Source organism: Euprymna scolopes, chromosome 46, assembly GCF_053919585.1.
Source record: "Euprymna scolopes isolate OS-2025 chromosome 46, ASM5391958v1, whole genome shotgun sequence".
Classification (NCBI taxonomy): domain Eukaryota; kingdom Metazoa; phylum Mollusca; class Cephalopoda; order Sepiida; family Sepiolidae; genus Euprymna; species Euprymna scolopes.
The window spans coordinates 177,123,367-177,195,455 of record NC_136527.1 but is presented as its reverse complement, the minus strand read 5'-3'; the positions used below and the strand labels follow the sequence as shown (position 1 = coordinate 177,195,455).

Genomic DNA, 72,089 nt, shown 5'->3' with positions numbered 1-72,089 from the left:
GTATTTGTGTTTATCGATGTATTGGAAAGTTAAAAATGGCGGCTGACTCTCTATTTCACACTCTAAGTTTGGGGGAAGGGGTTAAAAATAAAAACTAGACAAAATACTGTTAGAAACTCACTCTAATCTGATAGGCCCTGAACTGGCATCTAAGCTTCAGCCTCTGTCCTATCGACGAAATGTTGCATCCCTCTGCCTGTTCTACAAGTATTTTAGTGGAGAATGCTCTGACGAACTGCAAGCACTTGTGCCCCCACGACGTGAACACCCTCGACAAACCCAACAGGCTGCTAAATCCCACCCCCACATTGTAGAGATCCCTAGATGTAAAAGATCTTTCTACTCTAGTAGTTTCTTCCCCAGAACCGCTAGATTTTGGAATTCCATTCCAGGTCCCTGCTTCCCCAAATGTACTGACGTGCAGAAGTTCAAGTGTAACGTGAACCGACATCTTGCTGCCGAAATCCCTACATAGTACCCCAGTAGTCGTTGCCCCTGATAGTAGCCCCCTACACCAAAGTGGCAATGTGCCTTGTTTGGGGTGAAAATGTAATTAAAGAAAAAAAAAAAACCCAACCAATTCAGCATTCTTATAACGACAATTTTAATAGTGATCTTTATATTATAATACATTGTAATGCCACCCGGCCTGTCCCGGTCGTAAACTACGCTTAAATATGATATTTTAGTTAACGCACATTTCATATTCAATATTATAGATCTATTACCCTATTGATTAATATATTGTACCCGATATATAGTAGTGATTACAAAAGTTAACAAAAACATGACTTGGGTGCCATCAGCTTAAATAACAAATCGAATTTGTTCCATGATTCAAATCCCTTATGTAATAATTTTAAATTCTGTTTACCAAACATTGACAGAAGAGTTTTGTAAAGAACTTCCGTACACAGTCAGAAGACAGACACAATCTTTTTTTATAAACAAATGGGGCTTAAGCGTTTGGACAACGTTTGAACGTTGTTAATTCACATGTCTGTCATAGAATCATCGAGATAGTTGCTTGTCTAGCTGCACTGATGAGCTGTGATACAGCGAAACAATACTTTATGTGGATGATTATAATGCTCCCTATCTTAGGTTGAGCATATTGGGAAGTGATAAACAAACTGTCACTAACGTTAATTTTATTCCTTTATTTCGGACTATTAGTCTCATCTTTATTAGTTGTTGTTTTTGGATCTTTATTATTGGTTCACAACATTTAGGCCAATAAAAAAGATGAACAAATAAAAAAGATCCAAAAACAACAACTAATAAAGATGAGACTAATAGTCCGAAATAAAAATAAAATTAACATATAATCCTCATCTCAAAAAATGAATTCCAATTAAGGAATAATATATATATATATATATATATATATATATATATATATATATATATATATATGTCACTAACGTATTAAGCGATGGCAATCTTTGTGTAAATAAATAGAGCTTAAGAAATAAAGAGAGCTTAGGCGTTTGGGCAATGTTTAATCATTGTTAATTCACATGCCTCATAGCAGCAGTCGAATAGCGTACTGTGAGAAGCGCTGATTGTCGTTTAGGCGGTTGAGTTTCAATCCTGGCTTCTCTAGCCGCCCTGACGAGTTGTGATACAGCGAAACAGTACGTAATGAGGGGCATGTAGAAATTAGTAAAGAGTTGGTAGTCATTAGTCAGCGACGAAAGGAGGATCCACTGACCATAATGGATAATGTCTGAAAATGTCGAAAGTAAAAATCAGAGAGGATTCGACAGACACAATCTTTTTGTAAACAATGGGGATTAAACGTTTGGACAATGTTTAAACGTTGTTAATTCACAGGTCTGTCATAGAATCACCGAGATAGTTGCTTGTCTAGCTGCACTGATGAGCTGTGATACAGCGAAACAATACTTTATGTGGATGATTATAATGCTCCCTATCTTGGGTTGTGATAAAAAAAATGCCATTAACGTATTTAGCGATGCCAATCTTTGTGTAAATAAATAAAGCTTAAGAAATAAATAGAGCTTAGGCGTTTGGACAATGTTTAAACATTGTTAATTCACATGCAGTCATAGCAGCAGTCGAATAGCGTAAGTGGCAAATATCGATAGTAACAATCGGTTTTACGATGGTGAAACATTTGTAAATAAAGTTGCTGTAATTAGTCAATAGTTGGTAGTCAGAGAGGAGTCAACAGTCGTTAGTCAGCGGAGGAAGATCCACTGACCATAAAAACTGCGAGCATCGGATAATGTTGGCAAATATCGATAGTAACAATCGGTTTTACGATGGTGAAACATTTGTAAATAAAGTTGCTGTAATTCGTCAATAGTTGGTAGACACAAAGAATTCGACAGTCGTTAGTCGGCGAAGGAAAATCCACTGACCATAAAAGCTGCGAGCATCGGATAATGTTGGCAAATATCGATAGTAACAATCGGTTTTACGATGGTGAAACATTTGTAAATAAAGTTGCTGTAATTCGTCAATAGTTGGTAGTCACAGAGAATTCGACAGTCGTTAGTCAGCGAAGGAAGATCCACTGACAATAAAAGCTGCGAGCATCGGATAATGTTTGCAAATATCGATAGTAACAATCGGTTTTACGATGGTGAAACATTTGTAAATAAAGTTGCTGTAATTCGTCAATAGTTGGTAGTCAGAGAGGAGTCGACAGTCGTTAGTCAGCGAAGGAAGATCCACTGACCATAAAAGCTTCGAGCATCGGATAATGTTGGCAAATATCGATAGTAACAATCGGTTTTACGATGGTGAAACATTTGTAAATAAAGTTGCTGTAATTCGTCAATAGTTGCTAGTCACAGAGAATTCGACAGTCGTTAGTCAGCGAAGGAAAATCCACTGACCATAAAAGCTGCGAGCATCGGATAATGTTGGCAAATATCGATAGTAACAATCGGTTTTACGATGGTGAAACATTTGTAAACAAAGTTGCTGTAATTCGTCAATAGTTGGTAGTCAGAGAGGAGTCGACAGTCGTTAGTCAGCGAAGGAAGATCCACTGACCATAAAAGCTTCGAGCATCGGATAATGTTGGCAAATATCGATAGTAACAATCGGTTTTACGATGGTGAAACATTTGTAAATAAAGTTGCTGTAATTCGTCAATAGTTGCTAGTCACAGAGAATTCGACAGTCGTTAGTCAGCGAAGGAACAGCCACTGACCATAAAAGCTGCGAGCATCGGATAATGTTGGCAAATATCAATAGTAAAAATCGGTGTTACGATGGTGAAACATTTGTAAATAAAGTTGCTGTAATTCGTCAATAGTTGGTAGTCAGAGCGGAGTCGACAGTCGTTAGTCAGCTGAGGAAGGATGATCCACTGACCATCATGACTGCGAGCATAAGAGTATGTCTGAAAATGCCGATAGTACCAATCAGCTTAACAATGCTGAAACATTGCTGTAATTACAAGGTATTACTAATCTTTAGTTGCAGATTTTCAAAGGATTCGTTTAATCAAGATCACACAGAGTAGGTCTGTGTCTTCATTGGTAAATAATGTTAAAATTTTAGTGAATTTTTATCCATTGTCCTGTGTATATTTTCATCACTAGACGATCAAATATATCAACACGTATATATATATATATATATATATATATATATATATATATATATATATATATATGTTATATTATATTATATTGGTAGTATTGTTTAAATACTCATAAATATATACAACCCCACTTTATTACAGATAGATACCTACTGTTATATAAAATGCACTTTGTATGTGTGTCAGGTGTTTCCCTATGCATTCCAAAACGGATCGGTCGATTTTTCTGAAAATTCACACAAATGTACTTCATATGCCTGACAGTGTTCTCAGATAGGTTGTTGCGTGGGAATGGCTTCGATAAGGATCATTAATTGATAATCGAAAAAATCCGATGAAAAACGGAATATGATATTTTTACCAAAGTTAACAGCTCATACAGTCTAACATCACAAATTAATTGGATAAATTTTATTATCACAAAAGCAAAAAGGCCTGCCATATAATATAACGAAGACGTTTTTACATATGACTGCGGCGCATTCGAAATGAATGCTTAAAGCATAATTGAACCAGGATACTTGACTGTTTTCATTTTAAACTAAAATGCAAGCTATCACCGAGAAGCATAAACACTGGGCATATAAAATCCACAGTAAGTTCTTTGCTATGACAAAAGCGCGTGCGACGTTAATGTTTCTCTATAGAGGGCAATTAATTCATGATACTCGCCATTTGCATTGTAAAGTTTAATTCAAGCTATTATATGTAAAAATAATTTTCAGAATTAAGCATAGTCAATCGAAAAGGGAACGATGACTTGCTAAAATGGCAACGCAAAATCCGACCCCTCCTTGTACAAAACGGCTGAATGTACAATGAAGGTTTAGGCGGTTCTAATGTCTATGTAAGTTTATTTATATAAATTTGGCCCCTTTCTTTGATAAAATTCTTGTGAGGAAATTACCAGCAGCCTTTAAAGCATTGAGATCTCTGACTTACATTGAAATTTCGCTTACATTCAGCAGATGTTGGATGATAGCATAGGGTTTATAATTGCCGATTATCAGCTCAACAGTTAAGTTTCAATCCAAGCTTAAGTGCCCATCTAATGCCACCTAAAAACGCCTTAAAATATTCGAAAGAAACTGAAATTTAGAAAAATATTTCTTAATCGATGTCTATAATACTTGTTAACATTTCAAAAAATATGAGGCATCTGAATTTTTACAAAAAAGCTTTCATTCTAAATATTTGTCGTCCAAAGCTGTTCGAGGTTAAAAACAATACATTCCGTCGCCTCTATCAAAAGGTTTTAGGAGATATACAAACACACACACATTTTGCTCTTTATATATACATATATATATATATATATATATATATATATATATATATATATATATATATATATATATATATATATTTGAAACTATATATATATATATATATGCAACTATATATATATATATTTATATATATATATTTATATTTATATATATATATATTTATATATATATTTATATATATATATATATTTATATATATATAAATATTTATATATATATATATATTTTTTTTTACACAGTGATCACCACTTATCAAGGCCCGGAAACCACTCAGGGATAAGGGTTATTGCAAGTACATTACGTTAGTGTGGAGTGTTTACTTAAGGGGGCGGTTCATTAGGAATTTGTTAACATTAGACTTGAAGACATCCAAGTTGTAGTCCGGAGGGAAGCAGGCAGACGGAACAGAGTTCCACATGCGTGCAGTTCTAAGAAAGAAATATATATAGTTGCATATATATATAATTGCAAGTTGCATATATATATATATATATATATATATATATATATATATATATATATATATATATATATATATATAGTTGCAAACCCGGTGGAAAATTTAAATAAATAAACATTGTCCCATCGTGCTTGTCCATGTCATATTTTGGTCGTTTTCCGGCGACTACCAGTACAAATGCAAATTACGCGACGGAGTCGTTTCTTGGCCGAAAACATATAAGTTACGTTTAACAAAGATATGTTTGTTGCATTTTAAAAAAAACATCTTTTTATCTTTTAATATTTTTCATACTTTTATATTTACGAAAAAAATCACGTATAATTTGTGTGTTTGTATCTTTTAATGAGTTTTCAATCTTCAATTTTATTTTTTAATGAATTTAACACAGAAAATCGAAATTTAAAAAAGTTACTAAAGAAATTACAACAAACAAAATTATCAGTTTGGAACACAATAATTGGAAGCAATTTGTTTCGTATTGGATTTCCAAAATTGACAGGTAAGTTTGTTTCTCGATATTTTTATTTTATTTCTTAGCATTTCATAATTGGTGAATTTTTAACGTTTATTTTTATTGCATTCCTATGTATAAAAAGAAAACCCCCATAGATATCCCATTGCCAGATGCCGGTTTTTATTAAGTAAATATGAATAGTAAATGTGTAGTTTTCCACTCCAAATTGCTGCCGATTGTTATGTCATTTAAACATTTGCTATTTTAAACCTGTTCTTTTAAAATTGTGTAGAAAGGAATTTACTATAAGAAAATCTTGGCATTTAACAGAATCCAACAAACGAAAAAAAAAAAAAACGGTCAGAAATTAAATATACAATAAATAAAATGTATTGTATACGTCATTTATTTTTGTATTTTAAATTAGTTTAAATGGCGACAGGTTTGTTTTCCATGAAGAAAACTGTTGGCCGCCATCTTGTTTGCAAAACCGCTTGTAAAAACCGATTATTTGAGATTAAAAAACCCAAACAAAAACATTTAATAATACTTAAAAAAAAATTTTTAAGCCAGATAGATACTAAAGTAAATTTTATTGATTATGGTAACATTCATTCATTGATTTTTTTTCCATTAATTATTTGTTTCGCTGATTATCTCTTCAATTCATTTGTGAAAAAAAAAAAAAAAATTTTTTAAGCCAGATAGATACTAAAGTAAATTTTATTGATTATGGTAACATTCATTCATTGATTTTTTTCCATTAATTATTTGTTTCGCTGATTATCTCTTCAATTCATTTGTGAAAAAAAAAAAAAAATTTTTTAAACCAGATAGATACTAAAGTAAATTTTATTGATTATGGTAACATTCATTCATTGATTTTTTTCCATTAATTATTTGTTTCGCTGATTATCTCTTCAATTCATTTGTGAAAAAAAAAAAAAAAATTTTTAAGCCAGATAGATACTAAAGTAAATTTTATTGATTATGGTAACATTCATTCATTGATTTTTTTCCATTAATTATTTGTTTCGCTGATTATCTCTTCAATTCATTTGTGAAAAAAAAAAAAAAAATTTTTTTAAATAAATCCGGTGCAATTTTAGTTTTTCGTACTCAAGCACAATACGGAACGTGCTGAAGTAATAACGTTATTATTTAGAAACCCATTCTTAATATGTGGAGTTAATCAGTGCTTTCAGCTAACAAGTTAATAAACAATGGATGCAGTGAACATTAAATAAAGGTACTTGTACAGTTTAATCAAGACATTAAAAAATGAAAATATCGGAAAAAAAGGTTATATTGTACGTATCCGTTATGGAATGAAGATCTCCGAAAAAAATCACTTAATTTTAGCAAGTTGTTGTTGTTTTTTTTTTTTTTTTTTTTTACAGCAAAAAAACAATTTGTTATGATACCGATCAAAAGATTCGATTTTTCAGGAAGAAAAGCAAGTATTAAAGTGGGGAGGGGGTCGGCGGTTTAAACTTAGTTATCTCCCCGCGGTTTGTTCAAAAAATTTCAAAGATGCCTACCTCCAACGCACTGCCATGAAAACGCGATTTTCCGCTTAAAAAAAAAGAAAGAAACCTACTTGATCAAATTAAGTGAAATATTTTTTCGGAGATCTTCAGTCCCAAACGGATACGTATATTATAACCTTTTTCGATATTTTTATTGTTTAATGTCTTGAATAAACTGTACAAGTACCTAAATAAAACCTTAACTATCTAAAAAAAAAACAAAAAAAAAACTATTAAGTGTTTTCTTTTAACCATTTGTATTTGTGACAACGAGTTGCCAACAAGTCGAATAGTGCTGCACGTTCTTCAGATGCTACACTTCAATTTCTTGTTCTCTGTTAGTGAGGAGGCATTGTAAATAGGAATTATACACAATTCAAGTGGATCATAAACAACACAACATTACACACATTACACAATAGAAGGAAATTGGAGTTTCTTTCATCACTAACTCTGTGCAATGAGGAGCAAGTTCCTTAAGGGATGCTCCGCTTCCCTTAAGGTATTTGCTCCTTATAGGTATTTGCTCCTCATAGGTGTGTCAAAAATTTCGTGAAAAATAGTGAATTATTCCACCCCGCATTTCCAAGCTTATAACTCCTCGAAAAATGTAATTCAAACCCTAATTTTTTTTCAATTAAAAGAGCAAGGACCAAGGTTTCATTAAAAAAAAACAAAAAAAAAACAGACAACGTGTTTAAAAAAAAAAAGGTTTTAAACTTCAAACTTTACAGGTAAATTTGTTAAAAACACTACTTGTTTGTTTTGAATTTGAATATATTATTTAGGTGAAAGTGCACTGGGGGACCACCCGAAGATTTAGCTTTAAAAAGTTGACTACGAGGAGGTTGAAAATGAGAAAATGCCTTTCGGAATAAACACTCCCAACCTCCCCATATTAAGAACGGCTTTCGGAATAAACACCCTTTGTAGATTGAACAACCAGTGCGGCAACTGTGCATTGATCGTCTTCGGGTGGTCCCCCAGTGCACTTTCACCAATATTTATTGACCTTTTCTCTTCAATTTATGATATATAACACTTTGGTGAGTATATTAATTAGTAATTGGTAGTAATTTAATAGACATTTCAAAACAAGAGGCGTGAATTATTCGACCCCCCTGTCTTTCCAAGCTTTAAACTACTCAAAAATTTCATTCAAGTCCTAATTTTTTTTTCAATTAATAGAGCAAGGACCCAGGTTTCATTAAAAACAAAAACAAAAGAAAAAAACAAAATGTGGTTTAAAAAAAAAAGGTTTTAAACTTCGAACTTTACAGGTAAATTTCTTTTAAAAAAACACTACTTTTTTATTTTAAATTTGAATATATTATTTATTGACCTTTTCTCTTCAATTTGTTATATATAAAACTTTGGTGAGTAAATTAAGTATTTACTTTTTAAGTGACACTTGAAAATGTGGGGGGGGGCGTTAATAAAAAAAACGTTTGTCTAAAATATTATATTCTATTTGTTGGAAAGAGCATAAAATTTTACATTGACCCTGAAAATCTCGTAAAAATAGAATCAATAGAAAAATTTTGATAGATTTTTAAAGTTTAAAAATTGAAAAATCTTGAGTTCGTAAAATTCATTACTTTTTAATATATATATATATATATATATATATATATATATATATATATATATATATATATATATATATATATATATTTCCATTACTTTTAAAACAACTTTAATAGTTTATTTTGGAAGTATAATCCATAACGAAAATAAACAACCCACTTTTAAAAGAGAAATTACGAGTTTTTTTTTTATATTTTATTCGAAATTTCGTGTTAGGGGTGTCGCGCGTATTATTATTATTATTATTATTATTATTATTATTATTATTATTATTATTATTATTATTATTATCCCCTGTAAAATAATTATTAGTCGAGGACAGCAAAATATGAGAGAATCTTTTTTTTTTCCAGAATTCTCATGACGCCGTTGTTTTAAAAAAATATTTTTTAATTTGCTTTTTTTTTGGGGGGGGGGATATTCGATACACCATTATCATTTTAAAATAATCATTGTGTTAATATTTACATTAAAACCTTAATTTAAGATTATGCTATAAACAATAAATTGTAAATGTTTAACATGAAAAAAATACTGTTTTTAAAACCAGATATTAAAAAATTATCGTTTCATTAAATAAAACCTTACAAAACGTCTTCCTTAATCTGAGTGAGACAAGTTTTACTTATTTTGTATTCTTCCCTACAAAATTAATAAACAAAAGATAACGATTGAATTTCACTTGAAAATCCTAACTAAAACTAGTATGGTCCGTATGCACGAGCCTTTTTCAAGTCTCACACAAAACACACATTCATATTTCAAGCTGTCATATACATACGCACACACAAACATACGCGCCCACGTCCACACATGTACACATATTCACGTTCGCGTACATACACTCACATTCACGTGTATATACACACACGCTCACGTATACACATGTGCTCACACACGCGAACACGAACGCACACATGGACGACGTCACTTCCGTTTTCTAAGGAAATACACATGCGCAAAATACACTCTGGAAACGAGTATAAAACAAGGAGACAAACTGTTTCTAACTCTTTTTCGGACCAACTCTCAACGAGAGAGGTTGGGCTAACAAGCCGCCGCCGTTTCCGCGCACGCGCGTACCTCATGCCCACTTCACTTCCTACTATATGGGGCACGAGCTAATGACTGTATGTATACATTCTCCCTCTTTCTCTCTCCATCTACTACTGGTCACTAAGAACACCTTCGCGTAGCTGACTACTAACTGATGACAACTCTTATATCCTCTTTGTCTACACGCTGGACTACAATTCTCAATTTTCCTACAACATTTATTTCTCTTCCCACGCGCGAACAAACAATAGTGACCAGAACTTGAGATGAAAACACATTTCCTTTTCTTGCTACAACACCAGTCCTGCAACGAACATTGGTTACATACGCGCGGACATGTTATAACTAAAACGTTCATTTCTTTCAACAGCAAATAAACAACGTTTATCTTATCCATTAATTGAGTCTTTGTTTCCTTCAATTCGTTTCATTATTCTTTTGTAACGGGATTGGGGTTTTTATATGTCCTAGTTCCCTACACGTATTCTGAATAAGTACCGAATAAAAAATAATTCTATCTCTCCTGTGAGTTCGTTCTATTTGGATTCGAAAACGACTGGATCGTTCTTTGATATGACAGAGGCGCGTTCGAAATTAATGTTTCTGTTTGGATCACAACTGAAGTATGATACTTGACTTTCGCATTTTAAACTTAAATGCAAGCCATTATACATGCAAATTATTTGATAAAATCAACAGTAGGTTCTCTACAGTGCAATGTAGATTACACTTTATTGTGAAAGTCACTGCGATGGGCATGTGAAGCTTCCTCCTGGTGCATCGCGATAGTTCTCCAATTAGAGCATGCAATCAATCGATTTGATTGAAAATCGTAAATTTCATCGATTTCGATGACAATAAATATATGGGAGTGTGAAACATTTGTTGATCATAATTTAATCCAGGGCAACGTCGGGTCACGCTGCAAGTTCTTTATACAAATTAATGGCGCCGTCGTATTGCAAACAATTTATTCACGGATATACTCTCTTATGCGGCATAAATATAATGTGTATAAAAAATAGTCAATTATAAGTTTTTAATGCGGAACAATATGTTTTTATAAAAATATGTGTATTTAGTAATAATTTTACTATTATATAAATTGAAAAAAATATTTGTTAAATTTGTAAATTAAAATAACGGTTTTTATTAAGAAACCAATTCAAAACCTGAAATAGAAATATTGAATTTTTTTCTAGTTATTTCGGTTGTTTTCTGGCGACAACCAATACAAATGCAAATTATGCGACGGAGTCTTTATTGGCCGAAAACATAAAAGTTACGTTTAGCAAAGATGTGTTTGTTTTATTCGTCTTTTAATGTTGAATTATTTCCGTCTTATGAATTGTCAATACGTCCCAAACATCATCGGAAAACACGTAATTAACGAACATTTAACGTTTCATTTTAACCGTTTATCATTTTTTAAAATCTTTTAATATTTTAATATTTTTTTATTTTTTTATATTTAAAAAAAATCACGTATAAATTGTGTGTTTGTATCTTTTAATTACTTTTCAATTTTCAGTTTAATTTTTTAACGAATTGGACATACAAAATCGAAAATTTACAATTTACTAAAGAAATTACAACGAACAAAATTATCGGTTTGGGACAAAATAATTGGAAGCAATTTGTTTCGTATTGGATTTCCTATATTAACAGGTAAGTTTGTTTCTTGATATGTTTTTTATTTTATTCCTTAACTTTTCGTAATTTCATGCATTTTAGTAAGGTTATTTTTAATACATTCTTATAAAACACACACACACACATCCGATAAATAGTAAATGTGTAGTTTTCCACTCCAAATGGCTGCCAACTGTTATGTCATTTAAATATCTGTTATTTTAAACCTGCTCTTTTAAAAGTATGTACGTGAATTTGTAGAAGGAATTTACTATTATAAGATATAGGCATTTAACAGAATCCAACAAACAAAAAAAAGGGACCAGAAATTAAATATACAATAAATAAAAGTTAGGGTTTGTATTACTGTACACATAGATTCGAAAAAGTTGTCAAAAAACAAATATATAACAAATAAATGTTATCAAAGGCAAGATAAGTTACTTTTCTACCAAACTGGATATATTTTTCGTGTTTTTATTCAATGTAACATGTTTATTCTGCTCGAAAAACATACAGTGTTTACCGATGTATTCGAAAATTCAAGATGGCGTCTCACATCCTCTTTAACACGGTAAGTTTGGAAAAAGGTGTTATAAATAAAAAAAAACTATACAAAATACTATTAAAACCCCGCCGAATATATGTCAACCTATGTCACGGTAACATATATTGAGCGAGTTTTTAACAGTATTTTATCCGGGTTTTTATTTATAACATCTTTTCCCACACTTACCGTGTTAAAGAGAGAATAAGACGCCATCTTGAATGTTCTAATACATCGGTAAACACTGTATTGTTTTCGAGCTGAATAAACATGTTACATTGAATAAAAACACGAAAATATATCGAGTTTGGTAGAAAAGTAACTTATTTTGCCTTTGATAACATTTATTTGTTATATATTTGTTTTTTGACAACTTTTTCGAATCTGTGTGTACAATAATACAAACCCAAAAGTTACTTCATTTATTTTTGTATTTTAAATTAGTTTTAAATGGCGGCGGGTTTGTTTTCCATGAAGAAACTGTTGGCCGCCATCTTGTTTGCAAAAATGCTCGTAAAAACCGAATGTTTGAGATTTTAAAAAATGTATTTAATACTACTTAAAAAAATTACGCCAAATAGATACTAAATTAAATTTTATTGATTATGGTAACATTTCTTCATAGATTTTTTACCTTAATTATTCGTTTGCTTCTCTGATTTTTTTCCAATTTATTTGTGAAAATCAAACCGGTATATTATTAATCGATTTAAACTAGAAAAAACATTAAATTAAACAAAACAAGAAAAACAAAATATCGTGAAAATAAAACCGGTGCAATTTTAGTTTTTCGTACTCATGCACAATACGGAACGTGCTGAAATAATAAGGTTATTATTTAGAAACCCATGTTTAACATGTGGAATTATTCTGTACTAATAATAAATAATTGATGAAGTGAAAATTAAATAAAACCTGAACTTCTATCTAAAAAAAAAACTAGTATTATCTGTACTAAGTGTTTTCTTAACCATTTTTTTGACAAGGTGTTGCCATCAAGTCAAAAAGTGCACAATGTCTTTCATTCGTCTAATGTAGGCCCCGCTAAAACGGGGTGGGGGTGTAGGTAAGTACTTTTTGACGGACCGTTTTTTTTAAATCTAACAAAAATCAGATAATTATACAATCAATACGAAATTTTCAGCGATTATTAAGAGAGGAATGAACTTTATAACAGTGTACTTATTTTTCATAAACGATATATATATATATATATATATATATATATATATATATATATATATATATATATATATTGCTTACAACCCCCCTTGTTTTGAGGAGGTTCTAAATATGATTAAAGTAATCATCTGAAACTGAACAAAACTGTGTAGATTAAAAAAAGAATTGTTTGCCTACCTTATTTTGACGTCTGAATATCAGAACTTCGATTGTATTTAATTATCCCGCTTTTGAGTTTTTAAGTGTGATATTCGGTGAATATGTTAAGTAAACTAATCAATTTAAGTTAAGCAAAAAAAAAAAATATTTATACGAAAAAAGCCATTTTAAAATCTTTGATAAATAAATTAACAATTTTTTTTTAGCGAGCCGAATAATGCATGGCCATTATTAAACAGGGCATGCTTTGAATAATCGATACAAAAAAAAATACCAATAATTTTAAAGATGAAAAATAAAACTGGGCGCATATGACGACCAACACCAATCATTTCTATTGCAAAAAATCAATTTCTTTTTTATTTATTAGATTTTCAATTGTTTCTTTACTTTAAGTAATCACCGGACGGCAAAGTCCACTTCCAACTAGGCATCATGGGTTTCTTCTAAAGCTCACAACAATGATTCAGTCCTTTTTATAGAGGCATGTCGAATAGTATATAGTATTTCTCGGATGTATATGACAAGTAACACCAATAATTTCAAGATGCAAAAAACCGGACGCATATGACAAGCAACACCAATAATTTCAAAATGCAAAAAAACTGGACGCATATGACAAGCAACACCAATAATTTCAAGATGCAAAAAACTGGGCATATATGACAAGCAACACCAATAATTTCAAGATGCAAAAAACTGGACGCATATGATAACCAACACCAATAATTTCAAGATGCAAAAAAACTGGACGCATATTATAAGCAACATCAATAATTTCTATTGCAAAAAATCAATTTCTTTTTTATTAGATTTTCAATTATTTCTTTAATTTAATAAATCAACGGAGGGCCAAGTTCACTTCTAACGATACATCAGAAGATTAGGTTTCGTCTAAAGCTCACAACAATTATCCAATCCTTTTTATAGGGACACGTAGAATAGTATTTCCCGAACCATTTACTAATCAAGGTTTCGGTGAGAAAATTGTTCCACTTCGCCTATTCATGAACTCTTCACTCTATAATCCACACTTTCTTTTGTTTTATATATTTTTCATTCCCAATTTTTAATTATGATTTTAACAGTTTCTTTTCTTTAATTAATTAACAGATTGGAAATAAAATTATACATTTTTACCAACGTCTGACTCATTAAATGCTTCGAACATTTTATATATTTTTCATTCCCAATTTTTAATTAGATTTTCAACTGTTTCTTTTATTTTAATTAAAAGATTGGAAATAAAATTATTTCTTTAAATATATTTGTGTTCTTTTATTCATTCAAAATTGAAAGTCACATATAAATAAACATTACATTTGAAAATTCAGTATAGAAATGATTATTAAAATTTCTCAGTTGTATCTTTGTGAAACATGAACAAGTTTATGACACGTGTAAAATGTGCAGATGTAAACTTTCTAAACCCGTAAACTGTATTTCGTTATTTTTATCAGATTATCATTTTACCATTCTATGTCCAGTATCAAAAGTTGTCATTCAATGCAAGTCAATCATTGGAAGCTTTCATTTCCGTACGGCAGATGTAAACTTTGTATCTTAGGGTGTTTCACTTTCACGGTAAAGTCTAGAGTCCTCTGTTCAGGTCAGGGATTATGTAGTTCACACAGTGGCGTATCAATGGCGGGGCGGGGATCGGTCCGCCCCGGGCGAGACGTTCAAGAGGATACAATTTTGAGAGGGTAAAACGAAAAAATAAAAATAAATGAAAGCTAAGAAAAAATCTGAAATTTTATGCCGAAAAGGTTGTAAAACATCGGGACTTGTAGAGATATCGACATCAGAAAAATGTGTCCCTATTTTACAAGCGGTACACGTCAGGGGCGGCATTTTATTGTTAAGAAGTTAAAATAGGCAATAGAAAAAATTTAAAAAAGCTAACAAAAAATCAGATTTTTTTTACCGAAAAGGTTGTAAAAACTCAGAACTTTAGGAGGTATCGAAAGCAGAAAAATGTGTCCCTATTTTACGAGCAGCCCATGTCAGGGGGCGCCGCATTTTGAGGGGCGTAAAGATAGAAAATAAAAAAAAAATAAAAATAAAAGCTAACAAAATATCTGAAATTTTATACTGAAAAGTTTTTTAAAAAAATCGAAACTTTTGGACGTATTGGAATCGGAAACATATTTCCCTATTTTACGAACGGCACATACCAGGTGGCGGCAGTTTGTAAGGATAAAATAGAATTAAAAAAAAAAATACAAATAAATAAAAGCTAACAAAAAAATTTGAAATTTTATAACGAAAATGTTGTAAAAAAGTCGGAACTTTTTGAGGTATCGGAATCGAAAAAATGTCTCTAATTTTCGATTCAAAAACCGATTGTTTGAAATTTATAATTTAATTCTTCTTTTTTACATGGTAGTCACCACTTATCAAGGCCCGGAAGCCACTTGGTAATTAAAGGCTATTGCGCATACATTAATCAATGGGATAATATCGTATTAATCGTTAGTAATGGAGATTTGATCAAATGTCTTACTTAAAGGGGCGGTTTATCAGGAATTTATTTATATTGGACTTGAAGACATCTAAGTTGTAGTCAGGTAGAAAACAGGCAAACGAAAGAAAGTTCCACAGGCGTGGACTTCTAAGAAAGAAACTTTGTTCATGGAATCTGTGTTTTGATTTATGCAGAGATAAAGAGTGGGGAAAATTTTTGACAGTGGTTTAAGGTGGACGGGTGTTTTTCGTGAAAGATTGGCGAAGGAGGACCAGAGATTGGAGCTCAGACGAGCTCCTGTCACGGAAGTATCGATAAAACAAAGACAGGCTCGCAACGTCTCTTCTATGCGATAGAGGTTGCAGGGAAGAGAAAGGGGCACCCCCACTAGGCTACGAAATCTATTTTGTACTCTATCAAGGCAGCATAAGCTGTGTTTAGCAGCTCCTGCCCAGATGTGGCAGCAGATCTCCATCCTTGGACGTACTTGGCTTTTATATAGATAGAGAATTGCATCAGCAGTGAGATATCTACTGGAGCGATAAAAGGATCCCACCATTTTCCCAGCGAACTTGACAACAGACGATGTACGTGTTCCATTTCAGATCAGGAGTAAAGGTCAATCCCAGAAGCTTGTCAGAACATAAAGCCTTCCCAAGATGAAAGCCATCCATTTCAATTGATGTCAGATAGGGCAGAGCATTGATGATGTAAAGATAGGAGCTTGGGTTGAGATGCATTAAAAGTAACCAGCCATCTTTTCACCCATTGTACCACGCGCTCAAGATCAGAGGAGAGAGAATCAGAGAGAACTTTGTCATTTACGACCTTTGATGTGTTGCCATAGATGGTCGTGTCGTCAGCATAGATGTCAACGAATGATTTAAGTATGTGTTTTGGGAGATCATTAATGTAGATCAGGAAGAGAGTTGGGCCTAGGATGGACCCCAGAAGGACTTCAGCATTAATACTGTGGGCTTCTGAAAGCAGTTGATCTATATGTACTTAGGCCATCTTATCACTCATGAGGAATAAACCTCTCCAAAATACAAGCTATCATAGACATGCCTCTTCCCGAAAATAAAAAAAGACATACAACGATTTTTTGGGACTGACAAATTACCTATATAAATTCATATTCATTATCGCGTGCATATATATCGGACAGCACACAAGAGATACCTGGTATGGTGATGGACAAATATATCCATACGATTCTAAAACAATACGACCAAAAACTTGACGTCCATCGAGATGCGTATAAAATATGCAACGTCAAGTCGGCCAGAAAATAACGCGGTACCACTCAAAATAGCGCCGTATATGCCAGTTCGGGATGAAATATCGGTTTGCAAAGGACTAGCACTAAAAGGTACACGAATAATGGTCCCCACCTCTTTAAGAAAAGAAGCCCTACAAAAGATCCATACGGGACACTTAGAAATAGAGAAATTCATTGCACGAGCAAAGAAAGTCATATATTGGATCAACATAAATCATCAGATAACAGAAATGATAGGCACACATACACACACTGTTTAAATCATAGAAAGCAACAACCGTCAGAATCTCTAATGCACCATGAAATACCAGTAACACCATAAACGAAAGTAGCGACAGACATATTTTATTTATACAATAAAGCATATGTAGTAATAATAGACTACACAACGAGATACTTTGATATCTGTTACATAAGGGAGGGAGAAGAAGAGGATTTGACTTGGACACTTTACTTGAGGGATACTGGTACCCTGGTGATGACGTGTCCATTTTACTAATGAAGAGAAGAAGGTTACGACGATTAAAGAGAGAGAGATTACGAGTGTTAAGAGACGAGAGAACGGGACCCAAGATCCCTTAAACCGTTTGTCTAGTGTTAGGACGCTTGTTGTGTATCTATGTGTTTGAATTAAAGAAGATTCATACCTGGTTCCGCTGCTCTGGGAGAGTCTTCATATGGGTGGAGCTCTCTTGCTGTTTTCGCCGGAATACACAAGATGAAGACAGATGTTGGGTTTTCAACCTTTTATTCTCCCAGGCATGATCTGCAGATGCCGCCATCGATGGTCTCCACTGTGGGTATCTACCACGTCCCACGTCTAGGGCGCGCATCTCCCCCCTTACATAGGAGAGAACCATTTTAGACTTCTGCTCGGCTCGGCATTTTCTGAGAGACTCAACGTTTCACCAACCTTGCCACGTAGCATCACATGACATCCGGTTAGATGAAACGTCACTTCCTGCAACGTGGATTAACTACAAAAATATCTCTCTGACCTACTCCCACCCTCTCCCTCTCTCTCTCGATCTACTATCTAATAGAGACAGAGAGAGAGAGAGAGAGAAAATAGAGAGAGTATGAAAGAGCCAGAGATGATGACTGTAAATCACGCATAGTAATCAAGAAAATAAAAACACTTTCGCAAAATTTTGTTTTCCACAAATTGCGATCAGCGACAATAAACCTGAGTTCGCATCATCAGCCTATCCTGCCATGACAGAGTACAAAATAGACTTCGTGGCTTAGTGGGCGATGCCCTTTTCTCTACCCTGCAACCTCTCTCCCACAGAAGAGACGTTGCGAGCCTATCCTTGTTTTATCGTTATTTCCATGGCAGGTGCTCGTCTGAACTCCGATCTCTGGTCCCCCCCTCGCCAATCTTTTACAAAAAACACCCGTCTAGCTGAATCCACTGTGAAAAATTTCCCCCACTCTATAACTGTGCCTAAATCAAAACGTGGATTCCATGAACAAAGCTTCTTTCTTAGAACTGCACGCCTGTGGAACTCTGTTACGTCTGCCTGCTTCCCACCGGATTACAACTTGGATGTCTTCAAGTCCAACGTTAACAAATTCCTAATGAACCGCCCCCTTAAGTAAACACTTCATCAAATCTCCACACTAACGTAATGTACTTGCAATAACCCTTATCCCTGAGTGGCTTCCGGGCCTTGATAAGAGTGATCACTGTGTAAAAAAAAAGATAATTTGTGTGGCGTTGGAGGCTAGAAAAAAAATTCGTTCAGCGAGAGATTAAAAAAAATCGTTTTTTTTTTTTTTTGCTTTTTCTTACTCGCTGTTTTACCTTTGTTTTTTAATTGTCTGTGACGTCATAAGATTGTGTGTTGTATGATAATACCGCTTGCCACCATGTCATGCTGTGTTGTGCATGGATGTGTAAGAATAAGATTGGAACACGTGTGTTTGGTTGGTAAGAAATTTAGAGATTAAGTGTGATTAAGCGGAGGGAGTACAGACCTACGAGTGAGAGGTACTTGGAAGGAATAGGAAAGGATTTCTGATTTTTATTGTATTATCAGGGTAAGCCCGTACGCAGATCCCACACTTAAAAATAGCACGTCCGAGTCGTCCACATTTGGGACAATCGCAAAGGTCAACCCAACCGCAGTGCAATGGATGGGCCTCGCTCTGGGGGAACGGCCTTAATGATCACCGTTACTCCTACGTAAGGTAAGGCTATTTATTTGCTTCCCCACTGAGCAAATTAGGCACAAAGCCGTTTTTTAATGTGGATAGAGAGGGAGGAGGGAGGGAAAAGGGAACCGGGCCTTATTTACGTAAGGTAAGTATAATTTTATGTGGTGCCTTCCACTGTTTTTATATCACACTTCTATACTTGCCACCGACAAACACCAATAAAAAACTAAAATACCTCCAGATAAGTCTCACCAATATCAGTATATCACAAGATTTCATTCACTAATAACAATAATCTATAACAAATAATTTACTATCATTTAAACGTACCAATATTTTTACAAAATACCTCAATTCTTAACAAAATTTACATTTTACTGTAATATTCAATGTCAAGGGCGTTTACATGTGAACAACATAAATTCATAATCTTTTCAATGAGAACAAATACAAACGAATGAAAACTTTTAGAATTCAAACCAAAGCACTAAACCAAAAACATATTTACGTAATTAAATCAAACAGCTTTGTATTTCATTAATTGGCACTTGTACAGTTTAATCAAGACATAAAAAAAATAAAAATATTTAAAAAAAAAAAAAACGAGTTATATTGTACGTACGCGTTATGGAATGAAATTCTCCGAAAAAAAGTAACTTAATTTGATCAAGTACTTTTTCTTACAGAAGAAATCAAATTTTATTGTAATCGATCTATCATCGCTATTTGGCTATTTAGGGACACGAGGAGGGCAGGCTTTATACAAAGGACAAAATGAAAAAAAGATTTAAAAAGGACAAAGAAATTCTGTGAAATAAGTATAAAAATATTTATGTAAATATTTTTCTACTCATGTTTCAAAACAAAATAATTTTGTCAAAATTTGACAAACTTTAAGCGGTGATTGGAGTTATCTTCCCCTGACGGCCCCTTCTCCTAAGCGAAAAAAAGATGGCCGTTACGTGATCGATCTCATTAAAATTTGATTTTCCTTGGTAAAAAAAATAAAAAATAACTGCTGGATTAAATCAAGTGATTTCTTTTTTCATGAAAACTTTAATCCATAACGAGTACATACAATATATTTTTTTAATATTTTTATTTTTTGATTTCTTGATTAAACTGTACAAGCACCCATTAATCATATCAAAGCACGGATGAAACAAAAATAAATTAAAAATTATGATCTAAAGAGTTAGACGCTATATTTTTTTCCATAATCTCATAGGATAATTTGCGTCGTCGCCATCGTCGTCGTCGTCGAGGTAATCGATAATATAGCATAGTTCCTGGCTTTACTATAACAGTTATTTTAGGCAAACAACGCTGATAATTAATGTAAATGATATAAAATATACGTTTAAAAGTTATATTTGTGACGACAGAAGAAAAACAGATTTAGTTTATCAATTTTAATGTAATTACGAGAAAAAAACAAAAAAACACCAACGTTTTTATTTTGCTAATTTGCTAACGTAACGATCTTTCACAAACAAACAAATAAAAAATAACCAAATTTTTATGTGTAATTATTTTATACACTAGAATCATGTTTACAGATTTTTGTACAAATACATTTCATTCACGTTTATTTTTGAGAAAAAAATATTTTTCTCAGTACGCCACGCCACACACATTTTTATGTACACACACACACACACACACACACACACACACACACACACACACACACACACACACACATATATATATATATATATATATATATATATATATATATATATATATATATATGGGGACTTTATATATATTTATATATATGTGGGGACATTTTACAACATTGCGTTACTTCTCTATCAAAGGAGAAGGTAATACATGGGAGGGCGCAAAACATGAAAAGTAAAGCCAGAATGGTGACAATGCGACACCTGGCTGAAATGCACAAACAAACTAGAAACAGCTACTACACTTTCATCGTTAGTCGTTGATTGCATGTAAAACATCAGGTTTAAGTCTGGAATTATAAGTTTAGGTCATCGTAAAGTTAACGGAATCGAATCTGATAAAAATAAGTCGCAATTTTCATAATGTAATCATGTGATTATTGTTTTGTTTCTTGTTGGTTCAAATCTAGTTTTTGTTATTTGATTGACTTCGCTATTTGTTCAATTCCTTCCTTTTTGAATTGTTTATGTGAAATATTAAGTTTTGCATTTTTTTATATTTGGATTATTTGGATTACTGTTCTCATCTTGAATGTAAACAGTAGTTCGACTAATCCAAATCATAATGAAATGTTCAATCTTTTACACGAGGAACAAAATAATGATTACACCGTTTTACGATGAACAAAAGTTCTTTGTTCAGAAGCAGTTGATTTTTTTCTTCTTATAATAATTTCACGTTTAAATCGTGTTTTTTGTCTGTTATTTTTTATTCTTTTATATTTTCATATATTTAATTGCTTAATGAATTGGACACACAAAACAAAATTTGTATCAATTTACTAAAGATTATATTAAGAAATCCTAACAAACAAATTTTCTGCGTTGGACACAAAAGAAAAAAGATTTTTTTTTTTCGTATTAAATTCCTGGAATGGAAGGTAAGTTTATTTTTTTACTTTGAAAAATTATAATTCCACAACTTTAAAATAATCTTAAATAGGTACAATGCACTTATTGATCCTTGCTGAAATAATAACGTTATTATTTAAAAAGACATTCTTAACATTCAGAGGGGAGGGTGTTTTGTACCTATTCTATACTTTAACCTTACATTTGAATAAAAAAGTATATAAAACTTTAATTAAACTTAGAAATACGATTTTAAAAAATAACGCGGATCAGTAAGTGCACTAGCACTCTTTAATATCAAAAGAAGTTTATTTTTTTCACTTTACAAAAATAGTATTCAACTTTAAAATAATCTTGAATATTAAAATAAGTTTATTTTTTATTACGATACAATATGAAAGTTAAGTTATATTTTTATGCTTTAAAAAATCCCCATTCAATAACTTTTAAAATAATCTGCAACATTTTTTTTTTGCAATCTGCCTAAAAAAATATTGGTTCTTAAAATAATATCAAACATAAAAAAGGTTTAATTTTATTGCAATCCACTGACAATATTGATTTCGTGAATAAAAATGTGTTTATTAAAGTAAAATTTACGTGATTTCTGTGAAAATCCTAATGTTTACCATAAACAAAATAATTTGATTCGAAGTTGGTTGAATTGTTAAACAACTGACTGCAAAAACTGTTTTTTCGGCATTTAATATATATATATATATATATATATATATATATATATATATATATATATATATATATATATATATATATATAAATGTTTAGAGGTACAGAATTTGTATATAGTTTTAAATAAAATACTAGGCGGAAGTTTCTCGAGAGCTCTTTCGGCTATCATCTCGTCAGGAGTAAATCGATAGCAATCTAAATAATATTGTACCTATTTACTATGCCTCCCCACGGGACAGTTAGACACCAGGGTCGTTTTTTAACGTGGAGAAAAGGTAAATAATACAGTCATTAATAAGGTCAACAGGATAACCATTATTGATGAATATTTCCCTGATCTTATCGAGTTCAACATCTAATCTGTTAGGCGAACAATCTGTTGACCTTATTGATGACTATATTTTCAAAAAGGTTGCGGATTTTAAATCCCCTAAAAAGTTTGGACCCTTGAAATGCCCGGTTTATTTGAAATTACCGTGGATTGGGGAGGGGAGTAATAGAATTTCCAAACAGATTCGGAGAAGTATTTATGAATGCTTCAATTCGGTGACCTTGCGTTTGGTATATACTACGAGACCTGCTTTTCCGTCTTTCCGCAAGGATAGTTTGCCTTACATCCAAAATAGTAATATTGTATATCAGTTTAGATGCCAGTGCGATGCTGGTTTTCCCGACTGCTGGAAAACCGCCTCTGTGGTACCAGTCTTCAAGAATTCTGGTGAAAGAACTGACCCACTAAATTATCGCCCCATTAGCCTCCTCCCGCTTTTCGCCAAAATATTTGAGTCCTTAGTTAATCAAGTCCTTGTCCAGCACCTAACAGCTGCTAAACTCCTGACTGACAAACAATTTGGATTCAGGCAAGCCCGTTCAACAGCAGATATCTTAACTGTAGTTTCTGAACGTATATACCGTTCATTGGATAAAACAGGGGAGGGTAGAGCGGTGGCCCTTGATATATCTAAGGCTTTTGACAGGGTATGGCACGATGGTCTTCTAAGGAAAATTAGATCATATGGAATCACTGGAAGAATTCATAACGTAATTAAATCCTTCTTAAGTAATAGAAAAATCAAAGTTGTCCTCGACGGACGTACATCCAAACAATATGACATAAATGCGGGAGTGCCTCAGGGGTCTATCCTTGGACCTCTATTGTTCCTGATATTCATAAACGACCTCCCTGATAATATTGTTTCGGAAATGGGTATATTTGCCGATGACACCACTCTCTATAACAGATATGAGGGGAAAACAAATGAACACATATCCAAGAAAATGGCAGAAACACTAGAGGATGAGCTCCAATCCGTAGTGGGATGGGGACAAAAATGGTTGGTCTCATTCAATGCTGCTAAGACTAAGCTTGTTTCCTTCAATAACTACAAGAAACCTTCTCTACCACCAATAGCAATAGCCAAGAACACATTGCCTGAAAGTACTTCTTTTAAACTCCTCGGCCTAACGTTTACAGGGAATATGAACTGGAATAGATACATTGAGAGCATTGCCAAGGCTGCTGCAAGGAAGGTTGGCTCCCTCTACCGTGCTAGAAAACTACTTACGCCTGCCAGTATCCTATACCTCTATACGGCAACCATTCGCCCATGTATGGAGTACTGTTGTCACATCTGGGCTGGTGCATCTGATGCTTGTCTCTCGCTCCTGGACAGGGTTCAAAAAAGAGTCGCCAACCTGATAGGTCCTGAACTGTCATCTAGGCTTCAACCTCTGTCTCATCGACGAGATGTTGCATCCCTCTGCCTGTTCTACAAATACTTTAATGGTGAATGCAAACACTGTTACCTCCCCGACGTAACTACCCCCGACAAACCCGACAAGCTACTAAGTCTCATCCCTTTACAGTGGAGATCCCTAGGTGCAAGAAAGCCTTTTACTCCAATAGTTTCTTCCCCAGAACTGCGGGTCTTTGGAACTCCCTTCCGGGATTCTGCTTTCCCAACTGCAATGATATGCACAAGTTCAAGTGTAATGTTAACAAACATCTTTCTACTCTTCTCCCTTCATAATGACCTCGCTAATTAATTCCCTAATAGTAGCCCCCTGCTTCAAAGTGGCACTGTGCCTTGTTTGGGGTGAAAATTGAATAAAAAAAAAAAAAATGTTGGGCGAACATCCTTGCACCTTTTGACTCGTATAAACCAGCATGTAACATCGAAGATCAGACAAGGGAGAATGGGGTTTAGTGGTCTCAATCCTTCTGCAGCCTTGGACTCTGCTATTGGCCAGCATTTGGTTGACAACCCGTGCTGTGCCGATAGATATAAAATAGATTGGTTCGAGGTGCTACATAGAGCGGACTCCAAAAACCATTCAAAGATTTTGGAGGCCGTCTCTATTGCGGTGCGTCAACCTTCTTTGTGCCGGCAAAAAGAAACATCAAACGCATTGTTTCTCTTTGGGGAACTTTAAATTTTTTTCTCCCTCGTTGTGCCATTATTTTTAATCGTTTTTAGACGTAAATAAACTTATTTAGTGTCCCCGTACTTTTGGCACATTTAATAAGTTCCCCAATAGAACTCTTTATTTTCGTTACAATATTATTTAGATTGCTATCGATTTACTCCTGACGAGATGATAGCCGAAAGAGCTCTCGAGAAACTTCCGCCTAGTATTTTATTTAAAATATATATATATATATATGTGTGTGTGTGTGTATATATACATGTATATATATATATATATATATATGTATATAGTAATTTATAAAAAAATATATTACTAACTAGCTCTACCTACGTATTGAGCACTTTTGAAGTAAATACTTAAAGTTTACGCATAAATCTATACTTTCGTATATTAAATTTATGTGAATAAATGAAGTAGTTATATATGTATATATATATATTTATATATATATATATATATGTGCATATATGTGTGTATATATATGTATATATGTATATATATTTATTTGTATATATGTGTATATATATGTATATATATGTATATGTGTGTATATGTATGTATATGTATGTATATATATATGTATATGTATGTATATGTATATATGTTGTATATATATATGTATATGTATGTATATATATGTATATGTATATATGTTGTATGTATATATATATATATATGTATATGTATGTATATATGTATATGTATCTATATGTGTATATATACATATATATGTATATATATATATGTATATATATATACATATGTATATATATATGTTATATACATATACATAATTTTATATAGATATACAGTTCTGGGGAAGAAACAATTAAAATAGAAGGCTTTCATACATCTTGTGATCTCTACTATAAAGGGATGGGATTTAACTGCTTATCGGATTTGTCACGGGTATTTTCATTAAGGGCGTGCAAGAGTTTGTAGAGGTATAGGATATTTTAAAGTGTAAGTAATTTTCTAGCAGGGTAGAGAGAGTCCACCTTCTTCGCAGCAGTCTTGGCAATGATCTCGATGTATCTATTCCAACTCATGTTTCCTTCCTTTGACAGAGTTAAAAGTAGACTTCGTAGCCTAGTGGGTGGTGCAATTTTCTCTTCCCTGCAACCTCTTTCTCATAGCCTGTCTCTGCTTTATAATTAGTTTCATGGTAAGTCCTCATCTTAGTTTCAGTCTATAACCCCGCTTGGCAAACTTTCACAAGATACACTCGTCTAGCTGAAAAAATTATCAATAACTTCCCCCACACTTTATCTGTGCCTAAACATAAACATATATTCCATGAACAAAGTTTCTTTCTTAGAATACAAACCTGTTGAACTCATCCATTTTCAACTTCAACCTAAACATATTCTTAAGGATGCGTTTCCCTTAAGTAATCCAATTTACCAACAATTACGACGACAGTGTTACATTAACCACTGTATGCTTATTAACATCTATCCTCGAGTGGCATCTGGGCCCTAATAATGGTGACACTTTTCTAAAAAACATCATAAGTCAAACGTAGGTATCTAAAATTTCAAATGTAAAATTTTCACTGACTCTAAAAAATATAATAATTAATTATGATTTCTTAAACTTGAAAAATATATTAATTATTGTGTAGAAACAATTAGTAAAATATAACAAATGTTACAAACTATTAAAAACTGTGATCGCAAATTTAAATCCAACATGTTTCAACATTTTGTAAGAACATATTCTGTGGAGATCATAAAATTCTATAAAGTTTCTTCCGTGAACAACTTGTGCTTTAGTTCTAATTAAATAACTTTATACCTATTAAGTCTGCACTTTATAAACCACACACAAAAGTGATAATGCCAGCACAGAAATGTTAGGTAAGCCTATCTAATCCAATGCTCACCACACAATGAAGTACAACCGCACAATATATATATATTGTCTGATTATTATGTGAAGATGAATTAGTATTGATACAACACAATATATATATTGTCTTATTATTATGTGAAGATGAATTAGTATTGATACAACACATAATATATATTGTCTGATTATTATGTGAAGATGAATTAGTATTGATACAACACGTAATATATATTGTCTTATTATTATGTGAATATGAATTAGTATTGATACAACACATAATATATATTGTCTGATTATTTTGTGAAGATGAATTAGTATTGATACAACACATAATATATATTGTCTGATTATTATGTGAAGATGAATTAGTATTGATACAACACATAATATATATATTGTCTAATTATTATGTAAAGATGAATTAGCATTGATACAACACATAAACATTTTAAAGGCCAATCGATTTTGCAGGTTAGTTGTTACACACTCCTTACACATAATACAATTTAATGTCCGGGTAAAGTTTGCTATACAAACAGTAAACATGATATTTAATGACAATATAGATACTATGGGTAAGTTGAATTAGCATATCTTTCAATATAGCACTTAAAACATTCGATGTTAAAGGGAGAAACACTTTAAAGTCGTTAACAAATGATAATCATATAAAAAAATATTTATTTCAATACGAAACTCAATAATAATGAAAATCATATGAAATAATATTTAATTCAATAAAAGACTCAATAGTAATGATAATCATATGTAATAATATTTAATTCAATAAAATCTCAAAGATAATGATAAGCATATGAAATCATGTTGAATTCAATAAAAAATCAATAATAATGAAAATAATGTGAAATCATATTTAATTTTAAAAAAACTCAATAATAATGATAATCATATGAGATCATATTTAATTCAATAAAAAACTCCGTAATAATGATAATCATAGGAAATAATATTTAATTAAATAAATAACTTAATAATTATGATAATCATATGAAATAGTATTTAATTCAAAAAACTCAATAATAATGATAATCATATGAAATTATATTTAATTCAATAAAATCTCAATAATAATGATAATCATATGAAATAATATTTAATTCAATAAAAAACTCAAAACTCATGATAATCACATGAAACATTTTATTCAATAAAAACTCAATAATAATGATAATCATATGAAATAATATTTAATTCAATAAAAACTCAGTAAAAATGATAATCGTATGAAATAATATTTAATTAAATAAAAACTCAATAATAATGATAATCATATGAAATAATATTTAATTCAATAAAAAACTCAATAATAATGATAATCAAATGATATAATATATAATTCAATAAAAAATCAATAATAATAATCATATGGCATAATATTCAATTCTTTAAAAAACTTAATAATGATGATAATATGAAATCATATTTAATGCAATAAAAAACACCATAATAATGATAGTCATAGGAAATCATATTCAATTCAATAAAAAACACAATAATAATGATAATCATATGAAATCATATGAAAAAAATATTTAATTAATTAAAAACTCAATAATAATCATAATAATATGAAATAATATTTAATTAAATGAAAACCTCAATAATAATGATAATCATATGAAATAATATTTAATTCAATAAAAACTCAATAATAATGATAATCATATGAAATGATATTTTATTCAACAAAAAATCAATAATACTGATAAGTTTTTGATCGTTTGACTTGTTGATCTAGTGTTAATTAATCCACTGTTCAGGTACCTTGTTATTATACATCATCATATTCCAGTACCTTTCACTTCAAAGCTGTAGACGTGCAGCTCTACTCTGTCCGTTTTCATTGCCTATAAAAATTCACTATAAAATCTCTTAAAACTATATTCCTTAAAAATAGGAAACAGAATTAACTTTTCAAATATAAATCCATTTTTCTAGATTTATTATTAAATGTGCTGATCTTACATGTGATTATGTTTTAAAAAATATGTTAAGCTGAATTAGAGATGAACAGATATTTTTCTTCATTGGTTTGGAACAATAGGATTGAGACATTGAGAAATACACGAGAAGAAATAGAAAATGTAATTGTCCCAAGCAAGGAAAATATCAATCTATATGTGGTAGTTGTATTGTTATAAAATGTTTAGTTAAAAATCAAAATCATATAGGTTTAATTTTTTGTATGTTAATAATAATTTCAATAATTTGTCTTACTAATATTTAATATAAAACATTAAACTCGCTTATAAGTTAAACGTCTATGATTACAAATAATTTGAACGTTTAGATGAATTAAGAATGAACAAATATTTTAAAATAAAATATTCCAACGCCAATTTTCACTATTTTCGTCTTAAACAGTAGAAGCCTTACAAGCATAAACGAAGGAGAATTGTTGGATTTTGATGTTTATCTGATTGGTTGGGAGTAAGTATGTTGGTGAAGAGCATATACTTGAGACTTGGTAGTTGCACGAAGCCATATTTGGCAACAATAAACAATACATATGGTAATCTTAGCTTTGTAAACGTATAGGATACTATTTTGTAATTTTCTAGCAAGGTTTAAGCAGGTTTCGTAATATCCTTATTATGTTAATTGTGTATTAAATAATTATTAAATAACAATTTTGTTTTAACCAATAGTTAAAAATTAAATATTAACTTTACATAAAGATTAAATATTAACTCGCTGATGAGTTAATCACATGTAGTAACAACAATTTCTATGTTCAAATGAATTAGCAATAAATGGATATCCTTAAACAAACCATACATTTTAATAATATGCTTTAAATTTGAGAAATATATATGGAAAACAAGTAAAACTAATAAAAAATAAATGTACAGATTTTACTGTAGATCTTTTCCAACCGAATTAGTTTCGTTTTTTGCATTAAATAAGTCTCTTTTAACAAAGTGTTGAGAGTTTTATTGAATTTACATATTCCTATATCAAGTATCCCTATATACACTATATGCATTTGCTTTAGATGAACCTAGATATATTTATCTCATTATAACAATGACAAATATTACATCAAGATTGTCACACACGCATGCACGCATGTACACATTTTCCTTAAAACAAAATACGTTTATAATGTATATATTCAATAAGCTTAATATAAAAAATATATATAGATTTTACTGTAGGTTTCCCAACCGAATTAGTTACATTTTTGGCAATTAATAAGTCTCTTTAAATCAATTGTCGATTGTTTTGATAAATTTACTGATATTCGTGCATGTGCTTTAGTAAAGAAAAAAACTCTGATGAACGTCGATATATTTCTCTCATAACAATCGTAAATATTACATGACCATTTTCACGTTGTATATAATGTATATATTCAATAAACATCTTAAAATTGCAACGGTTTATTTCTCTCATAACAATCGTAAATATTACATGACCATTTTCACGTTGTATATAATGTATATATTCAATAAACATATCTTTAAATTGCAACGGTTTATTTCTCTCATAACAATCGTAAATATTACATGACCATTTTCACGTTGTATATAATGTATATATTCAATAAACATATCTTAAAATTGCAACGGTTTATTTCTCTCATAACAATCGTAAATATTACATGACCATTTTCACGTTGTATATAATGTATATATTCAATAAACATATCTTAAAATTGCAACGGTTTATTTCTCTCATAACAATCGTAAATATTACATGACCATTTTCACGTTGTATATAATGTATTTATTCAATAAACATATCTTAAAATTGCAACGGTTTATTAAACTCAATAAAAATCATTTACATTTACAGAGTATATGTAACTTTATTAAACATTAAATTCACATACATATTGTTTACATTACTGCGTCTTACACGTGTTTCATTGCATAAACCATAAAAATCATCAGACTTTTCATTCATCAAAGAAGAAAATGTTCATTATTTTTCTTGGGTCAAAAAGGAAACGTAATTTTGAAGCGAATTAAAAAGGTTTAAAAGATATAAATATCCCAAATCAAGTTAAAAAAAGTTAAGGAAAAGTAATTTTAAAACGAATTAAAAAGTTTTAAAAGACAGTAATCTATCTACTGGTTATAGATACAACATTAATATGCAGAACAAAGAAGTTGTTCATAGACCATGAGTGGAATAGGCTAATTTTACGGGTAATATTTAAATATAAAGCATTTCTCAGCTCAAAAGGGGAGCCCTACACCACGATGAGGAAAAGGTTATAATGGCTGCTCAAGACCAGGGATTGATGAACAATGCATTCAAGAAAATGGCAAGTATCTGTAATGACAACGAATGCAGGTTCTGCCATACAGAATTGGATTGTGTGAGTCAGCATTAATATGCAGAAGATAGAGACAAGATTAGTTCGTAGACCATGAGTTGAATAGTTGAATTTCACAGGCCATATTAAAATCCATACTAAGCTTTCAACATAAATACATTTTAATAATTTATACTTTTAGAAGGTTAAAATAATTAATATGCAGAAGAAAGAGAGAAGATTAGTTCGTAGACGATGAGTTGAATAGTTGAATTTCACAGGCCATATTTAAATTCATACTAAGCTTTAAACATTAATACATTTTAATAATTTATACTATTAGAAGGTGAGACAGCATTAATATGCAGAAGAAACAGAGAAAATTAGTTCGTACTATTAGAAGGTGAAAATAATTAGGATACAAATCATTAAAAAAATAAATAAAATAAAAAAGTCAGCATTAATATGCAGAAGAAAGAGAACAGATTGAGTTGAGTTGAATTTCACAGGCCATATTTAAATTCATACTAAGCTTTCAACATTAATACATTTAAATAATTTATACTATTAAAAGATGAAAATAATTAATATGCAGAAGAAAGAGAGAAGATTAGTTCGTAGACGATGAGTTGAAGAGTTGAATTTCACAGGCCATATTTAAATTCATACTAAGCTTTCGACATTAATATATTTTAATAATTTATACTATTAGAAGGTGAAAATAATTAATATGCAGAAGAAAGAGAGAAGATTAGTTCGTAGACGATGAGTTGAATAGTTGAATTTCACAGTCCATATTTAAATTCATACTAAGCTTTCAACATTAATACATTTTAATAATTTATACTATTAGAAGGTGAAAATAATTAATATGCAGAAGAAAGAGAGAAGATTAGTTCGTAGACGATGAGTTGAAGAGTTGAATTTCACAGGCCATATTTAAATTCATACTAAGCTTTCAACATTAATACATTTTAATAATTTATACTATTAGAAGGTGAAAATAATTAATATGCAGAAGAAAGAGAGAAGATTAGTTCGTAGACGATGAGTTGAATTGTTGAATTTCACAGTCCATATTTAAATTCATACTAAGCTTTCAACATTAATACATTTTAATATTTTATACTATTAGAAGGTGAAAATAATTAATATGCAGAAGAAAGAGAGAAGATTAGTTCGTAGACGATGAGTTGAATTGTTGAATTACACAGTCCATATTTAAATTCATACTAAGCTTTCAACATTAATACATTTTAATAATTTATACTATTAGAAGGTGAAAATAATTAATATGCAGAAGAAAGAGAGAAGATTAGTTCGTAGACGATGAGTTGAATAGTTGAATTTCACAGGCCATATTTAAATTCATACTAAGCTTTCAACATTAATACATTTTAATATTTTATACTATTAGAAGATGAAAATAATTAGGATAAAAATCATTTAAAAAAACTAAAAAATATACAAATAAATAAAATATGCTAAAAAGTTGGATGAAATAATTTGTTGAATGCTAGTAACAATTTCTTGAATTTAAAAAATTAAAAAATTATTTTAATAAAAATTAAAATAACTACTTAGAATATATACAATAATACGAATATACTGTATATGGTATACAAATATGTATTACCAGACTTTAATTAAAAAAATAAAATTGCGATAATCGATTATTAAAACAGTTTATATCATTTGTATAATAAAATATGGGAATGATAATAATGCATTCAAAAGCGTTGGATGAAAAAATTTGTTGAATGAAAAAACTGTTGATTTCTAAAAATAAAAAGTAAAAAAATAAGAACCTAATTCTTTTGCATTAAATTATTATGAGTATTAATAAATATGTAATGTTAGGAAAATATCCAGTGTAATATCAAACACATTATAAATAAGCGCACACATGACTTCTACACAGATGACTTAAAACGAAAGCTATTTTAAAAGTCTATATTAGTATCCATTGCTAATAATTAGATTATATATTGATTTGTATTATTAACTTTAATTTCCTGAGTATTTTAATTCACGTTCCTGTAAAATAAACTTATTATATTTCTATTGTTATCAATATATTTTTATTATTATCAGTAGCAACTATGGTAATTGTATGTTTATTGTTCCTACAAATTATTACTATATTATTGTTTATTTTACTTTATTAATTACATAATCCCTTTATATAATAAAAAATACTATGAATAGTATTTTACATCTAAACAATATGAATGTGAATTAAGTGTTTATTTCTGTGATTTTTAAATGTTTTATAAAGTTATGTTTCTTGTTTTTTTGGCACGATTAACATAAAAAATGATATTAAAATATTTAATTTAATTTATTTTTTATTTGCAGATGTTCCTGCTTGAATGTTTGTAATGAATATTAGGGGATGATCTTCCATCCTTAAACAGTATACTATACACAATTATTTCCTTACGTGGCAGACAACAAAAAAACGGCTGCATCAACTTTATTAGACATATATGTGTGAAGAGTTATTTTATCTGGATTGTTTAGGAAATTTTTGTTTAATATTTTTATAAATCATCTGATATCGAATTTAACATTTCAGAAAAAAATGATAATTTACAAAAGAGACTATTTTAACTTTTACACAAGGAAATATCTCTTATCAAATAAATTAAGTGATACAAATTGAAATTTCTTTAGCATAAAATCTAACTTGCATAAACAACTCCTGATTAAAATTTGTTTATAACTTGGTAGTGATAATCTTGCTCCAGGAGCAATTTAGTTTAAATATGAATAAACATATGAAGGAAAAGCCACATTTTTGTAAAGTGTGTGGATATTCTTTTTCTAAAAAATCCAAATTAGTGAGACATATGAGAACTCACACAAGAGAAAAGCCACATTCTTGTGAAGTATGTGGATATTCTTTTACTCAAAAAGGAACATTAGTGACACATATGAGAACTCACACTGGAGAAAAGCCACATTCATGTAGAGTGTGTGGATATTCTTTTACTGAAAAATCAAAATTAGTGAGACATATGAAAACTCACACTGGGGAAAAGCCACACTCTTGTGAAGTATGTGGATATTCTTTTACTCAAAAATCACATTTAGTGAGACATATGAGAACTCACACTGGAGAAAAGCCACATTTTTGTGAAGTATGCGGCCATTCTTTTTCCGAAAAATCAAAGTTAGTGATACATATTAGAACTCACACTGGGGAAAAGCCACATTCTTGTGAAGTATGTGGATATTCTTTTACTGAAAAATCAAATTTAGTGAAACATATGAGAACTCACACCGGAGAAAAGCCACATTCATGTAGAGTGTGTGGATATTCTTTTACTGAAAAATCAAATTTAGTTACACATCTGAGAACTCACACTGGGGAAAAGCCACATTCTTGTGAAGTATGTGGATATTCTTTTACTCGAAAATCAACATTAGTGAGACATATGAGAACTCACACCGGAGAAAAGCCACATTCTTGTGAAGTATGTGGATATTCTTTTACTGAAAAATCAAGTTTAGTGATACATATGAGAACTCACACTGGGGAAAAGCCACATTCTTGTGAAGTATGTGGATATTCTTTTACTGAAAAATCAACATTAGTTACGCATATGAGAACTCACACTGGAGAAAAACCGCATACTTGTGAAGAGTGTGGGTATTCTTGTTCTCAAAAATCAGCATTAGTTACACATATGAGAACTCACACTGGGGAAAAGCCACATTCTTGTAAAGTATGTGGGTATTCTTGTTCTCAAAAATCAAATTTAGTGAGTCATATGAGAACTCATACTGTGAAGAACTGAATGCATACTAGACACCAACCTCGGGTTTCTTTCTCTCGGTGTAGGGGTTTACCAGGAACTCTGGTATGAAGATACTTTCAATTTCATGTAAACACTGATGATATAATAAAATTTAAATGAAAATGAAAAATAAAACTTAATTAACAAACTGGCAGGACGTCGTCCAGAATAAAAAGATCCCGTAGCATTGCTAGGTACTGGGTTATATAAAAGAAAATAACGGTGCACCTTCTTCTAGTGATGTTTCCACAAGTAACAACACTAAGCTGGACACTCCACCAGACCAGTCAAATTCTAGTTCTTAAATCCAGCAAGAGAAAAGAAAGACTACAAGGAAAAGACACTATAACCAAGTAAAGTGGTCTATTGAGGAGAGGAAAATTATTTGTCACTGTTTTGCAAGGTATGAAAAATGGGGGAGGAAAACAACAGTATTTGAGGCTCAATTAAAATCTTATCCCTTGACAAAAGAAAAAAACATCACTAACTACAACTAAGAACTTACTTTCAATTGTATCTAAAATACATAAATATCTCCCAAAATTTGTTAGAGAGTCAATTGAGAAAGATTTTAGTGAAGCAGCGATTGATTTCACCAAATTTAACACTGCTGAATTTGCCCAAAGCCAGTGGAATAGGGAGAAAAATGGACATTGATTTGGTCCTTGGAATACGCAAATATAAAATATCAAAAATTTACAGAAAGTTGTAAGCAATGACAAAAAATTTTTAAGTACCACTTCCCAAACAAGAAGGAGATTGAGAAGGAAAAGTTAACACCTCAGAAGTCTAATTCTTTGAGAAACGATGTCTTCAGTGAAAATACTTCAAGCGACTTTAAAAAATTCTCTCATCAAAATTATCACCGAAAAGAAAATTACTGCCATCAATCAATTGGAAATACCCGTTGTCTCTTATGGATTTGGCATAATCAATTGACCACAAAACTGCATCAATAACCTTGACGTAAAAAATCAGTAAAACTCTGGCACTACATAAAGTCATTTACAAACATCAGTGCATGGGCAGGCTGTACTTACCACGGAAAGATGATGGTTTTGGGCTTTACTGAAATTAACTATGCATACCAAGCTTCAGTGGAAGGCATAGGGCAATCAAATATTCTTCTGACCCAAAAATAAAAATGGTGAATGAACATCACACCATCTGCCTCAGCAGACGTCAACTACAACGCTTGGTGAAAATTTCAGTGGTAAAACACTGGAGAACACAATAGAATATGACAATCCAGCAACCATAATCGCCAGAAAGAAGACAGAAGAGTATACAAAAAGGGAACTGAAGACAATACTAGAAGGATGGCAACAACATAAGAGAGCAGGTCGGATCATGGAATAACCGAACCAGAACTACATTGACAAGGAGGCTTCAATACAATGGCTTTAAAGTGACAAATTTCCATTTGATGAAGGACGATTAATTCTGCGCAATGGATTTAAGAAAATAGCTGGTCTACAAAAAGACGACCAATGCAGATTATGTCACTCAGCTGTTGAAAGCCCAAGCCACCTAATGTCTGGATGCAAGATGCTTCTAGCCGATGGTCATTACATTGCTCGCCATAACAAAGTATGTAGATACTTACACTGGAAGATCTGTGGAGAGATGCAACTAGATAGGTCGTCGAATGTCTGGGAACATGAACCACCACCGATAACATCAAATGGAAAAGTGACAGTGTTCTACGACAAAGACATACAGGCAGGCAGATACATAAAAGACAATGCCATCAAGCCAGATATAGCAATATGGAACAAGCCCAAAAGGACTGCACTCATTATCGACATCACAGTTCCAAACGACTTTGCCGTAAATAAAGCAGAACGGGAAAAGATAACAAAATATCAGAACCTAAACAATGATCAGAAAACAACATGGTCTGTGAAAAAAATAAACATATCGATTGTGATAGAAGCAACTGACCTATTAAAACAACCTTAAAAATACTTAGAAACAATCCCTGGAAAACCAAGCTGTAAGGAAATACAGATAGCAGCCATAAAGGGAACAGTGTCTATTCTTAAAAGAACCCTCGGATATAAATTTAAACTGTAATAGAATCAAGTGTTAGCCCCAGGAAGGAGCCCCTTGATCTCTTCAAGCTAACAAAAGTAAATAAAAAAGGGAAAAGCCACATTCATGTAAAGTGTTGATATTCTTGTTCTATAAAATCATCCGATGAGAACTCACGTTGTGGCAAAGGCACACACTTGTCAAGTGTATGGATTGTTTTGAAAAATCACAGTGGTAGTGTGTGTGTGTATACTTGTCCTGTAAATTCAAATATAATAAAACATGACAACTAAACCAGCCACATACATGTGAAGTGCGTGGATATTCTTGTTCTAATAAATTAACGTTAGCGGCACAATTGAGAACTCACATTAGGGAAAGGCTACATTCTTGTCAACTGTTTGGATCTTCCTGTTTCAAAAATCACAGTTAATTATACATGTGCGAACTCACACTTGGAGAACTTGAATGCCTACTAGACACTGTGCTCGAGTGTCTAAAGTCTCTTTGTACATGGGTTTATCAGAACAATCTGGCATGAGGATACTTTTTCCATAGAAACTCTGACCAAATATTCAAAATCACATAGTATTCGCAGCCCAGATAAGATCCCCTCAGTATGGCTAACCACATTTGCTTTTTTGAGGAATGGTGCACCTTCTCCAATGATATTACCTCAAGTAATAGCACGAAGCTGGATACTCCACCAAACTAGATAAATTCTTGCCCTGGAATCCAGTAAGACCAAGAGACCAAGATGAAAGATATACTACAACGTATAAAAATGGTTAATTGGGGAGAGGAAAATTATGTTCTCAATTTATCTACTAACTCAGTGCTTGAGAGATAAAGAACTTTAATGGAACATTCGAATATCTATGTATCTCATATAGACTTCAAGTATTAGCCCTAGGTTGTGGGCCCCTTGATTTCTGAGAACTTCGACTGAAGTAAAATAAAACAAAAAAGGGAAGAGCCATATTCTTGTGAAATGTTTTGACATTCTTTTTTAAAAATCAAAATTACTAAGACAAATTGTTAGAGTTTGATATTCTTGTGTAAAATATGATTTAGTGGCAAATATGAGAACTCACACTTGGGAAAAGCCACATATTTGGAAGTGGATATTCTTGTTCTAAAAATCATATATGGTGAAACATATAAGGATTTAAACTGGGGGAAAACTGAGCTATAAACTTGCCATATTAATATGGGATAAAAAGGAAAATAAAGCGACCTTAGTAGAAGTCAGAGTCCCTAAATGTGCTGGGTAAAATAGATTTGAGAGGAAAAAGATTATGAAATACCAGGGTCCCATGTATGACAAAAAATGGAATCTTACGGAGATTTTTATCATCTCAGTAATTATAGGAGGAAGTCAGACATTGTAATATAGAACAAGTCTGAAAGAACTGCACTCGTTATCGATGTCGCAGTCTCAAATGACTTTGGCCTTAATATAATATGAAAATTAAAAATGATCTGATAAGGATACGGATTCTGAAAAAATGAATTTTTTACCGGTTGTGATACGAGCAACTGACGTAATAAAAACGAATCCTCAGTCATAATTAAAAGCTGGTGGACCGAGCTGTAACAAAACACAGATTGCAGAATGTCTTAAAACTTATTGAAGTAGAATTAAAAAAAAGATAAACGAAAACATATATTCTTAAAACAAACCTCTGATATACATTTAAATAAGAAAACAGAAAATCCTCTTTACTGACGTATGATAATTTTAGTGTAACATATAAGAACTCACACTGCGGAAAACTATGTTCTACTGAAATACAGTTGGCAATCATAAACTCACACTGGAAAACTAAGCTCTACTGAAATACAGTTGGCAATCATAAACTCACACTGTGGAAGACGAAGCTCTACTGAAATACAGTTGACAACCATAAACTCACACTGTGGAAGATGAAGCTCTACTGAAATACAGTTGGCAACCATAAACGACACCATGTAAATCCTTAATCAAATCTTTTGATATAAATGTAAATCGCAATGTAATCAAGTATAAAACTCTTTGATCTTTTAAAACTAACGTATGTAAATTAACAAAAAATAAAAACCAATAACAATCTGGCAAATATACCCGGTGAACCATGTTTCAGATATATTCAAACAAGTGTGCTTAAAGGGAATGTTAGGATCTTAAAATGAAATGTACAAAATAAAGGGTTTATACTTGGCATCCGCTTGGTTTTCTCACCAAAGTTAGAAGAAATTAGAAAATAAAGAAATAATCAAGAGATTAAGTAGACATTAAATATATCTCAATATAACGAAAACAAGGTGAAGAATTAGCCTGATTTGCTTGCAATTACTACAATATAAAATCTCTTTATCTAACTAGTTTTATACAGCATATCTAAAATATTATTGTCTGAAGTGTATCTTTTGTTGTTGCTTAACAAATACAAATAAATCATTTCAATGCAATTTTATCGGGTTTTCACCAAGCATGGCTCATAAAAGACGACACAACCTTCATGAACTAAACTAATCTTCATAAGAAATTCATCTGTTTCTGCAAATCATGTAAGCAAAAATAGAGTAATTAGTAACGATGTAGAACACGCAGAGAATTGACTGCAACCGAGACAGAAGTAACAGCCATGGAATAAATTTATATGAAAATATTACTTGGTTTTACAGTGGTAGCTTCTTCATAACAAACCACCAAAACAGCAAGCGTACGTTATTTGTTCCAGTTGTAAACAGGGTTAATATGTACATACACCCGCACACAGAATAGCATAGATGATGTATACTAACAAAACAGAAAGAACACTATATATACATCAACACTATATATATATCTCTAAAAATAATTAATTTTATATATCTCTAAAAATAATTTTTTTTTATATATCTCTAAAAATAATTTTTTTTTATATATCTCTAAAAATAATTTTTTTTTATATATCTCTAAAAATAATTTATTTTTATATATCTCTAAAAATAATTTATTTTTATAGATCTCTACAAATAATTTATTTTTATAGATCTCTAAAAATAATTAATTTTTATGCATCTCTAAAAATAATTTATTTTTATATATCTCTGAAAATAAACAACATCTCATTTTCACGTCAACGTAAATTTTTATTACCTATTAAATAGGTGTTGTACAAATTTAATTGTAAAGTAATCATTTGTTTTAGTGTTTTGAAAATTTTTATTACCTATTTAATAGGTTTTGTGGAAATTTAATTGTAAATTAATTATTTGTTTTAGTGTTTTGGACATGGCAGTTTTTACTTGAGTTCTAACCCATCTTTTGAGATATGTAAATTTTTGGTGATAAACTAATTTTTATTAGTTATTTGTTGATCGTAGTAATAGCTATTATTTATTCTGGAGCAGAATTGTATTTGAGTTTCGAATATAGAATTTCTCGTTCCTCCATATCTTGAAAAGCGATACCATATAAAACAATTGTATTTGAGTCTCGAATATAGAATTTCTCGTTCCTCCATATTTTGAAAAGCGAAACCATATAAAACAATTGTATTTGAGTCTCGAATATAGAATTTCTCGTTCCTCCATATCTTGAAAAGCTAAACCATATAAAACAATTGTATTTGAGTCTCGAATATAGAATTTCTCGTTCCTCCATATCTTGAAAAGCGAAACCATATAAAACAATTGTATTTTATTGAATGGGCATTACATTGTAATTCTTTCTATCAACTTTGTGAGTTTTTTTCAGACATTAAATTGTCGATATCAGCATCAACTTTTTTTTATTGTTCAATTCAATTGGATTTGTGCAAATGAAGGTTTGTTCATATAAACTGATTGTTTACTTTATTTTATCTACTATATCTTTTTAAAAGATATTTAAATTTTTGTGATGAAATCAAATATAATTTTTTGGTTCTAGTGGGAAGGAAAGGATTGCATTTGATTTCTGAATATTTTATATTTCATTATTTCCAACTTCTAATACTTCAAGTAAGCGAATTGGTAGTAACTAATTCGTTTTCTCAATAAACTATTAAACTATATTATGTCTTTTTTGTGGACTTTATAGTTTTGGTGAATTCCAGGACAATATTTGGTTTGGTCTCATGGCGTTTCCAGCTTGTTAATTTTGTAAACCTTAGTAATAGTAGCTCCACAGTCATTAACTCATATGACCTTGTAGCTAGCCATGCTGAAGAGGTATTTTAATTTTAGTCGGCACTTTGCCAGATTATAGATTTGAGATTTGTTTCGTTGTAATTTGACTATTTTGTATTTCAGCTGGCATAAAGCTTGAACTAAGATTAAAGGAAAAAAAGATTTTTACTTGGAAGATTTCTTTTAATTTGTTCACATTCGTAATTGTTATTGTTGCTTATTGAAATATCGTGTTATAGTTTTTTTTTCGTACCTTAATATAAAAAAGCAATGTTTTCTCGATTACCAAATGGATTTTTTTACAAGGTAGTCACCACTTATCAAGGCCCGGTAGCCACTCAGGTATAAGGGTTATTGCGTGTACAGTAATCAATGAGATATTATTGTAGTAATCATTAGTATTGGAGATTTGATAAAGTGTCTTACTTAAGGGGGCGGTTTGTCAGGAATTTGTTTATGTTGGACTTGAAGACATCCAGGTTATAGTCAGGTGTGAAACAGGCAAAAGGAACAGAGTTCCACGGACGTGCAGTTCTAAGAAAAAAACCTTTGTTCATGGAATCTACATTTTGGTTTTGGCACAGATAAAGAGTGGGGAAAATTTTTGACAGTGGTTTCAGCTAGACAGGTGTTTATCGTGAAAGATTGGCGAGGGGGGACCAGAGACTGGAGCCCAGACGAGCACTTGCCATGGAAGTAACGATAAAACCAAGACAGGCTCGCCACGTCTCTCTTGTGGGAGAAAGGTTGCAGGGAAGAGAAAAGGACATCCCCACTAAGCCACAAAGCCTATTTTATACTGTCAGAACAGGATAAGCTGTTTTTAGCAACTCCTGTCCAGATGTGGCCGCAGGACTCCATCCTTGGACGTACTTAGCTTTTATATAGATAGAGAATCGCAACAGCAGTGAGATATCTTATGAGCGGTAGAAGGATCCTACCATTTTTCCAGCGACCTTGGCAACTGACTTGATGTACGTGTTCCATTTCAGGTCAGGAGTAAAGGTCAAGCCCATGAGGTTATCAAAACATGGAGCTTCCCTTAGATGAGAACAATCCATTTCAATTGATGCCAGATGGGGATCAGAGCGTTGGTGATAGGGGCTTGGTTTTAGATGCATTAAAAGTAACCAGCCACCTCTTCCCCCACGCTCAAGATCAGAGGAGAGAGAATCAGAGAGAACTTTGTCATTTACGGCCTATTGAAAATCAAAGCAGGATTGTTATCGTTGCTCAGTGAAATATCGTGTTATACTTTTTTTTCCACATCTTAATATAAAAAAGCAATGTTTTCTCGATTACCAAATGGATCTAATGACAATCGAAGAATTGTAGTAAACGTCAGTGTTGCACACTATCTTATACGTTTTGGTAATCAAAGCAACGTTAAGTTTTTTTCTACAACAATCAGTGATTTTCTTGTTAACCCAAATAAATAGATTAATGACAAAAAATAATTTTACCACAAATTTAGTAGTTTGTCTATGCAGAGATTTTTCCATGTTCTGTCATTTCAGCCGTATTTTACTTACATTGAGATATTCATTTCTCTTTTTTTGTTTAAAATTGTCCAATCATTTTGTTCTAGCTGAGGATGGTACATGCTACTGGATAATTGAAATTCACCTGCATTTTCGTACATTCCAACCGAGATACGTAAAGATTCTGTTCATTATTTTAATTGCAATTGTTCGAATATCTCTTTACATTCACCATTTTTTTGATATTCTTACATTTACATTTCTTTGACTTTTCCGCAGTGTAAATTCTAAACTTTATTACAAGACTAAGCACATAATAGTTTCGTCTTTGGTTCTGACTAACTATCTTTATGAGTCCAAGGTTTTAGAATAAGAATAGTAACATATTTTACATTAATATGACTTTTTCGCAGTGATTTCTCATGGGTTTGACTAAACTTGATTGGTTACAAACTTAACAAGATTATGGTTTTTCCTCAGTGTGATTTCCCATATGTTTCATTAAAGTTGATTTTTCACAAGAATATCCACATACTTCACAAGAATGTTGCTTTTCTCCAGTGTGTTTTCTCATATGTGTCATTAAATTTGATTTTTGAGAACCAGAATATTCACAAAATCCACAAAAATATGGCTTTTCTCCAGTGTGTGTTCGCATATGTATCGTTAATGTTGATTTTGTAGAACTCGAATATTCACACAATTCACAAGAATGTGGTTTTTCCCCAGTATGAGTTCTCACATGTCTAACTAATTTTTGTCTTTCAGAAAATGAATACCCACACATTTCACAAGAATATGGCTTTTCCCCGGTGTGAGTTCTCATATGTATTACTAAGCTGGATTTGTCAGAACAAAAATATTCACACACTTTGCAAAAATGTGGCTTTTCCCCAGTGTGAATTCTCATATGTCTCACTAAATTTGATTTCAGAGAACAAGAATATCCACAGAATTCACAAGAATGTGGCTTTTCTCCAGTGTGAGTTCTTATATGTTCCACTAGCTTTGATTTTCGAGAACAAGAATATCCACACACTTCACAAGAATGTGGCTTTTCTTCACTACAGACCTGCATGTTTCACTAAAACTGATCCTGGAACAAGATTATCAGCAATGTTCTGAATAATACAATATTTTTCCTTGGATTTTTATCAAAACAAATTTGAGAACAGACATAGACTGTCAAAGAATTTAGAATTTACTTTGTGTTTCCTCTGTACGATATATTTCTTGGTGATATGGTTTTTCATAATATACAGAATATAATTAGTTTGTCCAAGAAAAATATTTTCTGCAATTTGTGCTTCGTTATTTAAGAAAATTTAGAACAGGCACATAATTTATAATAATATGTAGGATATATTTCTTGGTGCTATGAATATGATCTTTTAGAGAATAAAATCGTTTTCTTAATGCGTATGTTTTTTTTACAATTCGTAATTCGATCTGTTCATACATTTTAATTTCTTTGAACAGTAAATGCAGGTTTCACAAACAAAATATTCGAGATGTACAATTTTCTCCATTATTATAGAAAATTTGTTGCATAATAAAATTTTTAAAATTCATTTTCGAACAAACGATTTTGTTGTCTTCACAAATAAGTTAATCATTTTTTTTATAAAATGATGTTGAAAAGTAATATGACTTATTATAATTCCAGAAAGCCGTTCAATCAGGAACATCTGTAAATACAAAAAATACCCGAAATTCAATATTTTAGTATCATCATTCACATATTAGTATTCGATTTGTTTAATGTTGTAAACCTTATTGAGTATTCTTGTGTTGAAATTAACGATTTACACTGCAAAATATCGTTTCATGCAGAAAAAAATATGTTGCTCTTTTCTCTTACTGGCACGCAAGTTAGCAATATAAAAAAATACGTCGTTCTTTTTCCCACTGACACGTGAAGTACGTACAAAATAGCACTGAGTTAGCAAACAAAAACACTATTCTAATCAATGAAATACCGTTTTTCTTTTCAAATTTGGCAAATGCAAATTAAGACGATGTCAAACCTAAACATATGTCGCCTTTTTATGTCCTATCAGTCGGGTTTTAAGTTCTGAGCATGGAACACACCACCCTTGGCCGCCTCCCTTTGTGACAAATATTCAAACGAGACCTTTGATGACCAAATTGTAAAAGGGTTCTGTGAAAATAGCGGATGCTGGTCAAAATGATGTTGCAATAAGCTGAAGGGCGCTGCAGCGAGCACAAAAGCCTAGGACATGAACTTGGGTGGAGCTGACCGCAGGTGCAGTTCTCAATGATAGTAGCAAATATTCAAACAAGACCTTTGAAGATTGAAGTGGAGAAGGGTTTCTTGCCAACAGCAGTCAAGCATGGGTCAGTTGGTCTTAAGACATGGTCCAACCCGAGCATATGTCGCATTTTTGTGTCATTTCGGATGGGTTTTGAGTTCTGAGCGTCGCACATATCACTCTTGGCCGCCTGCCTCCAGGGCTGCTGTCACAGATTGAACACATAAAAAACCTGTTTAGTTTTAATTAATAACACTCTAATATTTCTAGTTCACTGTTATTGGAAATTTGCTCCAATATAGATGTGTTATCTACTTATTTTTACATAATTTTCACCCCAAACAAGGGACAGTTCAACTTGAATGTAGGAGGCTACTATCTGGGACAGAAGCTATAAGGATACAATGTTGGGAGTTGATCAGTAAGAGGTTTGTTCACATTACATCTGAACTTCTGCATGTCAGTACAGTCGGGGAAGCAGGAACTCAGAAGGGATTTCAAAGTCTAACAGTTCTGGGAAGAAACTATAAGAGGAGAAGACTTTCTTACATCTAGGGATCTCTACTCTGTAAGTGTGGGGATTTGTGGCTTGTCAAGTTTGTTAGGAGTATTTACATCAAGAGGGTACAAGGGCTTGTAGTTTTTTTAGCATCCACCATTAAAATACTTGTAAAAAAGGCAGAGGGATGCAACATTTCGTCGATGGGACAGAAGTTGAAGCTTAAATGAAAGCTCAGGACGTATCAGGTTGGCGATTCTTTCGAATCCTGTCCAGGAGTGAGATGCACCAGCCCAAATGTAACAAATTGCTGCTTTCGTGCTAATACTTGAATGTAGAATTTTAAATGAACATAGACATAAACATTTTAAGTGATCAAATGTTTTTTTTTTTATTTTTAAGTCGTAATTTATTCTTTCTTCTGGTATTTAATCTTTTGAATTAAAATCCTCTTTTCATATTTATTCGTAGACTTTGCCACGGGCCACAAAGGGTGATCAAGGTTGGATGTTTTGGTCTAATAAACCCACATTTTTGTTTTCTGATCTTCTATTGTCGGCTCTGTACCGAATGGTATATTATTTAATCAATTGGAATTCTTTTGAGATGAGTAATTTGTATACGTTTCGGCCAACTATTCCTGTGGCCTTCTTCAGGTTGTATACTGCCACGGGGTAGGAATGCTGACTTACCTAACTGTATCTACAGTAATTACTGCCTTTCATAGTTGTTATCGTCTCATCGCGTTTTTGACCAACTGATGGGTAAGACTTAAACTGCTATCTTCAGAAAATTATCATCCGGAAACGAGAAATGCAATGTCTATCCACTGCACCACTTGGAAGAGTAGGGATTCAAGGTATCTATTCACTGCCCAATGGGCTCCAAAGAGAGATCAAGGTTGGATTTTTTGCTATTATAAATATTTTTTTTTTGTTATCTGATCTTCCATTGTCAGCTCTGTACCGAATGGTATATTATTTAATTAATTGGAATTCTTTGAGATGAGTAATTTGTATATTTATTTATTTTCAGGCTGTTTTCCTCCTCGTTTTTATTAAATTGTTAGGTGAAAGTATGCAATTACAAAACACCTTCTCACGTTAAAAATAGCTTTCTAAATAATAACGTTATTATTTAAGCACAGTAACATAAGTACATAAGTGCACGGTAACATAAGTGCATAATCATGCTAATATGTTGTGTTATATGAAAACTAAGGTTGGCATTTTTACTCGTTTATTGTTTTTCTGTTCTGTTTCAATTAAAAAGCCCGCCTTCATTAATAATAAAAGCAATGTTGTATTATATAATAAATATTTTTTTAAAAACCACCTGATTAATAATAACGTTATTATTTAGAAAGCCAGGTTGTATTATATAATTAAAAAACCCTCATTATTAATAACGTTATTATTTAGAAAACAAGGTTGTATTATATAAAAAATTACTTTTACTAAACAAAAGTTGTATTTTTCACAAAGGAAATAGCGATAAAAATAAAATATATAACAAATAAATGTTAGCAAATGCAGAATAAATAAATCTTCTACCTACCTATGTAAATTTTTGTGTGCTCCTAATTACAGTGCCTCCCCACAGGACAGAGTTAGACACCAGGGTCGTTTTTTCATGTGGAGAAAGGAGCAAAAATAAAAATTGTCTCATTCGTGAAGGATTTCTCCTCCACTGACAAAGAACAAGAAATTGAAGTCCAGCACCTGGAGAACAGATACTACACTTTGATCTTGCCCCGAAGGCCAATGAGTTGTGTATTTTAATGTATTTTTAAGCGTTTATGTACTTAGAAAAAAACTCGAGTCTTACGTTAGAACAAGAAAAACAAATGTCTGACATGAAACTGTCATGTGGAAGTCCAGGTAATCGCTCAAAAATCAAAATCTAAATAAAATGCTCGAAGAAATCCACGCAATAAATGTCACGGTGACATATTCTGCAATATTTGTTATGACAAACGATATTTTTATAATATCTTTTGTCTGTTAAATTATTAGATTAAAGTACAGAATAGTTAACAACGTGTGGGCTCAAATCCTACCTTCCAAAATCAAAACTAAATTCATTTTACGTTACATTTATAGAGCAAAATCTTAATTTAAGTTTTGTTTTCTAATGGCTTTTCAGAAATAATGACAAAAATAAATAACATAAAATAGAGGGTACTCATGCAGGGAGTGATCCGTGCTGAAATAATAACGTTATTATTCAAAAGGCCATTTTTAACAGGGGGAGGACGGTGTTTTGTACCTATTCTGTACTTTAACCTTACAATTGAATAAAACATATCATAAAACTTTAATTAAACGTGGAAATATGATTTAAAAAATAGCGCGGATCACTCTCTTCACAAAATAGTGTTAGAAGTTTTTTAGAGGAAAAACTATACTTGGTTCGATTGTAAAAATTCACCAATATTTTTTTTTTACGTCAAATTTCTAATTGGTGATGGGGGCTCATTTTATAAATATTGGATGAAATATAAAAAAATCAAACACAATTTTCTAGCGACGTGAAAATATTTATTTTTTTAATGTTAAAACAATTAAAAACCGAACAAACAATTTTTGATCAGTTGTTTAACAATTCAATCAACTTCTTATGTTTATGTTAAAAATTAATATTTTCTAAGAAAGCATACAAGTTTTATAATTATTGTGTTTATGTTAAAAATTATTATTTTCTAAGAAACCACATAAGTTTTATATAAATAAAAACATTTAAAAAATCTAAATGTCAAACTGAATAATATGTTTTTCGGAGATTTTTAAATCGAAGATTCATATATTTTTTTTCATGTTTGTTATAAAGCATGGTTGAATCAATATTGCTTATTGTATTGCAATAAAAATAAAATGTTTAAATGGATTTAATGGAATTTATTTCATACGTGTAAAAAAAAAAATACTTACCTTTCAGTCCAGGAATTCAATACAAAATGAAAAAAAATCGGGATGAATTCGTGTTTTCTTTTTTGTTCAAAACAGAAAAATTCGTTTCGTTTGTTTTGACTTCTTGAGTAAATTGATACAACTTTTGTTTCGTTGTTTTGTTTCATTAGCAATAAAACATATGAAAATATAAAAGAATCAAAACGAAAAACACGATTTAAACGTGCAATTATTTAAAGAAAAAAATCAACAATGAATTTAGATTCACCTTCCCCGCAACACGGTGTAATCGTTATTTCGTCCCTAGTGTAAAAATGCCCGGAAATTAGTTACGTGCCGAATTGTTTTCCTATCAAGTTAAGATTATATTTGTCAATGATTAAGAATGTAATTTTCCTTTATGTGTACCCAATTCATTAAAAACTAAAATCTATGAAAACATGAAATTCATCATATTATTAAAGACTGAACATTTCATTATTATTTGATTAGTTGAAGCTGAAAACAGTAATTAGAATAATCAAAGTAATCAAAATAATCTTCTTATAAAAATGTGATTAAACATTGTATTAGGAAATGCGGAAGATTTGCATTTCAGTGCCCCCCATTCATCGGGTATTTCCTAAAGTGTACAAAAACTAGAACATCGCCTGACCAATGTAATTCTTAAAAAAAAAAAAAATGAAAAATACAAAGATTTTCTTAGGAATTCAAAAATAAATGTTTTAATAATTTTATTGTTTTATTTCCGAAATATATCGTTTTTAGTTAATCGAAAAATATCTTTTTAAAAAAACGCAAAAAAGATTTATTTGTGAAATAATTTTTTATTCATTGAAAAAAAATCTTTTAAAAAATCATTGAAAAAAAAAGGATTATTTTTGTAAAATAATTTCTTTATTCATTGAAAAAATATCTTCAAAAATCATTGAAAAAAAAGGATTATTTTTGTAAAATAATTTTTTATTCATTGAAAAATTTTTTTTTAAAAATCATTAAAAAAAAGGATTATTTTTGTAAAATAATTTTTTATTCATTGAAAAAATATCTTTTAAAAAATCATTGAAAAAAAAAAGGATTTTTTTTGTAAAATAATTTTTTATTCATTGAAAAAATATCTTTTAAAAAATCATTGAAAAAAAAAGGATTTTTTTTGTAAAATAATCTTTTATTCATTGAAAAAATATCATTTAAAAATCATTGAAAAAAAAGGAATATTTTTGTAAAATAATTTTTTATTCATTGAAAAAATATCCTTTAAAAAATCATTGAAAAAAAAAGGATTATTTTTGTAAAATAATTTTTTATTCATTGAAAAAATATCTTTAAAAGTCAATAAAGAAATGGATTCATTTGTAAAACAATTTGTTTTTACTTCACTGAAAAAATATTTTTAAAAAAGTCATTGAAAAAAGGATTTATTTGTAAAACATTTTCTTTTAGTTCATTGAAAAAATATCTTTAAAAAAATGGTAGCGTTTTAATAGTTGATAAGTGTTCGTATATTTGGTGGTATAACCGAATGTCAGAATTGTAGAATGAATAGTTCTCATCCAATCAGTGGCGACGGATATTTAACAGGAAGAGATCATTATTTTGTCGGATTAAAGACGTAAGATTATGTGTACGTGTAAGTGAGGGTGAAATTTTATCTACTTCCTTTTTAAATTAGAACGATGATGATCATGGCGCTCCTCGGACTAAATGTAATTTTTTAATATAACGAAATAATGTGTATGTAATTGCAGTCGTTAGTTACATTTTGAAGGGGTCCTGTCAAAGGTAACGTAATGGCTAAGGACGTAAACATAATAAGTTTTTATGTGCCATCTTTTGTTGTCCAGAGGTTGAAATTGTGTCTCTTATTATATACAAGAAGATAATGAGCCTGCAGGTTATGTTCTCCAGCAGTCACAGCACTGTAAGAGGCGATAAATTGTTTTATCTGAAACAATATTTCTGCAACAAATCGGTCTATTCAAGAGCTTCCGTTTTCAATATGTTGTCTTGTTTTGTGCTAGGGTGGCCGTTGTTATTGCAATTGAGGGAGTCATAATTTAAAGTTATGAAGCTTAAGATATCTGGTTAATCTTCAGACACATGGTGTTGTATGTTACAATGATGAATAGCAGCAGTAACTCTTTATTTCGGTCGTTGTAATTCTCGTAGTTTTACATTTGACAACTGAGCTCTTCTCTACATTTCCATACTCTGCACTTATTGACCATCGCTTCCACATTTCTAATGAATGGTAGTGTAGTTTAAGATGTGTTTCTGATGCTTTGTTGAATGAAGCCAATTGTGATTCTCTTTTTTAATTATGAGAGCTGATATTTTTGTTTTAATTGAAAACAAAGAGACTTTCGTCGCCGACAGTTATTTTGGGGTCGAACAAGTGAATTATTTTTCTTTGCAGTGACATCGCTTTCTTTTCTTTAATTTCTCAGCCAGGATGTTATTTTATTTGCTACAAATTTGGAGTATTGATAGCAAAAAACTTGCTTTTGATAAAAAATCCATGGGTTTTATGAGTTCTTAATTCTCTATTCTTTGTTGCTACAAATGATGGAAACACATGGATCTGCATAGATTTTATCAAGACTTTATATCTGAAACGCATTTCTGTCTTATCTTGGGTGCAGCATTTGTTTGTATTTTTTCATATTATGTTTTATATATGATTATCTGATGATGTTTTTATTAATAGCTCATTTTATAATGAGAAGTATCTACATTGCAGGCTCCCACAATAACCTATAAAGAGGGCCTGAAGACATCCAAGGACAATGTTAAGTTATCATTCAAGTTATTTCCAGTAAGCATTTATTTGTTTTTGATTAATAGCTGATCTTACAAGATAATCAAGTGCGAGTTCTGAAAGGTGTAGCAAGATTTTGTTTACGAGAACTTTAATATTAACATTGTTCACATAAATCTAACTTTCACATTTTATGGTGTCTCATATGTTTTGTTAGACCTCGTTTAGTAAAACATGAATATACACATTTTTTACAAGAATATGGGTTTCCCCTAATGTGTAATTTCATGTGCCTCGTAAGTTGTTGTTTCTGTGCAAATGAATAACCACATAGTCCACAAGAATATGGTTTTTCTCCAGTGTGAGTTTTCATATGTTTATCTAGATTTGATTTATCTGAAAATGAATAATCACATATTTCACAAGAATATGGCTTTTCTCCAGTGTGAGTTCTTACGTGTTTCTCTAGATTTGATTGAGTTGAAAATGAATATTGACATTGTCCACAAGAATATGGTCTTTCTCCAGTGTGAGTTCTTACGTGACTCACTAGATTTGATCGAGTTGAAAATGAATATTGACATTGTCCACAAGAATATGGTCTTTCTCCAGTGTGAGTTCTTACGTGTATCTCTAGTTTTGATGGAGTTAAACATGAATATGTACATTGTTTACAAGAATATGGCTTTTTTCCAGTGTTAGTTCTGATATGCTTCGCTAGATTTGGTTTCTCAGGACGGGAATATTCCAATTGTTCCCAAGAATATGGCTTTTCTCCAGTGTGTGTACTCATATGCCTCGCTGGATTTGGTTTCTCAGAACGTGAATATTTCCATTGTTCCCAAGGAGATGTCTTTTCCTCAGTGTGAGTACTCGTATGGATCGGTAGATTTGGTTTCTCAGAACAGGCATATTTCCCTTGTTCCCAAGAATACGACTTTTCTTCAGTGTGAGTACTCATATGCATCGGTTGATTTGAATGATCAGAACGTGGATATGTACATTGTTCCCGGGAATATGACTTTTCTTCAGTCTGAGTACTCATATGCATCGGTAGATTTGGTTTCTGTGAACTTGAATATTGGTATTGTTCACGAGAATATGGCTTTTTTCTAGCGTAAGTATTCATATGCATTACTAGATTTGGTTTCTCAGAACGTGAATATTGATGTTGTTCACGAGAAATCGGCTTTTCCCCAGTGTGAGTACTCATATGCATCGCTAGATTTGGGTTCGCAGAACGTGAATACTCCCATTCGTCCCAAGGGTATGGCTTTTCCTCAGTGTGAGTACTCATATGGATCGGTAGATTTTGTTCCTGAGATTTGGTTTCTTCAGAAAGAGTTCTTACAGGCTTCTCTAGATTTGATAATCGAGAAGAAACAATTTAACACCAATCCTTATGTTTTGCTGAATTTGATTCATCAGAATAAAACATTCCACACGAATCCTCAGCTTTGTCATATGTCGAATTAGATTTTATTTCTGAGAAAAAATAAGTTTTCTTTTGTGTGGCTCATATGTTGCACTAGATGTATTTTTTAAGAAGATGAAAAATTCACATACTAGTTCAGATTCAACAAAAGCGTTCAAGCAGGAACATCTGCAAAGAAAACATTAATTTATTTCATTTATTGCCAATATTATTTTAAGTGATTTTTGTAATAAAATATTTTTAAATTTTTTATCATTATGAAAATTATTTAGAGATTTCACATTCATGCTGACACAATCATAACTATGATTAATATCTTTTATATTGACACAATCGTAACTATGATGAATATCTTTTATATTGATACAATCATAACTACGATTAATATTTTTTTATATTGATACAATCATACCTATGATTAATATTTTTTATATTGATACAATCATAACTATGATGGCTATCTTTTATATTGATACAATCATAACTACGAATAATTTCTTTTATATTGATACAATCATAACTACGATGAATATCTTTTATACTGATACAATCATAACTATGATGAATATCTTTTATATTGATACAATCATAACTATGATAAATATTTTTTATATTGATATAATCATAACTATGATGAACATCTTTTATATTGATACAATCATAACAATGATGAATATGTTTTATATTGATACAATCATAACTATGATGAATATATTTTATATTGATACAATCATAACTATGATGAATATATTTTATATTGATACAATCATAACTATGATGAATATCTTTTATACTGATACAATCATAACTACGATGAATATCTTTTATACTGATACAATCATAACTACGATGAATATCTTTTATATTGATACAATCATAACTATGATTAATATTTTTTATATTGATACAATCATAACTATGATGGCTATCTTTTATATTGATACAGTCATAACTATGATGGCTATCTTTTATATTGATACAATCATAACCATGATGAATATATTTTATATTGATACAATCATGACGTTGATGAGTATCTTTTATTGATACAATCATAACTATGATGATATGACGTTATATTGATTCAATAATTAATTAGGATATTTTCAAGCGTAAATTATAATTTTATATTATATTTATCATTGGAAAAAGGTTTAAACATGGTTATGAAGAACATTATATATATATATATATATATATATATATATATATATATATATATATATATATATATATTATATATATATATGGCGAGGGAAATTGAAATGAGATTGTCCTTAAGAAGATAAAATTTTAATTATAAATTTTAAATTAGGCGAAGATCAATAATACAAAATAATGTAAAATTAAGATAGAAACACAGGGAAATTTAATAAATTAGTACATATTCAATATAAAAAGCATCTAAATAATTTATATATTAGATTAATAATTGTAAAAAAACAAGATTAAAACGTTATGAAGCATATAAATATATATATATATATATATATATATATATATATATGTATATATATTACAATATACAAATGCGAGCCTGAAAAGTAATATAGTTACTCTAAAACCTGGAAAAGTAAAAGACTAGTCATTATTATTGGAAAAGAAAAGGACAATATATTCTAGTAAAAATTATAATAAATTCATAACTTAAAATATTGCAGAAATGATTATATAATGTTATAAATTGAATTTTTAAAAAATTAATTATTTTAATATTTTAGGCAATTCTGCAGTAGGCGGTGGACGGCCAGGTTTTTGTGCGTTTTACTAATCTGGCGCCTGATGGCGCTTCTCGGTCGAACCAGCACTACAATTTATCTCCAATTTAAAAAATGTTTCGAAAAAAATCTAATGTTGCTCTTCATCGGAAAATGTTTCATTTAAAGAATTTTAATGTTGCTTTTATTCGAAAAATGTTTCATTTACATTATTAATTTGTTGTTGACTCTTCAATGTTGCTTTAATTTGAAAAATGTTTCATTTAAATTATTAATTTGTTGTTGACCCTTCAATGTTGTTTTTATTCAACAATGTTTCATTTAAATTATTAATTTGTTGTTGACTCTTCAATGTTGCTTTAATTTGAAAAATGTTTCATTTAAATTATTAATTTGTTGTTGACCCTTCAATGTTGCTTTTATTCAACAATGTTTCATTTAAATTATTAATTTGTTGTTGACCTTTTAATGTTTTTTAATTTGAAAAAAAAGTGTTTCATTTCAATAATTAATTTGTTGTTGACCTTTTAATGTTGATTAAATTTGAAAAATGTTTCATTTAAATTATGAATTTGTTGTTGACCTTTTATTTATTTTTATAATTTTTAAAAATGTTTTATTTTAATTATTAATTTGTTATTGACCTTTTAATGTTGATTTAATTTGAAAAATGTTTCATTTAAATTCTTAATTTGTTGTTGACCTTTTAATGTTGCTTTAATTTGAAAAATGTTTCATTTAAATTATTAATTTGTTGTTGACCTTTTATTTATTTTTATAATTTTTTAAAATGTTTCATTTAATTTATTAATTTGTTATTGACCTTTTAATGTTGATTTAATTTGAAAAATGTTTTATTTAAATTATTTATTTGTTGTTGACCTTTTAATGTTGCTTTAATTTGAAAAAATGTTTCATTTAAATTATTAATTTGTTGTTGACCTTTTAATGTTGTTTTAATTTGAAAAATGTTTCATTTAAATTATTAATTTGTTGTTGACCTTTTAATGTTGTTTTAATTTGAAAAATGTTTCATTTAAATTATTAATTTGTTGTTGACCTTTTAATGTTGATTTAATTTGAAAAATGTTCATTTAAATTATTAATTTGTTGTTGACCTTTAATGTTGATTTAATTTGAAAAATGTTTTATTTAAATTATTAATTTGTTGTTGACCTTTTAATGTTGTTTTAATTTAAAAATGTTTCATTTCAATTATTAATTTGTTGTTGACCTTTTAATGTTGATTTAATTTGAAAAATGTTTTATTTAAATTATTTATTTGTTGTTGACCTTTTAATGTTAATTTAATTTTAAAAATGTTTCATTTAAATTATTTATTTGTTGTTGACCTTTTAATGTTGATTTAATTTAAAAAATGTTTCATTTAAATTATTAATTTGTTGTTGACCTTTTAATGTTGTTTTAATGTGAAAAATGTTTCATTTCAATTATTAATTTGTTGTTGACCATTTAATGTTGATTTAATTTGAAAAATGTTTCATTTAAATTATTAATTTGTTGTTGACCTTTTAATGTTGATTTAATTTGAAAAATGTTTCATTTAAATTATTAATTTGTTGTTGACCATTTAATGTTGCTTTAATTTGAAAAATGTTTCATTTAAATTATGAATTTGTTGTTGACCTTTTATTTATTTTTATAATTTTTTAAAATGTTTCATTTAATTAATTAATTTGTTATTGACCTTTTAATGTTGATTTAATTTGAAAAATGTTTCATTTAAATTATTAATTTGTTGTTGACCTTTTAATGTTGGTTTTATTTGAAAAATATTTCATTTAAATTATTACTTTGTTGTTGACCATTTAATGTTGCTTTAATTTGAAAAATGTTTCATTTAAATTATTAATTTTTTGTTGACCTTTTAATGTTGCTTTAATTTGAAAAAATGTTTCATTTAAATTCTTAATTTTTTGTTGACCTTTTAATGTTGCTTTAATTTGAAAAAATGTTTCATTTAAATTATTACTTTGTTGTTGACCTTTTAATGTTGCTTTAATTTGAAAAAATGTTTCATTTAAATTCTTAATTTTTTGTTGACCTTTTAATGTTGCTTTAATTTGAAAAATGTTTCATTTAAATTATTAATTTGTTGTTGACCTTTTAATGTTGCTTTAATTTAAAAAATGTTTCATTTAAATTCTTAATTTTTTGTTGACCATTTAATGTTGCTTTAATTTTTAAAATTTTTCATTTAAATTATTAATTTGTTGTTGATCTTTTAATGTTGATTTAATTTAAAAATGTTTCATTTAAATTATTAATTTGTTGTTGACCTTTTATTTATTTTTATAATTTTAAAAATGTTTCGTTTAAATTATTAATTTGTTGTTGACCTATTAATGTTGATTTAATTTGAAAAAAAAATATTAAATTTAAATTATGAATTTGTTGTTGACCTTTTAATGTTGCTTTAATTTGAAAAATGTTTCATTTAAATTATTAATTTGTTGTTGACCATTTAATGTTGATTTAATTTGAAAAATGTTTCATTTAAATTATGAATTTGTTGTTGACCTTTTAATGTTGATTTAATTTGAAAAATGTTTCATTTAAATTATTAATTTGTTGTTGACCATTTAATGTTGCTTTAATTTGAAAAATGTTTCATTTAAATTATGAATTTGTTGTTGACCTTTTATTTATTTTTATAATTTTTTAAAATGTTTCATTTAATTAATTAATTTGTTATTGACCTTTTAATGTTGATTTAATTTGAAAAATGTTTCATTTAAATTATTAATTTGTTGTTGACCTTTTAATGTTGGTTTAATTTGAAAAATATTTCATTTAAATTATTACTTTGTTGTTGACCATTTAATGTTGCTTTAATTTGAAAAATGTTTCATTTAAATTATTAATTTTTTGTTGACCTTTTAATGTTGCTTTAATTTGAAAAAATGTTTCATTTAAATTCTTAATTTTTTGTTGACCTTTTAATGTTGCTTTAATTTGAAAAAATGTTTCATTTAAATTATTACTTTGTTGTTGACCTTTTAATGTTGCTTTAATTTAAAAAATGTTTCATTTAAATTCTTAATTTTTTGTTGACCATTTAATGTTGCTTTAATTTTTAAAATTTTTCATTTAAATTATTAATTTGTTGTTGATCTTTTAATGTTGATTTAATTTAAAAATGTTTCATTTAAATTATTAATTTGTTGTTGACCTATTAATGTTGATTTAATTTGAAAAAAAAATATTAAATTTAAATTATGAATTTGTTGTTGACCTTTTAATGTTGCTTTAATTTGAAAAATGTTCATTTAACTTATGAATTTGTTGTAGACCTTTTAGTGTTGTTTTAATTTGCAAAAATGTTTCATTTTAATGATGAATTTGTTGTTTACCCTTCAGTGTTGCTTTTATTCAACAATGTTTCATTTAAATTATTAATTTGTTGTTGACTCTTCAATGTTGCTTTCATTTGAAAAATGTTTCATTTAAATTATTAATTATTTGTTGACCCTTCAATGTTGTTTTTATTCAACAATGTTTCATTTAAATTATTAATTTATTGTTGACTCTTCAATGTTGCTTTAATTTGAAAAATGTTTCATTTAAATTATTAATTTGTTGTTGACCCTTTAAGTTGCTTTTATTCAACAATGTTTCATTTAAATTATTAATTTGTTGTTGACCTTTTAATGTTGATTAAATTCGCAAAATGTTTCATTTAAATTATTAATTTGTTGCTTACCTTTTATTTATTTTTATAATTTTTAAAAATGTTTCATTTTAATTATTAATTTGTTATTGACCTTTTAATGTTGATTTAATTTGAAAAATGTTTCATTTAAATTATTCATTTGTTGTTGACCTTTTAATGTTGATTAAATTCGAAAAATGTTTCATTTAAATTATTAATTTGTTGTTGACCTTTTATTTATTTTTATAATTTTAAAAATGTTTCATTTAAATTATTACTTTGTTGTTGACCTTTTATTTATTTTTTTAATTTTAAAAATGTTTCGTTTAAATTATTAATTTGTTGTTGACCTATTAATGTTGATTTAATTTGAAAAAAAATATTACATTTAAATTATTAATTTGTTGTTGACCTTTTAATGTTGCTTTAATTTGAAAAATGTTTCATTTAAATTATGAATTTGTTGTTGACCTTTTAATGTTGCTTTAATTTGAAAAATGTTCATTTAACTTATGAATTTGTTGTAGACCTTTTAATCTTGTTTTAATTTGCAAAAATGTTTCATTTTAATTATGAATTTGTTGTTGACTTTTTAATGTTGTTTTAATTTGAAAAATGTTCATTTAAATTATTAATTTGTTGTTGACCTTTTAATGTTGCTTTAATTTGAAAAATTTTTCATTTAAATTATTAATTTGTTGTTGACCTTTTAATTTTTTATTTAATTTGAAAAATATTTCATTTAAATTATGAATTTGTTGTTGACCTTTTCATGTTGTTTTATTTTGAAAAAATGTTTCATTTCAATTATTAATTTGTTGTTTACCTTTTAATGTTGATTTAATTTGAAAAATGTTTCATTTTAATTATTAATTTGTTTATGACCCTTCAATATTGCTTTAATTCGAAAAATGTTTCATTTAAATTAAATTTTGTTGACCCTTCAATGTTGATTTAATTTGAAAAAATGTTTCATTTAAATTATTCATCTGTTCCGAAAAAAAAAGACATAACAATCCATAACGCAAAATTATCCCCCTTTTTGAGCTTTCCTATGTCTTTTCTCCTAAATCTAATTTCTACTTTCTTTAATAAATGTTGTTTTAATTTGAAACAAATGTTTCATTTAAATTATTACTTTGTTGTTGACCCTTCAATGTTGATTTAATTCGAAAAAAAAAAAAGTTTCATTTAAATTATTCATCTTCCGAAAAAAAACATTACTTTATAACAATGCAATGTTGCTTTTATTATTAAATTGTTTTATTAAAATTATATTTCCTTACGCAAACTTTTAAATAATTATTAGGACGAAATTTTGTAATCGATAAATGGAGTTTTCAGATAAAAAAGGCAATGATTTCTGATTTTTTGTCAGTTCTAATAAATTACAATGTAACTTCCAAATTATGGATTCGAAATTACTTTGATATTACTGTATTATTAAACAAAACAACTTTAATCGTGTTAACAAGTGAAAAATTGCCACCTTCTTGTTTTAATAAAAACTCAAAATTGTCCGTTTTCTCCTAAATCTATGTTCTATTTTAAATAAATGATTTTCCCCTTTTCAATTTTCGTCATTTTTTTTTTATATAATCATCTTAAAAATACGAGGAATACGTCGATACCATCGTAAAATTCATGTTAAATTCAGGTTTACGATTTCCAAAAGTTCGTCTCAATAGTGTAGAAGCGCCGAAAAGTCGAATGTGCCTTTGCGCAACGTATGTTTTATTGCCAGACGAAAAAAAAATAGAGGAAAAGATGCTGTGTCGGTGAGAAGAAAATGGCATTTTCTGAGAAATCTAAATTTCTTTAATGGAAAAGTATATTTGTCAACCATTACTTTGGTAAAATATGCAACCAATTTGACATAATAAAAAAGAGAGTAAAACGAAACGAATTTTAATTTCTATTCCATTTTTAAAACAACCCAAAAACGGAGTTTTGCTATCGACAAGTTTTAACTTCTATTCTACTTGAAATTATTTTTTACTGGGTCATTTTTTTTCGGAATTCTTGAAATTTAAATTTATTTTTACCTGACAAGTAAGTACGTAATTCTGGTTTCATCTGAAATGCGTTATTATAAAAGATCACTTACGCACGCACACCAAGATATAAATGGTAAATTGAACAATGTTCATTCACAATGACAGGCAACTAGAAAATAATATATTATTAAAGAAATTTTCATTTTGTAAATTTTATTTCACAATAAAATCAGTTTTTTATGCTTTTAAATTGGACTAAAAATAAAAATAAAAATAAAACATTTCAAATTTAACATCATTTATTTGTGGCGCTTGTATAGTTTAATCAAGACAGTAAAACTGAAAATATCGAGAAAAAAAGAAGTTATATTTAAAAAAAAATGTTCACTTAATTTGATCGAGTAAGTTTTTTTTTATTTTTACATCGGAAAAACACGTTTTCATGGCAGCGCGTTGAAGGTAGGCATCTTGGAATTATTTTGACCACATCACGGGGAAATAACTCAATTTAAAGCGCCAACACTCCCCATCCTTAATACTTGTTTTTCTTCCTAAACATCAAACCTTTTGTTTGGTATCATGAATTGTTTTTACGCTGTAAAAAATACTTGATGAAATTTAGTTGTTTTTTTTTTTTTTTTCAGAGTACTTCATACCATAATGATCCTAAGGATATGTACAATTGAAACTTTTTGATATTTTCATTTTTTAATATATTTGTTAAACTGTACAAGTACCTTTTTCTTTTCTTTTTTTTTTCATAATTTTTAAATTATAAAATCTATTTTTTTATAAACAGTATTGGGAAATATTAAAATATAAGGTGCTTTTATTACATCTAAAGTCGAAATACAGACTTTAAAATAAAACTAATTGTATCTAAAGCTGAAATACAAACTCAAGCAAAACCAATGGTATCTACTTTATTGTCATGCCACAATAATGAACATATCCAAAAATTGCGAAAAACGATGAAGTAGAAAAGTGCATATTAATTTAATATGTTTCGAATACAATTAACGAAAATTGAGATTTGGTAAATGAAAGAAACCGAAGAGTTCGAATCGTAACAAAGGAAGTTTTTTTTTTATCTTAGGAATTTTAGCAGAACTTTATTCACTTCGAAATTTTGTTTTGGTACTTCTACAGTTTAGTCACGACATTAAAAAAATGAAAATATTGAAAAAAGCTTAAATTGTATGTATCCGTCATGGGACGAAGTTCTCTGAAAAAAAATTTCACTTAATTTCATCAAGTAATTTTTTTTAGAGCGAAAAAAATTTTTTATGATACCGAGCAAAATGTTCGATTTTTAGGAAGAAAAGCTAGTATTTAAAGATGGGGAAGGGTGGCAGTGCTTTAACTGGAGTGATCTCCCTTTGTCATTTATAAAATTCAAACAATTTTTTTAAATCCAATATGGCCGCCTTTAATGCACTCTCATAGAAACGTGTTTGACGCGGTAAAAAAAAAAAAAAAAAAATACTTAATGAAATTAGGTGAATTTTTTTCTGGAGACTTCGTTCTATAACGCATGCAAACAATTTAAACTTTTTTCGATATTTTCATTTTTTAATGTCGTGACTAAACTGTACAAGTACCACTTTATACCATAACGAGTACGTACAATATATTTTTGGTAAATTTTTAGTTTACCGACCCCTCGGCATTCACCTTTAATTTGTCGACTGATATAAGTTTTCGAGTACGCTGAGAACGAATATCGCATTTATTATTTGCGCAAACACGCAGTTATCAGTATTTGAAGACTGTCAGTATCCAACGTAATCCTTATCATTTTAATGGTGGCCATCTTGTTTTCCAATAGCGAAAAAACGCCAAAAAAGGCTAAATATGTCACATGTAACTGGAATCCCCTCTTTCCCACCACTTGTGTTGACGCAAAAAAAAAAAAAAAAAAAAAAAAAGGTTTATTGGAGGAGGAAGGGGTAAATTCCAAGACATCTTAAGCGAAAGGAAATAACGTAAAGACAAGACCACAAATTAAAAACAGTATTTAGAGTAATATTTATTAAAATAAATTAAAAGGTAAATATTACCTTTCGCTACAATAGAATATTTTAGGGGTATTTGATGTTGCTGGCCACAAATCTGATGATCAAATCCGTCGCAAATTTACGATTTCCATAGTATTAACAACTTTTAATTGATCTAAAAAAAAAAAAAAAAAAAAAAATTTCACGAGGGGTTTACAAAAGCATATCTTATGTTTTTCGTTCTTTTTTGGGGGCTACAGCAAAACCGCCCCCACCCCTCCTTCACCTCCCCCAAATGTAAACACCGAAATTCTGTGAAATGTTGAATAGTATTCTACTCGATAAATGACGGCGCGTGACTTATGAAAAAACGGTTAATTAAACCGCAGAAGCACCTGTTAACCTATACAAGTTCTATAATGGAATACCCCCCCCCCAAAAAAAAAATGAAAACATAACCGCTCGTGAAAACTTACTGAATGTAATATTTTTACTTTTAAATGAGCTGAAGACTTTATTTTATGATAAATATCTCTTGTAATTTAAAATGTCCGCCATGTATTCATGCACTTAGTGAAACGTCAAGTGATTATGCGCGTGCTCGCAGTTTAGTAAGAAAAGTGAAAAAATTAATGCAATTAAGAAAGTGAAAAAAAAATAATGTAATTAAGAAAGTGAAAAAAATTAATTTAACTAAGAAAGTGAAAAAAATTTAATGTAATTAAGAAAGTGACAAAAGTACTGTCCGTTTCGATATCGGGAAGCTGAAAAATGTCCGGAAGGGTGAGAGGGGGGGGTCAATTCGGCCTTGAAGCCGAAAAATATGTTTGGGTTATGTTTTGGCCCCTTTAGTTCTTTTTGGCGTTTTTTTTTTCCTAATCGGGAAACAAGATGGCCACCAGCAAAACAATAGTGATTACGTTGGATACTAAACGTCTTCAAATAGTGATAACTACTTGTTTGCGCAAAAAATGAATGCGATATTCTTTCTCAATGTACCCGAAAATTTATAGAAGTCGACAAATTAAAGATGAATGCCGAGGGATCGGTAAACTAAAAATAATGCCATATTTTTTTTTTCATTTTCTTAATTTTTTTTAATGTCTTGATTAGACTGTACAAGTACCTTGTTTTTTTTGTAAATTAATTTCTACGTCTTCGTTTTTTTTTTTTTCGTAATTTTTGGACATTACTGCGAAATGATAAAACCGGGGGCGATTTTTCATCATATATTTTGGATAAATAAATGTTTAAATTTTATATTATAAAAGGTGTATAAAGTCTATATTTTATGAATGTGAAATTTTGTTTAAAAGTTCAAAGAAAGTTTGTAAGGCAAGTGAAAAAAAAACATCTCGTTTTTCTTTTCTTTTTTAAAATAAAACTAACATTGACGTTTGACTTAACATATTGCCGAGGACGAATTTTTCGCATACCCCGCCATGTTCCCAGTATCTCAGAAGAACGGGGATGCCAAAGTAAAAGAAAGTCAAAGTTATTATTTCATTTGTCTCTTCATAAAAAACATTTTTTCCGAATTAAAAAAAAAAATCATATTATACTTTATTTTATTTATTTATTTATTTATTTTTATTTATTTTTTTTTTACACCTCAGCGTAATGCGGTATTCCATATAATATATTCCTGAATAATTTGGGCATTTGTACAGTTTATTCAAGACATTAAAAAAGGAAAATATCGAAAAAAGGTTAGATTGTACGTATGCGCTATGGAACGAAGTTCTCCGAAAAAAGAATTTCACTTAATTTTATCAAGTAGTTTTTTTTTTTTTTTTTTTTTTTTTTTACAGCGAAAAAAAAAATGTTATGATACCAAGCAAAAGGTTCGATTTTTAGTAAGAAAAGCTAGAATTAAAGATAGGGAGGGAGTATGGGCGCTTTACATAGAGTTATCTCCCCGTTGTCTTTATCAAATTCAAACAAATTTAAAAAAAAAAAACAAGATGTCTGCCTCCAACGCGCTCTCATAAAAACGTGTTTTTCCGCTGTAAAAAAAGAAAAAAAGAAAAATAGAAACCCCTAAAAACGAAAAATAAAAAATATTTGACAAATTAATGTTACCAAAGGCAAGATAAATTATTCTGTTTCCTACCTGAATAAGTTCTGTGTGATTGTACATATTTTAAAGCGTCTATTTAATCTGAAACAAAAGTGCTGCCGATTTGGTAAGTTAGGACGAGAAGATGGCCGACATGCAATCATTTAACTGGGAAGTCTCGATAATCGCTTAAATCATAACAACAAAACAATATACTGATAGGAAGTTATCCAATTAATTTCACGGTGACAGTATTGAATCAATTTCTTTCAGTATTTAGTTTATTTGTAGAGTTTTAAGCCAGTAATGACACTTCAAATAAGGCATTTCTTGTCGGTCATATTTTCTTTTTAACTCTGCAACTCGGCACTTATTTTATATTTTTTTCGAACGGCATAAATCTTCATAATACGTTAAAAATTCAAAGCTTATCCAGATACAGAAAAGAGTAACTTATCTTGCCTTTGGTAATATTTTTTTGTTTCTTTGTTTGAATTTAAAAAAAATTCTTTGTTTGTTGGCTTCTCTTCTATACACCGTTTTATAAACAATTATTTTTTCAGCTTAAACATTTTTAATTATTTTTTTAAACACTCCATAGGGTATATTAGTAAATGATTTTTTACCGAAGAAATATACTCTGAATTTTTATGGTGCCTTTTATGGTGCCTTCATATATATATATATATGAAGGCATTCTGAATATATTTCTTGGGTATTTGACCCTCATCGTATGGATTACACAAACTCAAATTTCCTTTTATGCAGGTTGTGTGTAATGTCGAATGGTCGGAATGTACAACATTGGATTTGTAGTTCACAACGTTGTTGCAGTAGGTGTATCAGAATTTTTGTAGGAATTTTTGAAACCCCTAACACGAAACTCCGAATAAAATATAAAAATCTCGTAATTTCTCCGTTAAAAGTGGGTTATTTATTTTCTTTATGGATTATACTTCCAAAATAAACTATTACAGTTGTTTTAAAAGTAATAGAATTTTTTTTTTAAAACAGTAATGAATTTTCCGAACTCAATATTTTTCAATTTTTAAACTTTAAAAATCTATCAAAATTTTTCTATTGATTCTATTTTTACGATATTTTCAGGGTCAATGTGAAATTTTATGTTCTTTCCAATAAACTGAATATATTTTAGACAAACGTTTTTTTTTTATTCACGCCCCCCCCATTTTCAAGTTTCTATTAAAAAGTAAATAATTAATTTATGTTTCAAAGTCTTATATATATATCACAAATTGAAGAGAAAAGGTCAATAAATAATATATTCAAATTTAAAACAAAAATTTTTTTTAGAAATTTACCTGTAAAGTCCGAAGTTTAAAACCTTTTAAAAAAAAAAAAAAAACACATTGTTTTTTTTTTGTTTTTTTTGTTTTTTTAATGAAACCTTGGTCCTTGCTCCTTTAATTGAAAAATAATTAGGGCTTGAATTACATTTTTCGAGGAGTTATAAGCTTGGAAAGATGGGGTGGAATTATTCACTATTTTCACGAAATTTCTGATACACTGCAGTAGAATTGCGTAAGACGATCGTAATAAACGCTTACTATTCGATGTACTCGAGAACCCCCCCCCCAGATTTTGTTGCAAAAAACAAAAAAAAAACATTTTTTTATCATTATAATAATTAGAATACTTAGTTAGAGTCGGGTTTTTTTTTCTTCATACTAATTTTTCTTATTTCTAGGTTACATTCAATTTTTATGGTATCTGTTGTTCATTAAATTATAAATAAAACTACAGAATAGCTTCTTTTTTTTTAGCCACCGCGCTCCCTATGTTACGTATGGGTTTCTAAATAACGCAATTATTTCAGCACGACCCGTATTTTGTGTAAGTACTAGAAAGTTGTGGTACTAGTGCAGAGAGTGATCCGCGCTATTTTTTAAATCGTATTTCCAAGTTTAATTAAAGTTTCATGATGTATTTTTTATTCACTTGTAAGGTTAAAGTATAGAATAGGTACAAAACACCGTGCCCTCCCCATGTTAAGAATGGCTTTTTAAATAATAACGTTATTATTTATGCGCGGATCACTCTCTGCACTAGAACCAGAAATTAAATTGGTAAATGTGTAAATTTCTACTCAAAATGGCTGCCGACTGTTAATGCCACTTATACGTTTGATATTTTAACCCGGTGCCCCAAAATGTGAACATGAATTTATAGAAAGCAATTTACTATTAAAAATATTGCTTTTATTTTCAATTTTAATGGGAAAATAAAAATCACTTCGTGTTATAAATTGATTCAAAATTAAACAAATATTAATAACCCTTTTACTCCTTACAAATTAAATTACAACTTTGGTACTAGTTCCGGACATAAATAATAACGTTATTATTTAAAAAGCCATTCTTAACATGGGGAGGGGACGGTGTTTTGTACCTATTCTATACGTTAACCTTACAATTGAATTTAAAAAAAAACATCATAAAACTTTAAACTTGGAAATACAATTTAAAAAATAGCGCGGATCAATCTCTGCACTAGTACCTTAAAGTTTTATGATATATTTTTTATTATTCAATTGTAAGGTTAAAAGTATAGAATAGGTAGAAAACACCCTCCCCTCCCCATGTTAAGAATGGCTTTTTTTTTTAAATAATGCTATAATTTACGTCCGGATCACTCTCTGCTTTAGAGCCAACTTTAATTAAACTTGGAAATACGATTTAAAAAAATAGCGCGGATCAGTTTCTGCACTAGTACCAAATTTCTTTCAACTTTTTCGAATCTATGTGTACAGTAATTCAAATCCAAATTTCTTTACGATTAAATTTTTTAAAATTTTTGGTAAACGCAAGATCTGGAAAAAAAGAAATCAAAATTTTCATAGAAATAAAAAAAAATCTTATTTTAAATGCATTAAATTGTTAATTGTTAAGGAATAAAATATCGAAAAATAAAAACTTACCTTTACTTCTAAGCAATTCAATACGAAAAAAAAAAAGCCATGAAAATTGGATGATTTCTTTTTTGTTCAAGACTGTCAATTGTGTTTGGTACCTAAGGATTTTTTTGGTAAATTCATACAAATTCGATTCTGCGTGTCTAAATCATTAAGAAAAAGCTTTTAGAAATGTGTAAATCAAAAACACGATTGAAACGTGGATTAAAAAAAAAAACGACTGAACGAATATTGAAAAATGAAAATAAGATATAAAGATTAAAAAAGATTAAAAGATATATAAACAAAAAAACGATTATAATGAAACGTTGTAAATTCTTAAAAGTTCGTTAATTACGTGTGAGTAAACGTTTTCCGATGATGTTTGCAACGTATTGTCCATTCAAAAGACGAAAATAATTAAAGGTAAAAAAACGAATAAAATTAAGATTTCTTTGTTCTGCATTAGTTATATGCTAACGGTCAACACAACAACACTGTCACGAAATTTGCTTTTGCACTGGGACTCGCCACCATCGAAAGGTAACATAGGCAGGCACGATGGGCAATGCTATATTTATGTAAAAATGGCACCAATAAATATGGTTGCTGGACTTTAATAAATGGCTGTAGCTAAATTTTTCATGAATTAAAACAAGGTCAAGTTAAACACGTTTTAAAAAAAGTCATAAAAATTCTAAATTGCAAATTGTTTTTATTAATCATACAAACTTGTCCGGTCGTAAAATACGTTTAAATATATTTTAATTTATGCAGATTTCATATTCATTATTCTCATAACGACAATTTTAATAGTGATTTTTATATTATAATACATTGTAATGTCACCTGGCGTTTCCCGGCTGTAAACTGCGCTTAAATATGATATTTTAGTTCACGCAGATTTCATATTCAATATTATAGAGCTATTACCCTATTGATTAATATATTGTACCCGATATATAGTAGTGATTACAAAAGTTAACAAAAACATGACTCGGGTGCCATCAGCTTAAATAGAAAGCAAAACATCTAGCGCTCCAGCTTCATTTGAACTATCGTGAAATGGATAAGAAATAGTTAAAAAATTAAACGATTTTAACGTTTAAATGTATATTTACGCATGCATGGAAAGCCAATTTAATCTTCTTATACATGCGAATTGTCAATATTTATTTTTAATTTTAACACCTTAGCAATTATTTTTACTTTATAAATCTATTATATGCGAATTATCATTTTTTTTCAATTGTAACACCTTAGCAATTATTTTTACTTGCTAAATACCAAATCTAATTCGTTCCATGGATTCAACTCCCTCATATAAAAATTTAAAAGTCTGTTTACTAAACATTGACAGATGAGTTTTGTAAAGAATTTCAGTACACAGTCAGAAGACAGACACAATATTTTTGTAAATAAATGGAGCTTAAACGTTTGGACAATGTTTGAACGTTATCAATTCACATTCTCGTCATAGAAGCGCCGAGGTAGTCTAGCTGCACTGATGAGCTGTGGTACAGCGAAACAATACTTTATATTTACGCATGCATGGAAAGGCAATTTAATCTGCATTATACATGCGAATTGTCAAAATATTTGTTTTCAATTTTAACACTTTAGCCATTATTTTTACTTTATAAATTTATTACATGCGAATTGTCATTTTTTTCAATTTTAAAACCTTACCAATCATTTTTACTTGCTAGATACCAAATCGAATTTGTTCCATGATTCAAATCTCTTATGTAATAATTTTAAAGTCTGCTTACCAAACATTAACAGAAGAGATTTTTTTTTAAAGAACTTCAGTACATAGTCAGAAGAAAGATACAATCTTTTTGTAAACAAATCGGGCTTAAGCATTTAAACAATTTGAACATTCACATGCCCGTCATAGAAGCGCAGAGGTAATTGCTTGTCTAGCTGCATTGATGCGCTGTTATACAGCGTAACAATACTTTATGTGGATGACTTTAATGCTCGCTATATTGAGTTGAGCATATTGAGAAATGATAACCAAACTGCCACTAACGTATTAATCTTTGTGTAAATAAATAGAGCTTAGGCGTTTGGACAATGTTTAAACATTGTTAATTCACATGCCGTCATAGCAACAGTAGAATAGCGTGACCGTAGGAAGTGTCGACTGTCGTTTAGGCGGTTGAGTTTCAATCCTGGCTTCTCTAGCCGCCCTGATGGGTTGTGATACAGTGAAACAGTACGTAATGAGATACATGTAGAAATTAGTCAATAGTTGGAAGTCAGAGAGGATTCGACAGTCGTTAGTCAGCGGAGGAAAGACGATTCACTGACGATAATGGCTGCGAGCTCAGAAGAATGTCGGAAAATGTCCATAGTAAAAATCAGCTTTACGATGGTGAAACATTGCTGTAATTACAAGGTATTACTAATCTTTAGTCGCAGTTTTTTAAATGATCCGTCAAATCAAATTTATTTGCAGATTTTCAAAGGATCCATCAAATCAAGATAAAACTTAAATAATGTAAAAAACATCTTCAGCGAATATATATGATAAAATATTAACCGAATTTATCATCTAACTAAAAGAGAAACCAAAGAATTATGCCTACTTCGGATTGTTACCTTGTGTCGTGGAAGAATCAAGATATGCATTCGATCCTTTTACCAAAGACGCTCACTTCGGGATTTACAAACAATTTGGATATGATATTCAGTATCCGTTTCATTTCTACCAATATATAATTTACCTTACTCTATGATTTGGAAACTTTAAGAACAGTTTTTTAAAAATAATTTTCTACGTTTATTGCATTTAGTAAAGTAGGTATAAACCATTTATAATATTTCCTATTTTTCTTCCTCTGAGGACATGGGTAGACATCAAAAATTTATTGGTAAAGGAGATATACGACATTAAATATTAATTACGTGTCGAATATATTTGATCGTCTAGTGATGAGAGTATGAACACGACATATAACAAAAAAGATAAAAAAAATTCTCTGAAGTTTTAACATTATTTATCGATGAATCCAAGGATGGAATACTGTTGCCATATCTGGGCAGGAGCTGATAAAAACAGCCTATCCTGCCTTGACACAGTACAAAATAGACTTCGTAGCTTAGTGGGGGATGCCCTTTTCTCTACCCTGCAACCTCTCTCCCACAAAAGAGACGTTGCGAGCCTATACTTGTTTTATCGTTATTTCCATGGCAGGTGCTCGTCTTAACTCCAATCTGTGGTCCCCCCTCGCCAATCTTTCACGAAAAACACTCGTCTAGCTGAATCCACTGTGAAAAATTTCCCCCACTCTATATCTGTGCCTTAATCAAAACGCGGATTCCATGAAGAAAGCTTCTTTCTTAGAACTGCACGCCTGTTGAACGCTGTTACGTCTGCCTGCTTCCCACCGGATAACAACTTGGATGTCTTCAAGTCCAACGTTAACAAATTCCTAATGAACCACGCCCTTAAGTAAACACTTCATCAAATCTCCACACTAACGTAATGTACTTGCAATAACCTTTATCCCTGAGTGGCTTCCGGGCCTTGATCAGTGGTGATCACTGTGTAAAAAAAAACAGAACTTATCTGTTTGATTCTGATTTGACGAATCCTTTGAAAAACTGCAAATAAAAATTCGTACGACCTAAAATCTTGGTTGTAAGAACAGCAACTTATTTTTTATCCTAAATCGTCTTGATTAGATTCTGTTTCTATTTTTACAAATATCAATGACATCATCTCTTGAATTCAATAATTATCATAATAATAATCCTGTTTAGTCCGTCAATCTTCTGACTGTGTGCGGAACTTCTCTACAAAATGCTTCTGTCAATGTTTGGTATAAAAACTTCACATTTTTATATAGTGGATTTGAACCTGTGAAATAAATTCAATTTGGTATTTAGTCGGTAAAAATAATTGCTAAGGTGTTAAAATTGAAAATAATTATTGACAATTCGCATGTATAAATCAAATTAAATTGTCTTTTTATGCATGCGTAAATATACATTTAAACGTTAAAGTCAATTCATATTTAACTATTTCTTATCCATTTGACGATCGTTTGAATGATATCGACTGGAGTTGGACCGTTAAATGTTTTGCTTTCTATTCAAGCTGATGGCACCCATGTCATTTTTTATTATCTTTTGAAATCAGTACTGTATACCGGGCCAGTACTATGGATTAGGTATACTATAATAATCACTATAGAATTGGCGCTGTTAGAATAATGAATGTTAAATTTGCATGAATTAAAATATATTTAAGCGTATCTTACGACAGGGCAAGTTAGTATGATTAAAAAAACAATTTTCAATCAAGCATTTTTCTGGTTTTATTTCTTTTGAACGTTTTTAACTTGGACCTTTTTCCTTAAAAATTTAGCTACAGGCATTTATTAAAGTCCAGCAATCCTATTTACTGGTGTCATTTTTACATAAATTGAACATTGTCAATCGTACTTGCCTATCTTATATTATTTAGTATGATTAATAAAAACAATTTTTAATTTAACATTTTTATGCCTTGATTTTAAAACGTTTTTAACTTAACCTTTTTTTCCTGAAAAATTTAGCTACAAACATTTATTAAATCTAGCAACTATATTTACAAGTGTTATTTTTACATGAATATAACATTGCCTATCGTACCTACCTATCTCATCTTTCGGTCGTGCCGATTTGCAGTGCAAATGCAAATTTCATGACAATGTTGTTGTTGTTGACCATTATAATATAACTAACACAGAACAAAGATATCTTAGTTTTATTCGTTTTTTAACCTTTAATTATTGTAGTCTTATGAATGGACAATACGTTGCAAACATCATTGGAAACGTTTATTCACACGTAATTAACGAACTTTTAAGAATTTACAGTTTCATTATAAATTTTTATCTTTTTTTTCTTTAATTTTTTTAATCTTTTTCAATTCTTTTTATTTACTTTTATATTTATTTTATCCTTTAATCTTTTTTATCTCATTTTTTTTAAATCTCATTTTATCTTTTAATATTCGTTCAGTCATGTTTTAATCCACGTTTCAATCGTGTTTTTGATTTAAACATTTTCAAAAAGCTTTTTCTTAATTATTTGGATAAACGGAATCGAACTTGTATGAATTTACTAAACAAATCCTAAGAAACCGACCGAATTTACAGTTTTGAACAGAAACAAAAAAGAAATCATTGAATTTTCATGGCATTTTTTCGTATTGAATTGTCTAGAAG

The 72,089-nt window shown here is 29.9% G+C and overlaps 1 protein-coding gene and 1 non-coding gene across 2 annotated transcripts; both read right to left on the bottom strand.

Annotated features, from left to right (window-relative positions):
* Positions 1–19,268: 19,268 nt before the first annotated feature.
* On the bottom strand, positions 19,269–19,431 carry LOC145271633 (U1 spliceosomal RNA). Its single transcript, XR_013866037.1, has one exon. It is a non-coding gene; the product is annotated as a U1 spliceosomal RNA (small nuclear RNA).
* A 30,968-nt stretch (positions 19,432–50,399) lies between these two features.
* LOC145270544 (uncharacterized) lies at positions 50,400–67,380 on the bottom strand. The gene is made up of 2 exons (XM_080126188.1): positions 66,895–67,380; positions 50,400–52,680 (listed from the first exon to the last, which is right to left on the bottom strand). The coding sequence occupies exon 2, from the start codon at positions 52,372–52,374 to the stop codon at positions 51,262–51,264; it is 1,113 nt and encodes a 370-aa protein (XP_079982314.1). The 5' UTR covers positions 52,375–52,680; positions 66,895–67,380; the 3' UTR covers positions 50,400–51,261.
* Between the last annotated feature and the right edge of the window lie 4,709 nt (positions 67,381–72,089).

Bases quoted from the DNA above. Each gene is read 5' to 3' on its own strand.
- LOC145270544 (XM_080126188.1), bottom strand. From the start codon at position 52,374: ATGAGTACTCACACTGAGGAAAAGCCATACCCTTGGGACGAATGGGAG.